This window comes from Pezoporus occidentalis, unplaced genomic scaffold (genome assembly GCF_034315485.1).
Source record: "Pezoporus occidentalis ecotype Australia unplaced genomic scaffold, CSIRO_AGI_Poc_V1 ctg20, whole genome shotgun sequence".
Taxonomy (NCBI): domain Eukaryota; kingdom Metazoa; phylum Chordata; class Aves; order Psittaciformes; family Psittacidae; genus Pezoporus; species Pezoporus occidentalis.
In genome coordinates this window covers 7,582,285-7,653,593 of record NW_026913856.1, presented here as the reverse complement: position 1 = coordinate 7,653,593, position 71,309 = coordinate 7,582,285, and the positions used below count along the sequence as shown (strand labels likewise).

The 71,309-nt window shown below is 45.3% G+C and overlaps 3 protein-coding genes across 4 annotated transcripts; 2 read left to right on the top strand and 1 right to left on the bottom strand.

Moving 5' to 3' along the window:
* Positions 1-2,501: 2,501 nt before the first annotated feature.
* On the bottom strand, positions 2,502-18,837 carry MTHFSD (methenyltetrahydrofolate synthetase domain containing). 2 transcript variants are annotated; one of them, XM_062618357.1, is made up of 9 exons: positions 18,781-18,837; positions 18,479-18,582; positions 16,743-16,856; positions 16,016-16,129; positions 13,861-13,951; positions 12,846-12,958; positions 12,511-12,636; positions 3,576-3,786; positions 2,502-3,172 (listed from the first exon to the last, which is right to left on the bottom strand). In XM_062618357.1, the coding sequence occupies exons 1-9, from the start codon at positions 18,806-18,808 to the stop codon at positions 3,168-3,170; spliced, it is 906 nt and encodes a 301-aa protein (XP_062474341.1). In that variant the 5' UTR covers positions 18,809-18,837; the 3' UTR covers positions 2,502-3,167. The 2 variants fall into 2 exon arrangements, with proteins under 2 accessions (XP_062474341.1, XP_062474339.1); XM_062618355.1 differs by having other exon boundaries at positions 2,502-3,786.
* A 6,009-nt stretch (positions 18,838-24,846) lies between these two features.
* On the top strand, positions 24,847-27,599 carry FOXC2 (forkhead box C2). The gene has a single exon (XM_062618353.1). It carries the CDS (start codon positions 25,168-25,170, stop codon positions 26,659-26,661), a length of 1,494 nt encoding a protein of 497 aa, XP_062474337.1. The 5' UTR covers positions 24,847-25,167; the 3' UTR covers positions 26,662-27,599.
* A 4,564-nt stretch (positions 27,600-32,163) lies between these two features.
* FOXL1 (forkhead box L1) lies at positions 32,164-35,589 on the top strand. The gene is made up of 2 exons (XM_062618358.1): positions 32,164-32,508; positions 33,374-35,589. The coding sequence occupies exon 2, from the start codon at positions 33,536-33,538 to the stop codon at positions 34,439-34,441; it is 906 nt and encodes a 301-aa protein (XP_062474342.1). The 5' UTR covers positions 32,164-32,508; positions 33,374-33,535; the 3' UTR covers positions 34,442-35,589.
* The last annotated feature ends 35,720 nt before the right edge of the window (positions 35,590-71,309 follow it).

Genomic DNA, 71,309 nt, shown 5'->3' with positions numbered 1-71,309 from the left:
CCTCTTGTGCTGTTGCCCCAGAGCTGGACACAGGACTGCAAGGGGGTCTCTCCAAAGTGCAGCAGAGGTGGAGAATCCTCTCCCTTGACCTGCTGCTCATGCTCTGAAGATGCAGCCCAGCACATGTGGGGGTTCGGGGCTGCAAGCACACACTGCTAGGTCTTGTTGAGCTTCTCATCAACCAAGACTCTTAAGTCATAGAATCATACAATCACAGAATGGTTTGGGTTGGAAGGGATCTTGAGATCATCCAGTTCCAACCCCCTGCCATGGGAAGGACATCTCACACTAGACCATGTCAGGGACTTGAACACTGCCAGGGATGTGGCATTTACCACTTCTTTGGGCACCCTGTGCCAGCGCCTCACCACCCTCACAGGGAAGAACTTTTTCCTTGTATCTAACCTGAACTTCCCCTGTTTGAGTTTAAAGCCACCACCTCTTGTCCTATTGCTACAGTCCCTAATGAAGAGTTCCTCCCTGGCACCCTTGCAGGCTGCCGTCAGATACTGGAAGCCACTTTGAGGTCTCAATGCAGCTTCTCTTCTCCAGGCAGAACAGCCCAAACTTTCTCAGCCTGTCTTCACACAGGAGGTGCTCCAGCCCCTGATCATTCTCGTGGCCTCCTCTGGACTTGTTCCAACAGTTCCACGTCCTTCTTATTTTAAGGACACCAGAACTGCACACAGTGCTCCAAGTGGAGTCTCACGAGAGCAGAGCTGAGGGGCAGGATCACCTCCTTCACCCTGCTGGTCACGCTCCTTTTGATGCAGCCCAGGATACGGTTGCTTTCTGGGCTGTGAGCGCACACTGAAGTGGCTCATGTTCAGTTTCTCATCACCCAACACCCCCAAGTCCTTCTCCACAGGGCTGCTCTCACTCCAGCCTCCAGGAGTTGGAAATCCAACTATCATAGCATCATTTTTATTCCATTCAAAATGCTAATGAATGGTGCATTAGCTTAAGCTTATAGTAATGAATCTTCTCTGAGCCTAACTAGAGTCTCATACCTCTGTCTAGTTAGTATCTTCTCAGCAGTGGTTTGGACCTTGCCTGTTGGGAAGGTAATAGTAATGGCCCTACATGGCCCTGCATATGTGAAAATGGACCTACAATACATGATAGAAACACGTGATAGACTGGAGGAACACTGCGGAGATCTGCCCAAATGCATACAGACCTCACACAGCTCACCCTGTGGGTTACACACAGAACCACAGCTCCAAACAGAAAACTAGACATGCCTGTCCAAACAAAACTGGCCCCTGACTATGCACAGCCTTGAGAGCAGAGCAAGTCAACATCACGCATTTACATATCATGTAAATATATCTGTACTAAAACTTCAACTGTTAAGAAATGAAATGAGGTAGAGAATAAAACTCCCACAAATTTGACCAGAAAAGGCTGGTTCCATCTATAATGCAACAGGGGAAGTATGCGATACTAGAAGTTTTCTTTGGCAGAATACGCACTTCTTAACTGTGAAGGTCACTTGTGTGTCTTCACCCAATCAAGCAGGATTGCAAGAGTCAAAAAGGACATCAAATGATCATGTTATTTAATTTGCCATCATTTGGAAGGGGAAGGCAGTGACACATAATTATTTTTTTCCTTTTTTTCCTCTGCTTTCTAAGCTCATGTTACAATGAGTATGTATAAGTATTAACATAACCTCTGACTCTTACCCTTGAAATGCACAACTACTGAAACAAAAAGCAGAGGACTCTGCAGCACTTAGGTTTTAATTCACACTAAGTGATACTGAAAATAATTTTGAGCTAAAGAAAAAGAGACCATTTTAGAGCATGGCACTATTTATTTTCAGAAACCTTTCTTTTATTTAAAAAAAGTTGAAGCAACACTTCCCTTGAGCCCCTGTGTAGAGAATACATAATAATGATGAGAACTTTTTATTTAATACTGTATGAAATGTCTGACCCTTGAGGCATAATAACACGCTCAAAATACACTTAACAGTACCCTCTGGCTAAAAAAAAAGTTTCCAGCTCATACTTAAAAAAATATCCCCTTTAGATGCTTACTTTGACTATGTGCCCAGAGTCAATGGCAAAAGTGCTTCTGTTTAGAAAGGATGGTTCGGCCAAAATTCGACTTGTTTTTCAGGAATAGGAAACCAAAGGGGAAAAAAAGTAGTAATAAAGGCCATACCAAATAAATCATCATTCTCCTTTACACCATAAGTGACTGTTCACATGCATGCAAATCTTACTGTTCAAGCTAGTACTGGACAGCCCTTTCACAAAGAGAAGTCGCCAGTGCTGCTGTCTGATGTTGTGGGCGCAGGAAGACCAGGCTGGTTGTGACACAGGCACAGCAGAACAGGATTTTCTAGCGTCTCCAGCAACTTTTCAAACAACTGCGTATCAAACTAGTCAGCCACAGGTTTTGACCATGGTCTGTCTGCTTTTCATTTCCACTACAATGATTAATATTCATGTCATTTCAGAGCCAATATAATCACACCAGATTGTATTATCTGCATCCATAAAAAAGGTACTTGAAATGTTCTGGGGGAAAACAGAGGAGAAAACTGTCTTCGCTTTCCCCTGCCAGACTGAAAATCGAAATACAAGATTTACAAAGGGCTGAATTAACAAAGCAAGCTGAGAATCTTCCACCTGGTGGTAACAGCTATTGTGGGAACTCAGTGTCTGAGCCAGTGTTTCCACAGACATTCTTCAAGAGCATGAAAAAGGGCATTCTCTCCCCCCAGCCATTTTTATTAAAAATACACTGAAAACTCCCAACAGACAAAAGCTATCTGTAAGCAAAAGAATTGTAAGCCTTATGACAGATTTTCTGCAGCTGGCTTTCAAGCTCACAAGTACGCGTTTGCAGGTACAACCTTTAGCTGACAGAACATAACCACCTCACTATACATGGCCGCACACAGCTACCAAGGGGCAGTTTTTTGATCCAGGCCTCAAAAACGTACTAACCAAACAGCAAACCAACTCCCACACCCCCCCAAAAAAACCCCAAAACAAATTCACAGAGTGCAGGTACTTTGTGGATAATTGTTCAGAGAAATGGCACTTCTGTCATCTGTCTTGACAAATACACTTTACATATACAACTGCAGAAATGAGGCAGCTGTGAGATGCATGCCTCATTTGTTTGAAAAGCTGTCTCCACTTTGTTGTTTAGCCTGCAGAAAGCAGAGGAAATACTAATATTCTTGAAAACTTAGACTGGCTTCTCACAAAACAATGAAAACGCCTATTTTTTTTCCCCCTCTATTCATATTCATTTCTGACTATTGATTTCTACTTGCCCTTTGCTTCTCTGATTTTTGGCCAGCTCAACTCGCAAAGGATAACCCCCGAGGCTCAAGCCTTTCAAAGAGGATACAGCACTCTCTGCGGTTGGTTTATCCTTGTAATCGAGAAAAGCCCTGTGCTGTGCTCCTTGCCAATTCAGTCGTAAAGGAGTTACACGGAATTCCCTCAAAGCACATTTCAGCTCGCTCACTCTTACACTGGGAGGTATGTTCCCCAGGTACACAGTAGTAATCCTGCCAGATCCGTCTAATCTGGGACTTAAAGAATCACCTTCAACACAGTGTTTTCCTATTTCAGCTGAGCCCATAGCAGCCTGCGGTCTTATATTTTCAGCCGTCGCCCTCTGATTTAATGCTGCTGGTTTTTTGGTATTTGCAAAGTCTGAATGTGCATCTTGGAGGGTCACATCCTTGCCAGCCAGCTTCTCCTTGTAGTGAAGACTCCTCAGGATGGGGATTTTTCCCAGCATCTCAGAGGTGACCTAAAAAGGAGGAAGACAGATACAATTATGAGATTTCTCACCTTCCAGAAAGAGACAACAACCATTAGCACCCATTTGCACCATAAAAAGAGGAACCTTATTATACTGCTACCATTCAGAGTGCCAGAGTATTCAAAATGTTACAAATTGCTGGCCTGATTCTGAAGTTCCTCCCTAAATACACACTGCAGGACAAAAATAAACATTAGTTACTCTTTAAGCAAGCAGCACAATGTAGATCCAGCAGGAAAATCAAAACCAAACTCAGAACTACTAGATTTTGACATTTATTTATCAGAGTGCTTTCAGATTTGCATTCTCATTGTTATCCCTTAATATTTGCTTTGACTGAGGGCCTGTGCTCCTGCTCTGGCAGAATCTTACATGCCCGTAATTCATGAAACCATCAGGCACTTTCATCCTACATATCTCCTTGTGCTCTTTTCCCTCAAAACAGGATATCCCGTAGGCTGGGTCACACAATAGGGAGGGACGATGGTGTGAAGTTTGCAGCTGGGGAGCGTGCCTTGTAGCGGGGCTCCTCTGAATGTGGGCCCAGCTGGAGGCACGTTCCCTGGTTGCAGCACATCAACAGATCACAGCCTCCCTCTCCCTTTTGTCATCCAACTTCACGCACCACCCGCAGCTACTCATCAGATCTCACAACAGTCTGCTGGGTTGGGTCACGGAACAGAACGGAAGAGCACCCGGACCCAGACATTCTTCAAAACTGTGAATCTTCTACCAACTTCCATCCACTCCCAGTTCACAAGCAGCTTTTCTGGAAGGGCTCTTCCTCTCAACAGCTGAACCCTATCCATCTCAGGCATGAGATGCCCCAGGCTGCATTCACTGACTGGCAGGAAACACAGTGGCTCCCTGGCTAATGTGGTCTAGCTCTTGGCTTGCAAGCTGCAGTTGGAAAGAGGAATAATTTGTACTTGGCTGCTGGACAAGCAGAACATCCATCAACACAAGATCCAATTCTTAATTTTAGGGAGCAAAACAGAACCCAGGGAAGTGACACCTGAGTAGCCCACACACTGAGCAAGCCACTCTAGCAGGGTACTGCACCCAAGCTTATGAGCCTCTATACTTTGCAGAAGGCTGCACTGGACTAGCACAAGCATATCCTGGCTAGAATACGCTTGCAGATCTCCCAGCTCAGATCTCCCTCATATCTCCGAGCCCCTCAATTCTTGGTTCTACAATTACAGTCAAAGTGAGTTTGTTTGTCTGGCAGCATGTCGTGGTTTAAACCCAGTCCGGTAACTCGTTCACTCACTGCCCCCTTCTTTCCCTCTCCCTACTCCCAGAAGGATGGAGAGGAGAATCAAAAAGAATGCAACTCCCATAGGTTGAGATAAGAATAGTTTAGTAACTAAGGTATAACACAAATCACTGCTGCTACCACCAATAATAATAATGATAAAGGAAATAACAAGGGAAGAGAATACATCATCTCACCACCAGCCGACCGATAACTCGCCCCCCCAGCCTGACCAAGCTCTGACCGATACGTCCTCCAACCGTGCAGTCTCCCAGCCCTTCCGGCTAACTCCCAGTTACATCCTGAGCATGACGTGCTGTGGTATGGAATACCTCTTTGGTCAGTTTGGGTCAGGTGTCCTGTCTCTGCTTCCTCCTGGCTTCCCCTCCTCCCTGGCAGAGCATGAGGCTCACAAAGTCCTTGGCCAAACCAAAACATCATTGTTATCAGCTCTGTTCCCAGGCCGAAAGTCAAAATACTGCACTGCACCAGCTACCAAGGAGAAACATGACTGCTACTGCTGAACCCAGGACACAGCACCACATCAAGTCTAAAATTCACAGGTCTCCAGGGAGAGTAGCCCAGCTCTGAAGTGACTGGAGTAAAATCAAAGACAGGGTGGGGGCAACAGTAGGTTAAGGTAACAGGAAAGCCAGTCAACAAAAGTCTGTTAAATATTCCCAGGGCTCCTCTTCTGAGGAGCAAATCAGCAACTTTTATTTCAGGCTGAAACCAAATAAAATTATAATTTACATAAAGTCTGTCCAACCTGTTAATATAAAATGAAATAGCCCAATAGGACTATCCAGGATGAAAGAGGCCACCTCCACTCTGCCACACTGCAGACCCAGAGTCAAGGTGTTTGCGATCATGCCCCTTAAACATGCAAGCTTTACGGCTGAGAACAAGTTCTGAACAAATCTGGCCTGATCTGGTAGCCAGGATAGAGAAGCAAGGACTTCCTTTGGGGCTCCAGGAGCTCCTGTACTCTGAAAGGTACATGCCATTTTCAGATTTTGAAGAGTTACTGCTCTATGGATTTTTGGACTGATTTGATTTTCTCAGCCAAGAATTCAGACTGCTGTGTTTGATAGCAAACTCCCCTTCCTTGGGCAATACAACGTCAATGGTTGAAACCATCTTAGTTTTTACTGGCCAAAAATTGGGAACATTTGTTGTCCTCTGTCAAATTTCTATGTGTAATGCTAATTAAACCAAACAGGAAAATCATTTTTCTATTCTCATGCAACTAATTACTCCTGGGTCCAAGGCACAACCTCAACCTCTTAACAGGTGTATGTACAGTTCCTTTCACCCTGAAATTAAAGTTGGTTCCCAAGGCATGGACTGGGTGTTCAGTTAGAAAGATGAATGCTACCAATGGCAAACCCTCACCACTTTGTAGATGAAGGGAACCAAAGAAAAAGGCACTGAGAGGATGATCCCTGGAACCCCCACTCTTTTAAGGACAAACCAAGGAAAGGATTCAGATAAGCCAGGGCTAGCATACTCTCTAAAAGATTTTGCCTGCCCAGGCTTCAACACGGCCTCTCCTCTCACTAGAACAACCAGTAATTTTTGGCATCTGACTGGAGATCTTGGAGCTACTGTTTCAGGCTCCCTGCAAACTTGGGAAGATGTAGTTACAACAGCAGAAACATCTTCACAAGGACTATGAACTGTTGTTTTCTATAAAAGCTGAAGCTCTGATCAAACACCACCAGGAAGTGAACCTATCAATACCTTAAATTCAGTCCCATGCAGATATAACAAAAAGTTGCCTTTACAGTACCAAACCAACAAAGGCAGATGATTTGGCACTTGGATTTGTTTTATAATAGAAAACTGTAAAAAACTGTAAAACAACCTACATCAGACAAGTTCTGACACTGGCAACTGACATCCTTCTGCCACAAAAGAGAGACAGAGGATTTACCTTAAGGGTTTGTTTCCTTGAGGTCCTACAGAATCTTTCAGCTGGGCCAAACCTCCTAAATACTTCCCTATTTTCCCCCACTTTTTTATTGAAGGAACAACAGAAACTCACTTTGGGATTCCAGAGTTTCAAATCAACAAACCAATTCACTACTTTTTTTGGGGTGCAGGGAGTGAGAGCCAAAAGGGCAAAGGGGGCAGTGGGTGGCAGAGGAGAAGAAAAAAGCTTCCTCTGCTCTGTTGCAAAATAGCAAACAAAAGAGCTCTGTGGTAGTACAATGTGTTGCTAATTATGATCATGCAAAAAGTTTCTTTTGTCTTTTGAGTTGTGGAGGATTGCAATGATTTATTTCCATGTGGAAACAGGCCAAAGATATTCCCCCTCTCTTTCAAACAAGCTGCACGTTTCTTGGTTCTGTGCTGTCTGGTCACTCCTTCCTAGCCTGACCTACTGCTTTAGGCTAAGCCAGACTTGGGTTCTATCCCGGGTCTGCTTGACCCCGTTATGCAGATCTGGGCAAACCCAGTGGTAGAAGTTTCTTCCCCTGTTCCCCTCATCCCTAAAAAGTCAAGGCCAAACCATTTATTGATGTTTGTAAACTTCGTACTGAGTGTTGGGATTTAGCTAAATGATTGGCTTTGGCAGTGAAGCCGGCTGAAGAAGTTTCTTATTACTCCTTGACCACCAATTCCCAGGCCAGTTCCATACTTCAGCCCTCTGGGGTTGGCCAACAGAAGTGTTTGTGGGTCTGCACTATAAACTCAGTAACTGATGTGATTCAGGTTAAAAATAACTTCACCAAAAGCAATTCATCATTTAACAATCCTGCCTACTCTCTGCCATGGCTTGGGAGAGCCTTGGGGAAAGAGGACAGCAGGGTAGATGAATTCTTCTGACACACAAGTAGTGGGCTATGGGAAAGGAGCTGAGAAGGGAAACGTGGCCCCTTTCTGACAGAAACCTGAAGAAAACAGTCTTGGGTACTGAGTGCCAACACAAATCTCCCAATACTTAACCCCGAGCATCCACTCTTATGACACCTGGTTTGGTCCCAAAACAACGTAGTGGCAGATGGACTTCTGCAACTGCTCTGCTCGAACATCAAGGCTCTCTTCAGCCTCTGTTATTCCAGAACAGTGAATGTGGCCACTTTCAATATTTTGCTGGGCAAAATGAAAGATGTATTTGTCCTCTGACAGAATGAGCAATGCTGACCCCTGATATAGCACAGGCCAAGCCAAATACCACTTTGATTTCCCTGGCAGCAGAAGTGGTGCAGTTCTAATATATGGCACATGAGGGAAGGGCAGCTAGAGACTGGAGAGCATTCTAGGTCTGCTATTTAATTCTGCTTCACACAGCTACTCATCTGCACACATCAACTGATGTAGGAACATGTAGCTCAAAATGGAGAGAGACGATGGTGCTGCATCCTTTGAGGAAGCCTGTGAACACAACAATCAATGTTTAGCAGATGCACCAGCCCCTCCAGGTATTTAGCTGGTAGGCAAAAGATGCCTGAAAAATTCATCTTTGCCCACCCAGAGGGGTCTCTGACCCAAGACCGTTCGTAACGGCTTTCAGGACAGAGTCTGCTTCTCGTGTTGTCTCTTTAATCAGTTGCTTGTTTAAATGAACACTGAGCTCACAGGGTTTTAAAGCACAGAGAAAGCCAAGACAGCTGGGATGGGCCAGCACAGTTTAACATTTTATCATTCATTTGCACAAAATGTCCAAATATGTGCACGCAATCCCAGGGCATATTTCTGGGAGCTGGCAGCCCATGAAGTCTGCTAGTGTCCCTCAGGAGAAACTTATGCAACCCACACTTGGAATCCACCAGCAAAAAACTGAATCTGTGGACTCTGTAGCAAGGGTCAGACTTGCAAAGGTGTTGAGATGTTTAACCATGCATGGAAGCATGCCCTGCTCACGCTATCCCTCCACAAAGCAAAGCCTTGGCTAAACTAACCACAATTTTCTTCTGATGACAACGCTATGTCCCTGCTAAAGGTTCTGTCAGCTTGAGTTTGAGTGTGAATTTGAGCTTTAAAACAACATTATTTTACTTACCAAATATTCTATCACAGACCCGAATCAAAAGCTATTTGTTGTCAGTTTCCATCTCTGTCACTGCACACTAAATTCTTTCAACTTCAGATGCAGGGATTCCCCCCAGTTCATTTTATTTTGGGAAAAAAAGTAATTTTCCTACTTCCATAAAATTCTCAGCAGAAGAATGATTGAAAAAACAGAAGGAAATGCTTGCTAGAATATACTGTTTTTTCTACCAACTACTCTCATTTCCCTCTTCATGACCCCAAATATTTTAATTGGTCTGTATAGTTTCAATTTAAAATAAGCACAGCACAAATAACTTTGTAATTGTGACAATATAATATACAGTGTCACAGATAAAGATCATAGCTACCCATACAAAATACTAAATGAGAAGTAAGTTGCCTCATGAGTTCAGAGTTCCCAGAAACAATGGGTTAGATCTGCAAGATAGATGAAGCCAAATAACTCTCCACTGGCATCCAAATACAGTTTTCCAAAGTGTTCAGCTCTTAGCAGCTCTTGCTGTCCTCCAAAAGCACATACTGATTTCTCAAAACCCTGAACTGAGATGGAGAAAGCTTCCCCATACACACACTGCAGTACTACCTCTGTATTTAGAAGTGTTTCCAGCGTGCCTAGCACTGATACTGACAATGCTTCTTTGGTATTAATAATATTGTAACTCCCGTACTTCCTTACAAATGCATTTCTGTCACAAAAATCACACCAAGTAATTCTCATCCTCCTGTCTGTAAAAACGTAGCAAGAAACAGCTCAGTTGGAAATTCTGCACTGAGAAGAACTGAAAGAAGGCAACTGAGAGCAAGTCATGCCAATTACCCCAAGAAGCAAATCACTTACACACAGAAGAAAACCTATTTACCCCTTCCCATATCTGACACTTTACTCCTTTCCTACATAGCACATAACAAACAAAACCATTCCAGGAAAATACAGTACCTCTTTGAGCACAGAAATCTAGCCTGGAGACATGCATTTTGTTAGCTGCATAAGTACTTTCTTACCTCTTTCCAGCTGAAAGCAGTGTGCGCATTAATGGCTATTTATCCTAACAGCTTCAGCAAAGCACATCCTTCAGCAGTACTTAGCTGTAATCCCATGTTTGCAAACACCTTTAATTTAAGCTCCTAAATCATTGTCTTGGAATAACTTTTTTGCAATGTATTTTAGGCATCACAAATCTTAACAATAAAGTTTAGCTACCTTCTATTGACAAAACACCACAGTTAGAAGTGGGTTATTTATTTACTGACTACCTCTTGGTTCATTTAGTTTTGGTCTGAGGCACAGGAATGCACCAGTAAAGCCAGGATTTGAAGGAGAAAAAGATGTGGAGACAAGGATGAGAAAAGGATGCAAAAGCAACCAGGAAACGTCAAAGGACAAACACTTAAATAGTCTGTACCAAATCCTGCATTTTTAACACCCGGTCGATTAACTAGACCTCCCACCTCCAAGACCCTCTGTGAAGAGTTGAACACAGGAGTTACCACCACAAGCACAAACAAACCATACACAAATACACAAGTTGTTCAGATCTCTGAGAGAGAATAATGCTATTTTCCACCTTCTTCATATAGACACAACACTTTGATCTTGTCCCAAAACTACAGAAATGCAAAGATTATTCCTGCTGAGGCTAGTATTCTCCAATATTATTAGCTAATCAACATATGCTCTGAAGAACAGCCAAAAGCTGCTTGATGTGTTAAATCAACATGTAAATACTCAAACAAAGGGTCCATAGTGTAACGTGCTCCCTTCCCAGTGAAAGCTGTAGGATATTCAGTGAGAGCTCTGTTTCAGACAACATCACTAACATGGAGATTACTAGAGAAAAAGTTTCACCATCTCATGCAAACTGGCTGAAGTCAGTGTGGCACAAGCTTTAGCTATGACTCTATAAAACATCTCTTCTCAAGCCTTACAAAGAAGGATAAGGAGCTGTGGCAGACACTTCATTAGTTTATGAGACGTATATTATTATATTTCTTTTTCTCTGAAAAGCCAAGAAACGCAAAGGTAACATCAAATTTAATACATCGCTTGCGTCTGACTGACCTTTCATGAGCAGCTAAAGTTTCACAGGAATTCAACAGCCCCTGCAAGGTTCCCCAGACCTTTAAAAAATGTCACTGCTAAAGGGAATGAGACAGAACAGAAAGAAAGGAAAAAAAAAAAAAGTGTTAGCAAGGCCACTTACTGAGACTGAAGTCTGACACTAAGGCAGTCAGCCTGTGATCAAAAGTATGTTGGCAAGATGGATGGAGCACAAGGGGCAGGCCTTCAGAACAATTACATTCAATAATATTCTAAAAAAATTAGTATTCAAAAATAATTCAATGGAAAAAATGCACTGGTACAGACAGACCTTTTATTTATTTATTTATAACCTCAAATCCTCAACCACAAGCAGGGTAAAACACTCTCCCACTATAGGAACAAAAATAGTACTGGCTAGAATTGTTTGTTGTAGATACGTTACCTTAACAAATTAACTCTTTTTGCTGTTTGGCACATGCTTAACAAATAACTCTTCATTTCCCTAGAAGTATTCACTAATAATTCCTCAGTGGTTTCTGCAAGACATTGGTACACTGTTCCTCATTTCGGTGTTCCTACTGTTACTCAGTCACGCAGGATTGCATCTGCTCCCTAACTGGTTGATTTTAGGAATGAAAATCTAATGACAAAGAAAGAATTTTCCCAGCATGAACTTCCAGTAAAACAGTTCACTAAATGCTCTTCTGAAACCATTTGTGAAGCTGTTAAAATTTTCTGACAATCTGAAGCATGGGTGGAGGGAAAGTCCAAACCCATAAAAAATAGTTATCAATAAATAATGACTTAAAGTAGTATAAAGTCTATAGATATAGTCCACCACCTGAAAACAAACTCCAGCCACAAACTTAATCTATTGTTTGAAAGTTAATCTGCTACGTAAACAGCAGTGTACCAGCCACCAAGGTCCTTTCCTTTCACAACCAGAGCACCACATACTCTACCACTCCTACGCGGCCTAAAGCAACGAAGTTCTCTCTGTGGTACAGGCTCCAGAAAATGAATAGAGCCAACCTAAACGAGCACTGAGTAAAACATAAGGTGGAGAAGCCCCTCATCTTACACTGACTATTATACTACAAACAACTACAAGAAACAAAGTCAGCCTTAAAAATTCACAATGTTTCCACTTACTCTCACCCCATATTCCATCTGGAACAGCAACCTGGGCTTCAGTAATGTATTTCTCCTCCTCACAATTACCACTTAAAACTCACTGAACACAGATGCTGCTGTTTTGTTTCATCTAACCATCTAACACATTTACTCCTTTTCCAAGTATTTCTAACACAAGAAATGCATTTATATGTAAAAATGAGGGAGTGATCAACAGAATGTTGATACCACTACGCCACCATTAGCAGAAGTAACTTGCCTTATGCCATATTATTCCCTGAGGCTTTGGTCGTTTGCAATTGGTTTTGATAGTTCTTGTTGGAGTGAGTATATAATCCACAGTTAAATCATGATCACCAAGAAGTTCTTCTGCTATGTCGACCACCTACATGGAAGAAGAAATCTGTTAAGCAGGTAAAACGAATTAAAATTGCACACCATCCCTGATGTCTTGCAGCATAGGAAAATCTGCCAGTGATGGTGGAAACAAAGTAAAAATGTCACACCAACACCATGCCAAGTCTCTTCTCCAGACAAACCATTCACTCTCACATAGTTCTGAATCACCACTAAAGAGGGGATATTTTAACTTACCTGACAGTCATGCACAATAGTAACTACAGGTGTATCCTCCTGCACCGCACCCATTGACACCATCATCGCATACTCCATGTCTGCATAACCTTCCCCTTTTCCAATTCTCCAGCCTAAAATACACAAAAGTAAACAGCGATAGTAAGTGCAGGAACAGCAGAGTGGAAAGGTGGGTTGCTGTCAAAAGCATGCAATTAAACTAAGCAGCCTGCAACAGATAAACCAAGCACAGAGTTGTAATTCAAGAAAAAAAAAAAACCCACATCAGTGTCTCTCATAGAATGCAGCTTTCCTTGTAATCAGCACTGAAATGAAAATAAAACATTAGTTTCAATGAACTCCTAAAGGAGCCCAGGAGCCTCCAACTCAGAATAAACCGCATTTAGACCAATTCAGTTAATGCAGAATCCTGTTTACCCATTGTAATTAGAACCCTCTACTCACGTCAAACATAGGTTAACTTTACGTGGGTAAAGAGGAACCCCAGCTCACATACAAAAACCATGTTAGCTTTAGGCAATGGATAAAGAATGGATAAATCAGTGGAAAATTATTCACCACCAGCAGGTCTTCAAAATACTGGAAAATGCAAAATCTGATCCCCAAATTGGTACTGAATCAGCAGTAACACATGTGCTTTCACACACCCTTGCAAGCAGAGCAGATCCTCTGAACAGGGAGCCCTTTCTGATTCTTAGAAAAAAATAAAATGAAACAAAAATTGACTGCTGAATAGTTCTACTGAAGGCCAATACACTGTCCCTCACACTCTAAACCACATTGCTGTCTGCCCACCAAGCTGTACCAGCACTATCGTGAAGCAGGCATCAATTCTTCCTGGTTGAACTGGGATCAGTGACTTGTCACACAGAACAGACAGAACTCAAAGACTGTAATTCAGTTCCAAAGACATGTTTGGGTCTGCCAAAAGGAACATGTAGTGCAGCCTACTGAGACTGTGAATCGTGACTTAGGACCCGCCTCCTGAAAAGCTCCTGACAAGGCTTTAGCTTACCTTTTTCAGAGACAGCCACTGATCCTACAACAACCAAGTCCACTTGTGCTTTCCCCTCAAGACCTACAGGCACACTGTATTCTTTTATACCCTGCAAGAATAACATAATATTAGGTTTGCAGAGTGCAGTCTTTCAACCAGTGAGGCAGAAATCCAGAGTATTTTGATAAATCCAAGTAACTCCCCACATTTCAAAGTGTTTCTTCCATGTATAGCCAAGCTGCATCTGTCTGGAAAGTTATCCTCTAGGGAATCCTAGAATAGATTCCCTACCACAGTGACAAGAATTTTGGCACACTTCAAGAAGGCCTGAGGGAGGTGGGCACTTTTTAAAGCAAGGTTATTTAGGATCAAAGTCTTGTATTTTGAAACCCTTTACTGGACATTAATTTCTAAAAATTAGGGCAAATGACACTTCCTACCCTATTACTACTACCAGCTCAAAGTCCTAATATTCATGCCCATGAGGAATAACAGAGCACTACACATTCATTAATTCTCGCATACAAATCACAAAGTTAGTTTACGCACAGGCAGCTACAGCATAAAGATGTTAAGTTGTTCGCCAGAAGTCACAACCAGGTACCCAAGCTGGATTACACTCCACACTGCAGCTGCTGTACTGCCAGTTTCCCTATACCTGCATCTTTAAAAGCACCTTCCATATCTGCCTACGTGTTCCCTGAGAATACATTCTTCAACACTTTGCTGCGTGATCATCATCTGGGATGTGCCACTGCCAAGCTAAGCCATCTTTTACCCAAACTTTTTACCAGAGATGCTAATGAACAGAAAAACACAGAAGAGAAGCAGAAAGAAAAAACCTACATTCCTGCCTTTGTTTTTTCCTTCCCCTCTCTCCCTGCTCCCACCCGTCTTCAGGCTCCTTTCTAAAGAATACGTCCTAACGAAATTCTGTTGAGAGCTGCAGAAATTAAAATCTGGCTTTTACTTGGGATTTCCACGATCAGAGGTTTAGAACTTTTAAAAAGGTACCTTCTGATCCATTCACTCTTAATATATGTGTACAGTGTAATGTAAATCCTCCTCGAACCAATGTGACTTTGTGCTAAATTAATCCTCACAGTAAAAAAGCCAAATTTTCTCTGTAGAGAACACCCCCCCCCCCCCCCCAAAAATCAGTAATTTGTGACTATCAGTAACAATACTCATTATCCACTTTGCAGGAGTGTGGTAAGAATTGTTTGCACAGTGCTTTGTAAATACAAACTGCTAATAGCATTTATTTGTTAGTACTTTTGGTTGGGGGGAAAAACAGACACATGGTGGTAAGATCACAGATCAGATACAAGGCTCGAAGCAGGTCAAGAGAAAGGTCTCTTTCAAAAGTACTCTTCAATACCGAGAAGCTTAATTAGTTAACGACTTTAGTGGAACTTCCAACAAAGAAAGTCACCACTAATTGCCATTCATTTACAACCCTCGGTTACAAACAGGATTACTGTAGAACTCTATTGCCTTTAGCAGGAGATAAAGAACAAAATAAACCCACGTAGCTCGCCTAGTCATTATGCAGAATTTACATTTTCATATAAAATAAAAATGCAAAAAATACCACACGGGTTTCTCTACCGAATAGCTTTAGCTGTACAGCACGATACTTGAACACAAGAGGGCAGCAACATACTACAATTCAAAAGAAAACCGGTAACGCATTTTTGTACCTGGGTTGATGCAAACGACAGAATAAACGTTTCCTTAAACTTAGGATTCTAAACGAATTGATCTTTCCTGTTTAGTAACACCTAATATTCTATTGACCAGATTATGCAAAAAAAAAGCAAACACTGAAATATTCCTCATAGGGTTCACTAACTAAAAACTGCAGAATACAGGAGAGCTATTTATTAAAAACCTAAAGAACTCACCTATTAAAGTTGCTCAATGTTCCAAAAAGCACTCAGAAAATATCAATACCATTCTTTTAATAAAATATAATGAAAATACTCAATTTTCTAATGATTTAACTACCAACGAAAAAATTATTAATGCTGGGTATGTACCTAAAAACCAGGAATAACACTCTAGCAGAACAATGTCAGGTAGCACCTGGTTTTCCAACTTTTAGTTGGACTATCATGACACAATGCTCCTCCACCACTTAATTCAGACCTCCCCCATTCTTCATTCTTACTTGAGATGTAGCACATATTCGCAGGATCTCCTTAGTTGCACCTAGAGGTGGAACAATCTTATTGAACAGTCCACTTCTCAGACGTGGCATGGGAACCAACAAAGTCTTCCTTGCCTGTGTAACAAAAGTTCTCACATTAAAAGGAACTGGGCTCATTTTACACTAAAGAAATATTTTTATTGTCCTTTAGGTCTCCATGTTGTTTATCTCATTTGCCATCGATTAGTTAGCACCCCTGATGGTGTAGTGCTTGTAGATGAATGCCCTCAAGTATGGCAAAATCCCAGGCAAGGTTTTATTTGAGAAACAGATGCCAAGACATGACGGTTGATGTAAAGAGCGTGCCACACATGAATTACACGCATAAGCTGGTGAACACACACAGGTCTGAAGTAAGTCTGTCACACACTCATGTGATAAATATAACGCAATTTGAGGTAAGGCTACCTTACATGTTTCGGGGAATAAGATGGATGCAAACATGTAAACCGTCATGCTTACAATGATAGGGAAACTGCTATTGCTCTGCAGAAAGATATTAATTTCCCCAAACTCTACCTGCAGCTTTGCCATTTGCCAAAAAAAAAGGCAAAAACATCCTTCCATGAACACCTTCATGGGGCTAAGGACTAGTAAAACTCCCACCCGAGAAATTGCAGCGCTTGGCCATGAGATGTCACCAAGCACAGCGGTCCCACTCTCCTCAGGGATGCAACAGTGCTGTTACCTGCAGTGCAGCTAGCCGAACACCTTCGAGAGGTTTGTCAGGATCTACTTTAATCTCACGTGCTCTGATGAACATATCCAGCTCTCTAATAGAGCAGCAAGCCTGGTGAGACCCCTGCGTGAAGAGAGGAATCGAGAGAGAACATATTCACTTACTTCTAGTGTTAGAAAGCGAGCGTTCTTCTAGGGAGCATCAGGATTTATTTTTACAGTCTTGGCAGCTTTGAACTCCTGTAAACCCAGAAGCCTTGTTGCAGCATGCGAGGCACCCTATTTTCATAAGATATCAGCACATCACCAAGGAGTTAACAGCAGAGATGGGCATTTTACACTCTTTCATCCTACAGAGAAATGGATTTCCCCAGATTTCTAACTATGAGGGACATACTGTTAATTTTGTGGTGTTTTCTATGAGAAACTCTTCACATACCAACAGACGCTGAGCACTTGGCTGGTACTTGCAGACCTCAGAAAGACAGGATCCAAGTGAGTCACTTTGCCCAATTCCACCTATACTCATGCCTGACAGCTGGAGACTTTTTTAATCAATGAATGCAAACAGATTCCTTTAAACACACGCCAAAATTCTTTCAGATGACGACTTTCTGGACAAGGCTGCCTGTGTTTTACAGACACTATATTCACCTTCCACTAGACCAGACTGCTCCAAGCCCTGTCCAACCTGGCCTTGAACACTGCCAGGGATGGGGCAGCCACAGCTTCTCTGGGCACCCTGTGGCAGTGCCTCACCACCGTCACAGGGAAGAACTTCTTCCTTATATCTAATCTAAACCTGCCTTCTTTCAGTTACGGAACTCAGAAGACTCATTTCTTAGCTGAGTAAGGTGCTGAAGCTTAACGGAGCACACATTCCTCTTGCAACTTAAGCTGACATGCCCTTGCTTTAGGGTGTGATAAAGCCTCAGACCTCCTCCAACTGCTTCAGCACCTACCTCACCTTAATGCCAAACTAAGGCAGAATGCTTCTGCCAGTCCCTTGGGCAAAAGCAGAGCCCATGTCATCACGTTCTCCTAAAACACCCAACATCCACCCCCAAAATGCTGATTTGGTCATCGTTTCTTCAATACATGGCAGATAGGCAGCTGCACACTCTAAGCCTGATTTAAAACAGGCAGACAGTGAAGCAGTGGCCTGAGTAAATGAATACTTTTTTAAAGTCTTCTTCTTTCTCTCCTTCCAAATCTCCCCCTCCCAGCCATCAAACTGGGGACACAATGAAGCCAGAGGAAGGATTCTCCCACCACTGTCCAGCAACACTTTGTCAGTAATACCTTGAACACCATTCACATTTTAGCAGCACAGTGTTCCCAGGCTAAGCTCTACAAGGTGGGGGACTTCAGCTTTCCATCCCAACGCACCCACTGAAGGCCCTGGGGAGTGAAATCAGTTCAGAATGCCTCAGTTCCCCCGTCCATAAATATATTTATTGCATTTACAAGGCGTTTTTGTACCCACTGATTAAACACAGCACACCACCTGCCATGTATTGTCAGGTACAGACCCCTGTATTTTACTCGCTGTTAAGTGAGTTTGCACACTGGTTTTCGGAGCTCTGCCACCACAGCCACAGACCAACGGCACACCCCGCAAGAACACGCAGTTCACAGCTGCCTGCTCACGCAGGGGGGAGCTTCCAAAGCTCGGCGGGGCCCGGAGCTTTGGAGGGAGAAAGCAGAACGGAGCGGCCCAGACCCGCCACAGGCGGGCCGCCGTACCTTGAAGTTAGGGATGCGGCGGTGCACCGGCCGCGGGAAATCGGCCAGGCCGCTGCCCTCCAGGTAGTCCCACACCTTCTGCCGGATGTCGCCTTTGGAGGCACCTGCGGGAAGGCAGAGCTGAGCCCGCTGCCGGGCGCCTAAAGGGGGAGCCCCGCCACCGCCGCCGGGCCGCTCCCACCCTTCCCCTTGGTCCTTCCCTCAGGCCAACGGTCGCCCCCAGGAGCCGCGCGGTGACGTAACCCGCCGCGCGGTGACGTAACGCGCCGCACGGTGACGTAACCCGCCGCGCCGCCGCTCACCCGCGCGCAGCTGCACCCCCCCCTCCATGGCGGCGGCGGCGGCGCTACCGGAGGCAGCGGAGGGAGGAGGAGGAGGAGGGAGGAGGAGGAGGAAGAGCCTCCGCCGTGTGCGCCCGCCCCTCGCACGCGGATACGGTGGCGGCGGTGGGTCAAACGAGCTCGAAGGCGAAATGGTGGCGTTAACGGCGTTGCCGGGGTTGGGAATGATCTTTGCGATCATTGAGTCCGGCCGTTCCCTCCGCGCTGCCACCGCTAAACCTTGTCACTGAGAGCCTCATCGACGCGTTTGTGAGCGCTTCCACCGCTGTTCTGCCTGTGCCAATGCCTGAGCACCCTCTCAGTGAAGAAATTGTTCCTAATATCCAGTCTAAACCTCCCCTGGCGCAGCTTGAGGCCGTTCCCCGTTGTCCCATCGCTTGTTACTTAGGAGAAGAGACCCTTTTCCTTGTTAAACCTCAGCCTGTGACACGGTGGGATGGGGATGGCCGTGCTGTCCATCTGGATGGGGTGAGCCCCCACGAGAGCCCCCTTTTACAGTATAAAGGCTATGGGGTACCCTTGGCCTAACGGCGAGCCCTTTCCTCAGGTGTCAGGCCTGCTGTGAATGGGGTGTGCTGAGAAGTGTTGCCTCACACAACATGTGTGCTTGGAACAGTCTCAGCTCCCTTCTCGGGGTGTCTCTGGCTGCAGGTGGCTTCCCTGCTGTCAAGTGGTGCCCTGTAGCTGAGTGCCCCCAGTGTTACAGAACCAGAACCATATGGTTTAGGTTGAAGGGACCCTAGAGCTCATGCAGTTCCAGCCCCCTGCCATGGGCAGGGACATCTTCCACTAGAGCAGGATGCTCCAAGCCCCGTATTCTTTTCAATTGTGTGTTATAGCTGTGGGGGGAAAAAAAACGACCCATTTTTCATAACACAAACTCCCAAACAAATAATTTTTCCATTTAAAATTGGCTGGTCGCGAATAAAGCAATATCCAGCCTTTACGTGGGCTTCTGAGCCTGCCAGCTTCCAGAAAGTACATTTCTCACTTTCATTTAATAGGATGATAAATGATTTGTTTGAATGATTTATTATGTATAGAATTAACGTATTTAACAATTGCCTCAAGAAGAGGGAGAACATTGAGAATCCTGACATTCCTGAGCGGAGTGGGATGGAAGGGTCATGGGAACAATGAGACAGAGGTTTATTTTAAAGTGTGTCGGGAAGGAGATGGAGGGGGGGAGAAATGGCTTTTGAATTTGGTTTCTAATCTGCTTGGCTTGGATGCTACTGATACATATCCACCATCAGAGCTGACTGTTGCTCTGCCAACCAAAAAGCGGAACAAATTCGGATGCTCTCCCCTGAATAGTTGCAGATGTAGCTGGGCAGATGCAAACGCCTTTTCTCTCTGTGGCTGCTGCTGATTGCTGAACTACTTTCTTTCTGTTTCACAGTGCAAATCAAAGGCCAGGACTCTGCTGGGCTCAGGAGTCTTTCCCCTTCCAACTATGTGTGTTTGTCAAACTCAGATTAATATCAGTATATTGGGCTGAATGCTACAGAGCAGCTGCGCTGAGCCTGAGGCTTCACCTTTCCACCCAAGTCCCTCGTAAGCATTCAAAGAAAGTACTTAGAGCCCCTGTTCTGCAACGGGGTGCATTTAGGAAGAGCCTTTTCACTACCTCAGAGTGCTGCTGGAGCCAGTGGGAATCCATCCAGGCATAATAGACCACCCATGTGGAGCTGGGCCTAAATGTTTGAAGCTCATTCCTCCACTTCCTACTCACGGAAAACTCCCAGCGACTTTGATATCTCTGTGGGGAGTTTGGGATCGGGCCTTTGGTGAGCAATTTACAACCTCTCTCTAATTCAGCATTACAATTTGCACTCCTATGCTGCGAGTGCCAGCGCTGTGCGCCTGTTCGCCGTCACCCAAAATCGCCACGCTGCAGCTCGTGGGACCTGTTTCCACCCCATCGCACTCTCTTTCTCCCCTTTGAGGAAGCGAGTGAAGTAGCAACAGTGCTGTTAATTAATACACTAACAATTGAGGGGCGTTCAGATCCTACCAGACCACCTACATCTCCTTCCAACTTCCATGCAAGATGCTCGGTAAAGCTGTTTCTCACATGGATTTGCCTTCCAAAAAAAAAAAAAGAGGGCCTGAGCCGGTTTTCTACAAGCCAGGATAATTTGCCCTGAGCAAATGAGGAGTTTGGTAATAGATGACGGCTTTTCTGCTGGTTCAGTTCTCGGCTTTGATTCTACAGGTCTTAAATTTGCTACAAATTACTTTTCCAGGGTCTCTTATATCACTCAGGCTTTAGCATTACTTCTAATATCCTGATGTAGCTTGTACAGATGCCATGGGAAAGCCTCTCTTTTCAGTGGGAAGCAGGCAGGGCTACAGCATCCATATAATGGAATTACTTTATTGGAAGTACCTGCATCACTTCTAACATCCATTTTACCAAACTGAATAAAATACTCAACTGAAAGAGGCTGAAAAAGATCCTGAGCTTTCATACAAAAGACAAAATGCGGCACTTGTGCGAAACACCCATAATTTGTGAAAACACCTAGAAAAAGGGAGTGCCACGTCAATACAAACCCTGTGAACAATGCAGAAAGGAACTCCTTGTGCTGCAGGAATAATTTCTCTGACATGCAGGCTGAACACACCAGGGCAGCCATGAAAAACAAGCGAAACACAACCAAAGAGGAGCGCTAAGCTGGTGATAGCGCTTTGCTTTGGTTTCAGTACTGAAAATCAAAAATAGGCTACAAGTTTTGAAGGCAACGGTTATTAATGATGCATTCATTCATAAAGCATATTAGCTGGGTACTAGAAACTAGGCTTTCAACCACTGTGAAGTGGGTTTCCGTGTGTGAATAAACAATGTACAAGCGAATTCATGTGCAAAGAAAATAACCCGACAAAGGAGGCACCTTTGGGCAGGTGGGCCAGGCCCGGGCTGACCTGTCAGGACATTGCCTTCTGCTGGAAAATAGGAGTGGGCTTTGGGTCAGCCGCTGAAGCTAGTGTGAGTGCACTCCCTGTGGATGGTCACCAGTGCAAATGCAAAGAAAGCGGCCTGAATTTGAGAGTCTTAGCTGCACTGATGGCTACAGTATCAGCTACAGACATAGCTGTTCCTTTCCTTCCTTCCTTTCTTCCTTTGTCTTTCTTTCTTCCTTTCTCTTTCCTTCTTTCTTTCTTTCATTTTCTCTCTGCTTTAATCTTTCTCTCCCTATCCTTGCTCCTTTCCTCCCGACCTCTGCCGCTTTCACTCTTTCCTTCTCTTGCTCCCATTCTCCATTCCTTTCTCACACACTTTTTGCGCTGTTTCTCGCCTGCACTCTCTATCACTCTCCCTTTCTTTGCGCCTCTCCCATCCCACTGTCTCTTTCTCCTCTCGCTTCCGTTCTCCCCATCTCTCCTCTCTGTCTCCCGTGTCTCCTCTCCTCCTTCCGCACACCGTGGCCCGGAGCGGGCAACCGGTGCCAGTACCGCGCCGGTGGGGCAGTGCAACCCTCCCAGTGTCCCCTGGAGGGCAGCACCCACCGCGACGAGCCCCGGGGCGGGCAGGTGAGCGCAGCGCTCTCCGCCGCACCGGCCGCCGGCACGGCCGCGGGGCCCGGGGAACCGCCGCGTGGAGAGCCCGGGGAGAGGAAGGGTCCACGCTCCTGCCCTCGATGCTCACCAGAGGCTGATAAAGGCTGCGGTGGGACATCGGTGCCTGCCCGGCCGCCACCGTTCCGGTAAAGCGGACGAGCGCGGCTCCCCGCGGAGGGCGGGCGGAGGAACCCACGGTGCTGGAGGGACCCCGGTTTCCGCGGTCCCTTTTCGGGTGCTGGCTATTTTCACAAACAGGGTGTTCTTTTCGTTCCTGCTACCCACAGTGCTGGCTCTCCCCGCCGCGGAGCTCGGCCCGGTGAGGATCCTGGCCTCGGCGAGCAGAGACCGGCCGCTGCCGCTGGATTTTCTGTAGAAACTCATCTCGGTTAAAGCTTCCAGCTAAGCATAAATGAGATTCCGTCCAGGGTACTTCTCCCGAGCGCACCGGACTGCGGGAAGGGGCAGCAGTGGGACGGCGAGAGGCTGTCTCGGGTCAAGCTTTTGCACTGAAAAAGAAATACTGCATTTCAAAAGTTATATTGTTTAAAAAATCCGTATATGCACGCTCAGATAACCAACTAGCTTTTACCAGAAATACGTTTTCTTTGAAAACAGAAGGTAAAAATGGGAAGTCGTTTTCAAATTATTCGAGAAATAATAATAATATATACATGCTTTCTCGTTGCTCCTACATGAAAAGCATCAGCAGATCTCGCAGAATTCACTATTTGTTTTCATTAAAAAAAAAGAAAATAAATCACCCGGACGTTTGCTCTGTTGGTGAAACCGTCCCAGAACGTTTCCATTTATTTCCATCAAAATTAAATCGCGGTTTCGAAGCGTCCGGCGAAACTTTCCTATTCGTTTTTCCATCACAGATCGGTTTTAACAGTACCTCCTTGCAGAGGAGCTCCCTTTAATTTTGTAATTTTTTTTTTTGTTGTTCCCCGCTATCGCGTAAAATCGTTTCCTTTCTTATTAAGAAAATCTCCGGTAATTAGCAGCACCGCCGGGTTCCCACGGCCGGACCCTTCCTACCGGCAGCCAGCGACAATCCCGATCTGACTTTGGGGGTAAAGAAAAGAATATAAAATAATAAAAACCCCCTTTGTTTAAAGCCTTCCGAAGCCACACAAATTGCAAGGAGGGAAAGGCAGAATTACAGTGTAGGAAACCCAAAGATCACCGCTTGGAAACCCGAGCGGAGGCGGCCGGGCTCGGAGAGGCTGCGGGAAGGAGCCCTGCCGGCATGACAGCTGATTAATTTTAACCTTATCTTGGTTGCCTCTGGCTCGAATCGATTTTGCGGTGACTATTTGTATTGTATTATTATTATTTTAATTTTATTCATTTTTCCCGAGTGGGGAATTCACTGTTTCCCACAGTTATTTCTTCGTCGGGAAGATCCGCGCTTCTCCCGGCTGGGACAGTGCAGCTCGTAGCAGTTTTCCCACTATCTGAGTTTACACTTGGTCACCGAGCGTCCCTAATTGTCCCTCTCTAATTGCCCCTAATGAAATCGTTAAGGAATAGGCGTAGGGGCGGGTTTCACAGCCACGGGAAAATTCGCTTAAGTGGCCAGAACGAAAGAAAATACCCGCCGCTTAAATGCACTCACTGTTTTATTTTTAATTATTATTAATAATAATAAAATGCCCCCAAAGAGGCAGAGGAACCCCTTATCCCCAGTTCCGACGGTGCCACGGGGGCGAAGCGTCACTCGCCATCGGGCGAAGAACGTGGGGACAGGACCAGGTGTCCCTCCGGCCTTTTTCACTTCCATCGATTAAAACCTGGACTTGCCCACCCCGGAGAGCACCGTTCTGTCGGCGAGATGAGCGCAGTGTCGCGACTCCCGCGACATCAACCTGACACCAAAAATCTCGGCTTTTGTGGGGATCTCATAGGAATGCGCCGCGGGCCAGCGGGACCCCAGGGCAGAGCCGTTTGTCTCATTTTGGGGCCAAAACGCTGAAATTGCGGAACGGAGGGAGGGTGATCCCGCTTCTGATGTGTGAGTACGGGAGTTTAGAACGGGGTGAGGCGGCGTGTGTGCGTGCGTGTGTGTGTGTGTGTGTGTGTGTGTCTGTGTGGCTTGTAGCCTGCGCCGTGATGCTCGCCAACGCCACCGCATCCCCGGCCGCCGCCACCGCTTCCCATTGGTTGAGGCGGCGGGGGCGCTCTCTCCCATTGGCTGGCGGTGGCGGCGGGGGGCGGGGCCAGCGGGGAGTAAAAGCGCGTCGGCAGCGCGGGGAGAGTTTTGAAGCTCCGCAGCGCGGCCGAGGAGCTCCGCGCCCCCCGCGCATCCTGCGCACCCGCGCACCCGCGCACGGAGCCGGCGGGGCACGCGGGCTGCGCAAGACCCCGGGCGGTTGTTGTGACAAGGGCTGCTTTTCCGCAAGACTGATTTTTCTTGCTTTTTTTCTCCCCCCCCCCCTTTTTTTTTTTTAAAATTATATATTTAACAATCCCGTTTTCCTGCGAGAACAGCCCTCCCGCTCCGCAGCAGCGCCCGCAGCGGGTCACAGGTGTGTAGGCAGGAATCACAGCCATAACGAAAGTGGGAAGAGGCCGGCAGAACCCACCCGGCCCCGGCGACCCGAAGGATGCTGCCGAGGTGCCGCTGCTAGAGGACACACTGGGACTCAGCTCGCCTCTGAGACTCGCTCTGCCCCGCTTTCGCCCTCTCCCTTCTCCGCAGAGCGGTCCCGGACGGGGGTGAGGCCCTTCCACCCTCCTCCTCTTCCTCTTCTCCTCCCTGGCCGCGGGAAGCCCCTCTCCATGATGCAGGCTCGCTACTCCGTTTCGGACCCCAACGCTTTGGGAGTGGTGCCGTATTTAAGCGAACAGAACTACTACCGGACGGCGGGGACGTACGGCGGGATGGGGAACCCCATGAGCGTGTACCCGGGCCCCGCCGAGCAGTACGCGGCGGGCATGGGGCGCTCCTACGGCCCCTATCACCCCCACCAGCCCACCGCCCCCAAAGACTTGGTGAAGCCGCCCTACAGCTACATCGCTCTCATCACCATGGCCATCCAGAACGCTCCCGACAAGAAGATCACGCTCAATGGGATTTACCAGTTCATCATGGACCGCTTCCCTTTCTACCGAGAGAACAAGCAGGGCTGGCAGAATAGCATCCGCCACAACCTGTCCCTCAACGAGTGCTTCGTCAAGGTACCCCGCGACGACAAGAAGCCGGGTAAGGGCAGCTACTGGACCCTGGACCCCGATTCCTACAACATGTTCGAAAACGGCAGCTTCCTGCGCCGCAGGAGACGCTTCAAGAAGAAGGATGTCTCCAAGGAGAAAGAGGAGGCCCGGGAACGGCTGCTGAAGGAGCAGTCTAAGCCCCCCGGGCTGGCCGGCGCCGACCTCCCGAAGGAAGCTTCCTCTTCCTCCTCTTCCTCCTCCTCCTCCTCCGCCTCGGCGCCGGCTTCCGAGAAGAAGGTGGTGATCAAGAGCGAGACGGCGTCTCCCGAGCTGCCGGTGATCACCAAAGTGGAGACGCTGAGCCCGGCCAGCGGCGGGGGGCTGCGGGACAGTCCCCGCAGCGCCGGCTCTCCCCCCGCCGCTGCTTCCCCGGGTGCCGCGCTGCCCGAGCATCACCCTGGCAGCACCGGGCTGCCGGGCTTCACTGTGGAGAACATCATGACCCTGAGGACTTCCCCGGCGGGGGACCTCGGCCCGGTGAGTGCCGCCCCAGGCCGGGCGGGCACCGCTCTGCCGCTGGGCTACCCACCGGGGCAGCCGTCGGGGTACGGCGCGGCGTGCAGCCAGGCCGCGGACACTAGTGGGAGCTACCACTGCAGCGTGCGCGCTATGAGCCTCTACAGCGGGGAGAGGCCGGGCCACATGTGCGTGCCCCCCGCAGCGCTGGAGGATGGCCTGGCAGAGCACCCTCCGGGTGCCCCATCTCCCCTCGGCACCCTCGGCCTGCCGGCGGGGCAAGAAGGGGCTCTGGGGACCGGGCATCCCCACGGTGGCGGCGGCGGCGGTGGGGGGACAGCGGGAGGGGGTCAGCCCCCTGCCTCCTGGTACCTCAACCATGGGGCTGAGCTGAGCCACCTGCCTGGGCACACGTTCGGCTCCCAGCAGCAGACGTTTCCCAACGTACGGGAAATGTTCACTTCGCACCGGCTGGGGATGGAGAGCGCCTCACTCAGCGACCACCAGGTGAGCAGCAACTCCGCCTGTCAGATCCCATACAGATCCGCGCCCTCCCTCTACCGCCACGCCGCCCCCTACTCCTACGACTGCACTAAGTACTGAGTAGCCGACACCCCCTCGCCTAGGGCCACCCGCCAGAAAGAAAAGTGAAAAAAAATGATTACTATTAATAATAATAATTAAAAAAAAAGGAGAAATAAAAATACACCGAAAACTTCAGAGGCAGGAAAAAAAAATCAAAGAATAAAAATAAAATATGACATGGGGATCACAGTCTGTAGGTCACAAGCCCAATTTCGGGCCTTCTTATACTGCAGACAAGTAAATCCTGCTTGAAAAGGGGATATCTCCTAAAAAAAAATAAAAAAGAGTAAAAAAGGAATAAAAAAAAGAATAATTCTATATATATATGTCTATCTAGAAGTGGCAAGATTTATATGCTAAACTATAGGGGATCTCAGAAAAAAATAAGTTATGGACCAATATCACAACGACCATTTATACTTTTTAAAAGGAGAAAAAAAAAAAAAAAGGAAGTATATAAATATATATATATAAATATATGTCCTGGGTATTTTTTAAGTTCTCTGTTGTGCTGTAAAAAGTGTGTGGATTTCTAATCAGGCTGATTTTCAGAGCCATTAATATAATATTTAAAGTTGAGTTCACTGGATTGCTTTTGTCTCGCCCAACAATTCCTAACTTCCAAATTAATGACAAGTGATTTCTTTTTTCGTCTGTGTACAATTATGCCATAGTTTCTTTGGGTTTAGAGCTGTTCTTTTCACAAGATGAGGAAATAATTTATTTTTTTTTTGCTGGTGGATTCTCTTTTTTTTTTTTTTGAAAGAAAAGAAAAAAGACAAAGTATCTGATACTTTTCTACTATTATTTACGACGTGTGATGTTTTGTATAATAGATTTCACCTTGACCATTCCTAAGGACTATTTGCTTTAACCTGCTTCAAAGTTCGTTTGTCTTATGTGGTCCTAATTGTTGTACTTACCTTAAAATAAATCCATGCTGTTTTTTTTTTTCTTCTCCAAGTCTGGCGCTTCTCTGTCTATATAAGTGTTCCCCCCCCCCCCAGTTTTTTCTAATCTTCCCTCCACCTTCATGCAGAAAACGTGGCACTGGTTGTTTTTAACACTACGTCGTTTTCCCGGAGCCTTGAGGTTGATGATGGTTATTTCTTGGAGGAAAAAGCTTAGAGGTGGAATTTAGACCACTGCCGGGGGGGGTGGGACGACGGGGGGGACGGGGACGGGAAGGGCAGGGGGGAAAACGAATAAGGCACCGCGGGGTGGGGGGGGGGGCTGGTCTGGTCCCCGTCTCCTCTCCATCCCAAACCGTTGGTCAGCTTGAAACTTAGGGAAGAAGTTTGGGGAGAAGAGAGGGGAGGAGGGGAGGGAAAGGAATCGCAGGGAAGAGGATTTCTGCTTCCTTTGCCTGTCCCTGCAGGCGCGGGCCTTGCGCGGTGCTTGGCGAGCCTCCGGCTCTTTCCTATGGCAAAAAAAAAAAAAAGGGAACAAATCCCATCCTTTCCAAGCATAATATAATAATCAAAAGCGAATCCTGAAAGGCTACAAATGGGTGAGGGTGACGAGAGCAATTGTTCAACGCGGACACATTGCAGAGTCGAAAACCAAGGCGGAACGTTCACTTCAGAATCGTTTTAAGGTTTTTAAATACTTTCCCGTCTAAAGGTTTGGCTGATTTTAACCTTCTCTTTATCTGCTTAAGCTCCTGTTCGCTATGCCGGGTCCTGACACATGTTCTGCCTTTCCCCCAGACCATCCTTTATCTGTTGAAGCAGCTTTAACCCGGCTCTGGGATGAGGGTAAAGCCTAGGGCAGGCTTGAGGAGGGTTCTTTGGGACTTCCCAAGTCCGGCTTGCTGGATCCCGGCTCTTTTCCCAGCGGCAGAGGCTCACCTATCCAACATTTACCGGGGACACTTCCCTGCCGTGTGTGTCCCCCCTCCCGCCGCCCCTCGCAGCCCTGGCAGCGTTTAGGAGCAGTCACACCAGTGGCAGGCTGCTCTAATCGATGATATAAATTGGTTTTGATCGGGTAAACTTTTCATGAGCTAGAAAGCTGGCAAAAAGCACTGGAACTCTCGATTTAAATGAGAAAAAATGTCCAAGCCTCACTTGATCTGTATTTTAAGGAACATTCTTGTAAAACTCGCGCCATTTTTCCTGGCTCTCAGAGAGTGCGTTTTATTTTATTTTTTTCTTTTCCTTTTTTTTTTTTTTAATGCAACAGAATAAAAGTTATATTTTAAAGAGAGAAAATACATGGAGTAAAGGGTAAAAGCAAAACACAGCAAAAGGGTAAAGAAATAAATAGAGTAAAGGGGTAAAAAGACAATAAATAGTGTAAAAGTGTAAAAATAAATATAGAAACAAAACTCAAACTAACAAAAAAAAAAACCCAAACCAAAAACAAACCAGGAAGAATTCTTCCCCCAGTCCAGCCCCTTTTCCCCCTGGGAATGGCTCAGATCAGGTGCTTTCTGTATGTTTATCCCACACGCGTTGAGAAATCCCGGGGTCACCACTGTTCCCATATCTTCCCACGCTGGGTAAGGATGCTGGGCCCACGGGATCCTTTAGATACTGGGGAGAGGGTGGTGCAGTCCTGGGGGCCGGGGCTCTTCTGAGGCGCTGCAACCTGCTCCCCTTGCTGTTGGACAGTTCCTGGGGGTCCGCAGCTGGAGCCGGGCTTGGGGGTCCCCTTTGCTCCCATAACGCCTTGCCAGTGGGGTTTTTCCCATCGCTGTCCCCATGGACGCTGCTACGTGGGGTCTGCACTGCCCCAGGGCGCTGTCCCGTCCTCCCTGCTATATTGCACTCCGGCTTCGGAGATATCAGTGTATCAGGATATAAGGATATCGGGATTTCAGGATTCGAGGTTTTCAGGAGCTTGGCAGAAAAAGGAAAGCCAGCTATTAGATCCTAAGGTCCCGGGGCCGGGAGCTGGTATGATCAGGCCTCCCCCCAGTCAGAGCAGGGTGGGTATGAAGCCCCCTTCCAAAGACAGGAACTGAGAGGGCTGTCCCATCGCTGCGACCTGTCCCGGGGGTTCAGACCCCTCAGTCTCCTTCCGCCGAGGCCCGGTGGCCCTCATCTCTCCGGGGGGGGGGGGGGGGCTTTGGGTGGGCTGGACTCGCAGGCCAAGCAAAATCGTTTTCGAAACTGCATTTAACAGCTGAGATACGGAGGTGGATAACGCGATAGGAGTCTGTCGGGACAGGTGATTTCAGCCCGGCCGGAGCAAAGGGGGAGAAAGAAAAGAGGAAGGCCCATGGTCCTGCATATCAGGATCAGGCCTCGCAGACCCTCGCAGTGGAAGGACCAGCATTATTCCCCCCCAGGAATAAAGGAGGGCTAAGCTCTGTCCCCAGCGTGGCGGCTGGCCGAAGCTGGTGCATGGCTGGTTGCACCGAGTCGGGGCCCAGCATGGCTCGGGGCAGCAGATGAGGATGGTGGATGAGGTTTTATTTAATCTCTTTTATTATTGTTAATATTATTTCTTGCGGCGCTGCCATTAACCTACAGATTTGCAAACCTGTCCGAAAAGCCCAGGCAGCTCTGGGTTTCGGGAAGAAGGGCTGGCGCTTTTCCAGCTCATTCCCACCGGGAAGGTGTCCCCGCAGACTGGCCTAGGGACCGCTTTCCCCTGGGCTGCAGGACCCGAATAGGGAAAAATCAACCCCTTTAGGCCTCCTCCCACCCCCCAGGCCTCTAAACATCTCAGAACGGAGCTCTCTGGTTCCCCCCGGGGCCATCCCATCTCCCCGAGATCTCAACGCGCTTGTGGGAAGGCGCCGGCCAATAGGGTTTTGCTGAAGGCGGCTAGCCCTTGTGTCACTTTGGAGGGGGCTTTGCAGAAAATCCACACCAATTCCTCCCACTGAAGGGCCGGGAGAGGAAGAAATACACGTCCGAGCCCGGGCCGCTATCGGAGGGCTGTACAGTGCCCTCCACAGAGAGGGGTGGGCAGCTCCTGCCCGTCGTGTCTGAGGGAGCCTGGGCCGGTATGTAGCAAGATTAGGGAGCGCTGATTTACAGCCCCGCTACCCCAAGGCCAGGATAAAGCAAGGAGTGGGGAGCGCTGATTTACACTCCCGCTATCCCCTGGCCGGGACTCAGCAAGGTGTGAGGAGCACTGATTTGCGCCTTGCTCCTCCCGAGGGGCCGGGATGCGGTAGGAGTAGGGAGCACTGATTTACACCTCAGCTCCCCCCCCGCCCAGGTGCTGGGATACAGCAGGAGTGGGGAGCTCTGGTTTTCGCTCTGCTTCCCCTGACTGTCGGGATACAGCAAGAAGTGGGGATCATTGATTTGCGCTCTGCTCTCCCTGAGGGGCCGGGATGCCGAAGGAGTGGGGAGCACTGCTTCACACCCAAGCTGCCCCCTGGGTGCTGGAATACAGCAACGAGTGGGGAGCACTGATTTGCGCTCTGATTCCCCGAGTGCAGGGACACAGTAAGGAGTGAGGAGCACTGATTTGCACCCGCTTCCCTCAGAGGCCCCGAGCCGGAGTTCTCCTTGCTGGTGCTTTAAAAGAGTCTTGTCAGCTGGAGAGGAGGGGAAACACGTCCAGGAGCAACTCCATCGCTGGCTCCGCGGCTTTTCCTTCGTCCGTTTAGAGGAAGAGCAGCGGTAAACACCATTACCCCCCTACCTCCCCGCCGCTCCGGTTGCTTCCCCGGCCCCCCCCGCCGCCATCGAAGCCGCTCGGAGGGCTGTTCCCGGGTGGGTAACGCAGCGATGCCACCGACTGGAGAGGCACAGCAGGCAGCAGATAGGCTGGGAAGAAGGAGCTGAGAGAAAAGCCGCATCCCCGCCTCCAAGGAGTTCCTACCGCAAAGAGGGGAAAAGAAGGAGGAAGCAGGAATTCTGCTGGGGGAGGGAGCTCAGGGAGTGAGCCGGAGCCCTTGTGCCTGTCTCCCGCCGTACACGCGAGTATTGATTATTTTAATAATCCGTGCTTGGAGTGTCCCGGGGAGGGGGGGACTCCCCGAAGGGGGGGGGGGGGTGTGGTGTATGTGGAGGGGGAGAGACCCTCGACCTCAGCAGGCTGCCCTGAGGATGCGTTAGAGCAACTGGGCTTTGCCCTATCCCCCCCCCAGCGAGGATGCTTCCAGGGAATGCTGGTCCTCAGCTTCGAAATAAGGGGATCCCGCCCCTCAACCCTTCTTCTGTCTCCTTTTCTTATTTATTTAGGGGTTTATTGCGGTTATGACATGGATGAGTCCTGCCGTTTCCGGGGGGTGGCGGGTGTGTGCACCGAGGGGGAGGGATGCTGTATTACCGGCAAGGGCGTGCCAAAGGGGCGGGTTTCCCTCCTGTGTGGGGCCAGACACTGAGCGGGGAGACTCCCTGTCCCCGAGAAGCCCCCTCCCTTTGCACCCCTGCTGTATTTCCCAGGCTTGCACGACTCTGGCAACCTCTGGGGCTCCTCTGCGGGTCCACAGCCACCGCGATGGCTTTTACCCCGGGTTTTAAAACCCTTCTCCCGGTGGTTTGCTGGGAGAACGGCGGGACGGGTGCAGAAGTGGGCGAAAAACCCCACGGGTGAAGGGGGGCTTGCAGGAGGGAACCTCGGAGCTTTTACCTCTTTCCCTGCCAGGTTAAAGTCCCACCACTGTGGTGGGCCTGCACTTATGGGCTGTTTCTCTCTGAAGGAAGAAGGCATCCTCCTCTTCCCTCCCTCGAAGGAATGATGCTACACGGCGCAGGGTCTCTCCTGGGTTCTAACGGAGGTCCGAGCAGCGGGGGCTGGAGAAGCAGCCGACACCTCCAATTGCATCGGGATCCCTCGGGGCCTCTGATTAGAGCTGTTACATCAGCAAATTGAAAAAAATAAAAACCCGACAACAGAAATCACAGCCCCAAACCTGGACGTTTACACAGAAAAAGAGCATCACAAATTCCTAATGTAAGCACCGGCCAGCTGTGTGCACTTGTAAAGTTGTTATAATCCCCCTCCTTGTTATAAACAGGAAAGTACATAATATAAAGCAACAGGCCCGCGTTCACAAATACTGGCCCTCCTCCCCGGTCCTGCCAAATTCCCTCGTTATGAAGCTCGCTGCAGCCCCCCGGGCGTCACCCCCAGTGCAGGTCCGGGGCTCCCCTTCACTCGGGCCCAGGCCGGGTCCGAAGGGGAGCCCCGCACACCTGACCCCTCCTTCTTCGGGCCTCCAGAGAGCCCCTTTTCCTTCCTCCCCATTGCAGCGCTGCCTTCTCCCTTCCCCCATCCCGTTTTCTTAATTTCTTTCTTTTTTTTTTTTTTTTTTTGCAATTTGGTTTTGTTTTATTTAATTTTTTTTTTCTGTTGTTGTTGTTTGTTGCCCCAGTTTTCCTGCGGGGCTCCTCGCCTGCTCCTCCCCGAGCTCCAGCAGTGTACATCCTGCTCTGCTGTGTGTGCTTACAGCGTCAAAGGGTGGACGTGATATTTCAAACATCAGATCAGTGCGTTTATATATTGGGTGCCCGGAAATTTTTCCAAATAAACACAGCTTGATTCGACTTGGGTGGGCAGACTTATCAACAGACTAATTCTATAAACAAATGAAGGAATAACCCGGAGACCATTGGCTGGTACCAGCGAGACACGTGGAGAGAGCTTGGAGTTTTGTAGCAATGAAATTTTAATTAATGTGGGTGGGCTGAGAACACAAACGACTGTTTATCGGAGACAATTTATTTTCCAGTGCTAAGTCAACATATAATAGCAAACTTACAACAATTATTTAACTTTTTTTTTTTCCTCCTTTTTTTTTTTTTTTTTTTTTCTTAAGAGCTATGAAGCGGGGACAGAGGCAGAACGAGCTCCTTCAGGCAGGGCTGGGATCTGAGCTCACACAAATAGCTCCCTGGTGGACTCGTCCCAGGTTCCTACCCTACCCCATCCCTTCGCCCTGCTCCGCTGAGGAAGACCCGGGGCTGGGACAGCGCCTGCGATGAGCCATCTCTACGGAAGCCCCCTCCCTGCCATGGGCAGCCCCCCCGTGCTGTACCTCCCGGCTGCCCTGGGGTTCGCCCCGAGCGGTACCATATCCCGGCAGGACCCCCCGCAGAAGCCCCCCTACAGCTACATCGCCCTCATCGCTATGGCCATCAAAGAAGCTCCGGAGCAGAAGGTGACCCTCAGCGGTATCTACCAGTTCATCATGGACCGCTTCCCCTTCTACCACGACAACAAGCAGGGCTGGCAGAACAGCATCCGACACAACCTCTCCCTCAACGACTGCTTCATCAAGGTGCCGCGAGAGAAGGGCCGGCCCGGCAAGGGCAGCTACTGGACGCTGGACCCGCGGTGCCTCGACATGTTCGAGAACGGCAACTACCGCCGGAGGAAGAGGAAGCCCAAAGCCCCGGGGCCGCTGGAACCGAAGGGCACCCGGCCCCCGGGGCAGCACGCCCGCCCCGACGAGCCCAAAAGGGCCAAGGGCAGCGCGGCGGCAGCCTCGGGCGACGAAGGGGTGCCGGGGCCGGGCGGGGGGGAAGCAGCTCCCCCTTCGGGTCCCCCCAGCTGCGGAGGTGCCCCGGCCCCCGCCGCACCCCGGCCGCCCGCTGCCGCCGCCCCTCCGCCCAAGAGCGGTCCTCGGGGTCGCAGCTTCAGCATCGAGAGCATCCTGGCCAGGGGGCTGAGGCAGCCTCCCCCTGGGGCAGGCCCCAGGGCGGCCAGGGAGAGCCCCGCCGGTGGCCCCGTCGGTTCTCTGGTCGCCAGCGGCGGCTGCGGCCCGGCCTGTAGCGCCTCGATCACGCTCGACTCCCAGGTGCACGGGAGGCTTTATCACATCGGCATCCCCTTACTCTCCTGCTTCCCTCTCCACTTCTCCGAGGCGGTGTTTAATTTGCAGTAGTTGCCCCCATAATTAACTAACACCCCTCCTCCCATCGCTGCTGTGCTGGGGGGGAGGTGATGGGAGGGAGAGACCGGACTAAACCCTTGCCAGGCGGGTAAAGACCAAAATCACTCCCCAAAAAAGCGATGTTAAAGGTGACTCAGGATTTCAGGGCATTGTCAAGACACTCATTGCTGCGGAGCTCTCTTTAGCGATTGCCTCCCACCCCCTACTGCCAGATCGACTTTTAAAGGTAAACCAGTTTTCTTTTCCCTCGGTGGTGGAGGAGCAGAGGGGGGGCTCATGCTGGCCCCCAGCCCCACCGGGTTGGTTCTGCACCTTTAGGCTTTGCATCCCTCAGGTTCCTCAGACCTTGTTTCTGCCGAGATTTTTGGGTCTCCAGTTTTCTTCTTTTTTTTTTATTGTATTTTTATTATCTTTTAATTTCAAAACCCAAACCCACCCCTCCCATCCCTGGGGGAAGAGGCTGAGTTGTGTTTTGCTATTAATACCCACGGGTGCCTGCACATAGTAATTCTTCGTACTGCTCTATTGGTCCAGTCCTCTGAGCAGGTAAAAGGCAGGTAACCAGGCCTGAAACAAGGACAGACCAAACAATCTAGGCTCATTCTGCACAGTCCTGCTCGCTTTGACTCAGCACTGTATATATGGCATTAACACAAGTCGTTTTCCTGCCTAGCGCTTATGCTTACTGAATATCGCGACAGCGTTTCTTCCTCACTCATGTGGCCAGAGAGAGGAAGACAAACGAGCAAAAACATTGTGGATGTGGGGATGTGGCCAGCTTCCGTATCTTGCTGGGATCAGTTGCTTCTGACCAAAAAAGACTGAAGCAGGGTTATGGAGGCTGGTCTTGACATTTTGAAGTAGCTCTGTTAACAACCCGGACAAAAGACATCAGCTATGTTTCCAAAGCTTTCTTTTCTCTTCGAGAAGGAAGAATCCAGACACAGTAGAAGCCATCAGGAATATTACTTTTATTTTCGTTTTTTTTTCTTTTTTTTTAATTTTTTTTTTTTTTTGCAATAAATAGAGGCTTTTTGTATATTAGTGGACAAATGCCCTTTTGGAAAAGAAAAAGATCTATATTCTCAATTTTCATTATGAAACCAAACCTATATCCAATAAAAGTATTTTGTTCAGGACTGTGGCTGGTGTGTTGTAAAACACCCTTTGGCTTGTGCAGCCGGAGGGCAAAGGAGTGGTGCCTGTTGCTGGATGCAGCAGTGAGCTCTGGTGCAAATATCCTGGTGATGACATGATGGACCACACTGCCAGGAGAGGTAAAAGGTGGGAGAGGCTAAAATCAGGGCCCTGGGAAATCTCCCATTCCTTGTGACCAAGATAATGTTCCCCAAATGGTTCTGTTTATCTTCCCTCCCCTTCCCTTCTCCCACCGTGTCTCATTAGCAAAACCTGCCCTTAAATTAGCACCTGGACTATTGTAAATCTGGGTTTCTAGGTTACACTGTGATTCAACTTTGGCATCAAACTGCCTTGACGTTTGGAGCTCAGGGGGGCTCATTTCAACTCGAGGCAAAGAGTCCTCCTCTGAGGAAGTACAGAAAATCTCCCAAAGGTGGGAACTGATGCTGAGCTTCCCAAAAGAAGGATGCTCGCAGATGGATCTCTGGATAGGCAGAGCTACAGCTCCTTACTGTGAAAAAAAAGAGAATAAAAAAGATGGGGGCTTTTTATATAGATTTTCAAGCTAGATTTTATTTAAACAACCCCCCTTATATGCTTCCTATTTCTGGCAGTTCCTATTCAAATATCTATTGAGACCATTCTTTAAAGCTGTGGCATGGAACGAAAAAAGCACAACACACTTGTAAAGGGGAAAAAGCCACTTGTGTTCCCACCAGTGCTGAGAGGGTTATCCCCTGTGAAATCCCCTGTCCCAACAGTGCTGCAGTAACCAGACAGGTATTATAGCCAGTTAAAGAAGTAAGCACCTCGTAAGAAGGTTTCTGGTCAAGCCTGGAGGCTGACACCACCAGTCTCAGAGTCCATGTGTCAGCATCACTCTCATGGAGATGCAGGGGTAGGGAAAAGGTCCAACTTAGGTCATGAGTGTGGGCCCTTGCTTCTGTGTGCAGAGTGTGTAAGGACAGCCCCACAAGAAGGAAAATCCCCCTCCAAGCATTTATAACGAACATCTTCAGTCTCCTCTCCTTCCCTTTGCCTGCTCCTGTGTTCCTTTCCTTCTCCTTTCCCTTCTCTTAGGTTTTCTGTGCTTAACTTGACAACCCAGATGTGACCCCCTGTCCCCCAGTTTTGGTACTGCTCAGCTGCTATTCCTGCTCCCAAAGTACCTTTTTGGATCTGCAAAAAGGATTTTTATTTCTTTCCTACTTATACAGGTATACCCCCTCCACCTTAGGGCCCTTTCTGTACAAGGGCAGTTTTTAGTGGTGAGTCTTTTAACTTCCCCCCTCCAAATCTGAAGGATTAATTCTCACATTAGGATTGCAGTCTGATATGTACACCATGTATGCTCTTATCACAGTCATTTTTGGAGATTCTACTTCTTCTATGAAACAGGATTTTATTTTTTTGTGAAGGTCTGCTCGTGGTGACATTTGATTTTATTTCTGTTTTGTTGTAGTGGCTTGGGACCAAGTACAGCTGCAACGTTTAAAAGCCACACTGGGCTTGATTTTGGTTTCACTTGAAAGAGTAAAATTAGTAAACTTAACATGCTCTGCACGAAAGTGACACTAACTTGAATAAACTCAGAATTGAGTGAATAGTTATGAACGGCAATTTGTAATTAATTGGGATCAGGCCATCAATGTAACTTGCAGGGGATGAATACCAAGAAAAAGGGTCTTATTGCCAACAGGCAGGATGACTAACCGCACACAGCTTCTCCACGTCATCTGTTTATATAGAGAGGAGAAGAAGTAATGGTACAATAAAAACAACAGTGCTCTGGGGAGGAGAAATGAGTGTGTAAGTCAGTACAGCAGTACCTGCCACTTGGATGTAATGGAGCATCCTTTAATCCTCTATACATCCAGTGAATTTTGGTGCTGGGCAGTACAGGACAGACATAAAATGTGTCATACAAACACAAAGGGCTTGACAAATAATCGTGGTTTCACACCTGTTTCACAACCCAAAAAGGCAGCTGCCTGACACAAAACTGCCACCCAGTATTTAACTCATCCCTGGAATCTTCCCCCTCCTGGCTTTCCCAATCTCTCCGGACTGGCTATAAACACAAGTCTGAAATACTGTGAAGAAGTGCAGAAAATAGCCAATGATGCAGGATAAACAGCATACTTCTTGTGTGGGCAATATATGTGCCTTTCCGTTCCACTGGAGAGGAATGACCTCTCCCAACCGAGCAAGGTTTCATGTCTCTGAGGTCTGCAGCTAATTTTAACTCATAGGAGCAGAGAAGAGCACACAGTGGAAGAGGATCATAGCGGATTCGTTTGGTTCATGGAGCGGCTTCACTCCAAACAAAGGTTTCCTATGAAGGGAACTGAAAATTTGGCATATTAAAACAATACAGGAATATAATTTCTCATAAATGGGGCTTCCAGTCTTTAAATACGCTCAGTGTGTGTTCTCTTAAAGTTGGTTCCATAGCATATATAAAAAGTAATAAAGTACTTACACATGAGCAGAAGCCACATTCAAGACTTGTCACTCAAAGTACATGGCTGCCCACGTCTGATTTCAGGGTCACATAACTCTAAGGGACTTTGTAACCACTTCTACTTTCCCCCTCTCCTCTCCCACTTTTAAAAGCTAATTCTCTTTCCATCCTTTAGCAAGGAAGCCATGTAATGCAGACAGCACTGCTTTCCACACCAAAACCCACTGGCTTCCTGCTAATTGCTTCTGAGGCCATCATGAAGAGCAGCCAATTCATGAAATGAGAAGAGGAGGGAGACCTGCATTGTTACTTGATTCATAGCCCCACACACCCAGAAAATATCTCCTGGGAGACAGCATTTTGGATATTAAACAGATCACATACTTGATTTTAAGTGAAAGACCAAGAAGACAAGATCACAGAATTAGAGAAGTTACAGATGGAAAAGGTCTATGAGGTTATGCAATCCATCAGTCTGGACATTGCATAATTGCTCCCCACAGTATATTTTTAGTGCATTATCCAGACAAATCATTAAGTGCTTTAAAATGGGCCAGATTCCTCAAACGCATTGCGTGCTAAGTCACAGCTGATTTCACCGAGGCTCGTAGCTTGCAGTGTCTAACAAGACACCAGAAGAAACTTTTGTGTGGTCAAGGAGAACAGAATGGATGCTTCCAGAAATAAACATGGATCTGATTCGTTATTCCTCCTAGGAATCTTTCCTAAATTGGTTGAATTAGGTCTCCTAAATCTCATTTTCAGATTATAATGAATAATACGTTATTACTTATTCAGATTCACTTAGCCCAAAGTAAAACATTGTTAATGTTCATGCAAACGCAATTTGTTTTAAGCCCGCTTCAAAGACGGTTCAGTAAAGCGTAAAGAATGTTTATTTAAAATATAGTTGCTAAATTTAGCATGAGCTTGGTTAGCCTAAATCTCAGTGACATTTTTAGAGAGCACATTGCGAATCAGGAATGCATGGAGAAATAAATAAACTTTCCCACATTTTTGGAAATCTAGTAAGAATTTGCAAGTTACTTCTTGCACGGGCAATTTCTGTGTATCGGAAAGTGTTACAAATAATGCAAGTTTCTCACTAAACAGACAGTTGAGAAAACAGTGCTAATAACTTTTATTGCAATTTCATTTCAAATAATGCTCCCTCAAGGAGGAAACAATAGCTGTCAGCTATTGTACTAGAAATTGCACAGAGTATCAACACGCTTCAATATTTACTCGAGCTCTTTGCAAAGCACCAGAAAGTGCAAGGGAGCTGTGCTTGGCTACAAGCCATATTCAAACTCCTGCAAAGGAAATCTTACATTTGAATTAGGGCCTGTTTCTCTTCCTAGGAATTATGATATTGGATTTTTACCTCTCACATATAGGTTGCTGAAGTCCTCTGGCCAGATCCTTGGCTGGGTTAAATACCAGCTTGCCTGCGGTTTGGGCATTTTGACAGAAGGCAGAAGATTTGAAGTTCTTCCTTTTCACCTTCTTTAGCTTACCCAGGTAAAAGTAGCACATCTGGGACACCTTCCTATTAGGAGATGTTGCCTCAGAGAAACAAGCAAACCCGAGATGGGAAGATAATCATACTTGTAACGGTAAGCAGTTAAATGCTCTTTAACTGAGTCGATATCAGAGGGCTGGAAATCATGCTCGGTTTTCACCATCTCCTTCCATCCTCTGGTTGAGGTGAGTGTAATACCTGCTTCTGCTCCTATGCCGAGAGGATTAGAGCTGTACCGCTCCTGGGATTACAAAAGGGATGTGGCTGGGTGTCCCCTGGTGTCACCAAAGATACCCATGAACTTTGGTGGGATTAGATCAGCTCCTTCTCAAAGCAGACAAGTGAAATAAGAAGACATGAAAGAAAATGCTGAGGGTGGTTGGTTTTTTTTAACTCCAAAGACAGGGCTCCATTGCTTCCACTGGTTTTAGGCAGCTTCAAACATCTACACCCTGATCTGAAGTGCTGTGACTCAGCTTTACTTGCAAGCACTAAGTTCCACCTGTAGACTATTCCTTCCCAGACACCTCAGCTCTCCAGTTGAAGGTTTGCAAGTGCACTGCTCAACACACTAATTCCTGAACCTACAGTGAGGTGGACTCCTTAGTTCTTCAGTACCTATCTTCAATTGCTTACTAAGTTGCTGTTTTCATTAGAAAGGCAATATGTAGTAATAGTTGTTAAAATAATTGTATTTCTGTTTTTACATCTGTAAAGATTAAGTTAAACAGTATGAAGCCCATTAAACTATTTCATGTCATGCTGCCATAAATTTCCTCCATTCCCATTGCTACTATTATTCCAGAGTAAACTCTGAGATCAAGCTGCTGCCACAGAGAGTTATTTATAGGAGCTCATTCATCAATAAAAACTTCAAAAGAAATCTGTTACTCTTCTATTGGGAAGCCAAAGAAAACTAACATAAAGACAACCCTGTTAAGAAACAAAGCTAAGGAGACCACAAGACATTTAGTTAAGGAAAATCCTGATTTCTAACAAATGCCATGCAAGGAGGGGAAAAAAAGAAAGAAGAAAGATTGTTGGCAACGTGAATCCTTTTAAGTTATTTCATTCTTATTGGATGGCTGAAATAAACTGTTGAACAGTTGTATTTGTACTGGCTCAGCCCCCTCATTAGAATTCGTGTGATGGATTTGTGATCTTGCAGTGTGTAAGGAGCTCTTCATCTCTTGCAAAAGCTGGCGTTGTCTTTCCACTTGTCTCAGCTGCTCATACTGCCCATCCATCAGCACAGCAGAAACCTAATGAGCGAGACGCTGAGTAGGCAACTGATAGCATCAACAGAATACCAGGAGGCTGTATTTCGTCACCCTTATTCTCTCTTATTTCTCACAGTACCTTCCTCCGTATACTTGAGATGAGCAGCATTGGCTTTAATAGTTGTGATAGTCCTGAGGAAATTTAAGTATATGAGGGGTCTAGTGCTGGCCTATTCTGAACCAGAACCCACTGCCTGTACCAGCACCAGTCCTTACAGAAAAGATCAGGTCTCTTTTCTAGCAGGACTGTTTGGAACCACATCAGGTCTAAAGACATTTCATTTATACCATAACAATTAACTATAATCTGAAAAACTATCTCTCCCCTTTTTGTCCGTGTCTCACTAAAAGCTCCACATGAGTGAGATCTTTCCAGAGGTCTTTGTGGGAGCAGGGGCTAATGCAGACGAGAGAAGATGTCACTGGTTTTGTTCTCCTGAGGATTTAGAGCAGGGACTCCCAATCGACCACTACTGATGTGATTTCAAAGTAGCCCAATAGCTGCTTCCCCAAACAGAGGTACTAGGTAAAGACATTTGCAAAGACTCATCAAAATATGGGCCAAATAAGCCTCTTTCCTCATGTGATCTGAAAGCATTAAAGTCAGTTCTGTTCATCTTTGCCTTGCTACAAATTAAGGCTCATGTACCCAGCTCTGCCCTGACAGAATTACAGTTGTTCAAAAAGAGTGGGAGAGCCAAGTCAGTCACGTTGATTCAATTATGCCAGTGAGAAAAGTTTTTATACATCACTATAGCTTATATTTGGAATTGGTCTCAACACTGAGTATTAATAAACATGAAATGTCGCTGTATACAAACCAGTCAAATTTAACTGTACCTACTGTTAAATATAACTGCTTTGTTACAAAAAAAAAGATAAAGAGAACCTCTTAACTGTTGTGTCTGGTTTCAGATTAGACGAGATGTAAATTCTAAGTAACAATAACAGCAATTGTGACCCATTTCTTATGCAGTATTATTCATTGATTTCTCCTAAACTGCTTTGCAGGGAAGGTCAGTAGAAAGCCCCATTGTAAACATGGGGAAATCTCCTGATTATTTGTTTTGGATGGCTATAGAGGAAATTGCATATGCTTTCATGGGAAAAAAAACCTCTATTATTATCCCCCGTCTAAAAGGCGGGGCAAAAAAGCCTGGTTACTCTGATCCTACTCTAAATTATCCTAAAGCAAATTCCTGGCAGACCAAATTAAGCCAGATGACTCTGGATTTAATGAGAGTGAATGATAACAGACTAAGTTATAGCCTTAAAACAGGGCACCTAGCTGCTCTGAACTCCTTTGCAGCATGATGGATCTCTTGAAACTACTATGGTTTGAGAATCAGTAGCAATCAGCAAGTCAGCAGTTAACGAAACAAAGTGGAAAAAACCTGTAGCTGTAGTTTGCATAAAATTAAGGGAATATTTATGTTTAGAGTGTGAAATGCAGTCATGTAGTAAAGTGTGAAAAAATACCATTGTCTAATAAGGCTTATGTATGAACAGAGGCAGTTCAAGACCAGACTGAGAGGTGATTCAGCCCTTTGAAGTCTCATGAACAAGTTGTTTGTGTATCCATATATGATTTCTGTCATTGGGAAAGAAAATCACCCAAACTAAAGCCCCTGACAGAGGGAAAAAACATGTTTTAATCAGAAAGTCTCTTTGAGAACCCAGAGATCAGGTATTTTCGGGGTGCGTGCAAACAGCTTTGGCGCAGAGCAAGCAACTATCCAGTTAAATGCATTGAGAGGGAAGGACTGGGAGGTAGTCTTGGAGGTGCCTTCCTGCCACTCCATTTGTAGGGCTGGAATCCTGTCTGTAGAAGCTCTGGCTGGCCTGAATTCCCCAAGGGCCCAGAGGTGCAAGAGGTAGTGTTTGGAGGGGGACCTTGCTCCTTCAAATGCTTTTGTCAAGACTGGTGTAGCCATTCTCCACCTTGGTGGTCCAGAGCACTTTGACACACATGACAAATATTGAAAGGGAGCTAAAGCTAAAAGGCAACTCCTTGAAGACTTTGGATGTTGGAGACCTGTTTGCCTTACCCCAAGTTCATAGAATCACAGAATAGTTAGGGTTGGAAAGGACTTTAAGGTCATGTATTTCCAACTACAGGGCAGGGGTGCCTCACCCTACACTATGTTGCCCAACACTCTGTCCAACCTGGCCTTGAACGTTGCCAGGGATGGAGCATATACCACTTCTTTGGGCAACCTGTTCCAGTGCCTCACCACCCTCACAGTAAAGAACTTCTTTTATATCCTTCCTCCTTATATCTGACCTGGACTTTCCTGCTTTGGAGACAGGAGTTTTGGAAACAGGTGTAGGCATGCTGTCAGAAAAGTTCCTGGAGAATCTTAAGGATGGGAGGCTTTCATTCCCATTCCTGCTCCTTAGCAGGACCTCGTGTAGGGTTTCCAAGAACTCAGCAACCTGGACAAGTGGTCTATGCCCAGAGATACTTTCAAGCCAGTTGTGTTGCAGACCCACCTCTTGGTGTATCTGACTGATGTGAACAGCGCACATGTTGTTTGAGATCCAACTTCTGATTTTCTTTGACTCTGCTTTGCTTCCAGCCCAGAGTTGTCCGTTTAGCCTCCACCTCTTGTACACCATGTAAACAGACCGGTACATGTGGACGTGTGTGTGAGCTACCCCAACCCTTTAAGAAAACATAAATGATTATCTCTCTACTCAGGTAGCTTTAAGGAATCAGCTCTGCACCAAAACTTCTTTGTCTATGCAACCACAATGAGGAATAAATGACTACATGGTCTTTTCCAGTCACTCATTAAGATTTCTTCAGGCTAGGACTTTCACATCAAGTCTCCAAATGAGAAATGCTGCCCCTGCTCTCACCCTTGTATATTCTTGCTGTTTATTTTAAAAGTGATCCTCTTTTATTCCAGAAAAAAAATCAAATCAATAGAGGGAAAATATCTTTGAAATGTCTAAGAAATTAAATTTCTCCTTGAGAGTGTTAAGCTACAGAGGAAACATGGAGAATCAACTTTGACACACATGACAAATATCGAAAGGGAGCTAAAACTATAAGGCAACTCCTTGAAGACTTTGGATCATTAAGAAAGTACATGAATGGGTTGAAATCCTTGAAAGAAAACCTATCCCAGGCTTACTTGGTTGGATCAGTGCCAGGGCTGTGCATTTTCCTCCCAAACTCTATCACAGTAATGATGTCTAAGGGAAAATCCATCTCCTCTTATTTCCTAAGGTTGTGAAGGATCTGTGAGCTGATGAACTCGGTGTTCCTGTGTTTGTGTGTGCGAATAGTGCTTAGAGCAGCATCTATGAGCCCATAAATCCTGGCTCACTTTGCCCCATGGGGGGTAAGACCAGAAGCTCTGTTTTGGCCCAAAGGGCGACCGCTGGAAATCTGGGCTGTGCTATGCAGACCTTTCCCATGCTCAGCTTCTCAGTGGATTTCATTGCATTGATTGAAAAGTGCTCAGATGCAAAAGCGAGGTCACGGCTACACAGAGTCCCATGCAAACCTCTGCAGTCCTGAGTCTGTTAACACAGAGATGTGGATGTGGTGTTTTATACAACGAGGATTGCATCTTCAGGTGAAGCCCCGTGCTCTTGAAAGAGTGGCTTATCTTGGCACTGAAGGTGAAGCCACCTCACCTTCTGTGGGGCAGCTGCATTCTAGCCCCATCCTCAGCTAACGAGAGTACCATCTGGGTCCTGTAAGTGGTGCATCTCTCTTGGGTGGCTTGAGAAGAGCCTGGCTACTCTTCATCAGCTCTCCCTGACTTAGGCATGGCAGCAGGCGCAGGATTTGACCCCCAAGTGGATGTCTGATCCAGAGGGTGACCTTATGGATGGTGGAAACTTCACATGTGAAATATCCAAGACCGCAAGTCTTCCTGTGTCTCTGCACAGCTCTCACACAAAGGGTCCTGTGTCCTGGGCTGCATACAACACCCCAACAGCAATTAGGTGACTCAGCTCCCCCAGCATGGAGGTACACATCCCTCAGCGGAGGGCAGGGGGAGGTTAGTCGGGGAAGTGGGTCTGAGGGTGGTTTGGTGTGGGCATTCCATGGAGAGGTCCATATGTCTCACAGCGGAGGATGTGGAGGGCTGCAGAATCGAGCTTTCCCATGGTGGTTGCAGTGATTGCAAGTCATCTCCCAAGATTGGGCTGGGTCTGTCCTGGCATTCACGCTTTAAAGCTCATTTCCAGCTAGTTTACTAGAAATAGCTTGTACAGCCTTGGATGTGAAATATCCCAGGCTGGCGAGCTAACGTCTTGTGCTAGCTGCAATCTGCAAGCTCTGAGTTTCACAGCTGCGGTGAGACGGTATTTAAAATCTCAGAGACAGAAATGGCCCTCTGTAAAGCAGAAATTATAAGTTTTGGCCCTGTCTCTAACCTTTGGAGGGTTGCCCAGCTTCTGACAGTCTGTGACGATGTCTCTGTGGAGGAAATCCTACGCTGAGGAAAAGCATGTTGCTTTCTCCCAAAGTTATATTCTTCCTTTCATTAGGCCACCTTAAAGGATACTTTGTCATTTTGACAGATTCTAACTATTTGTTGTTAATTTAATGTGGGGACAAAAATTAAGGATTATTCAGGAGTCTTACTTATGGCCAAGGATATATGGGATTTGAATGGAAATAATAATTAAACTCAAGAAAAAAATTCACATTACAGGTCACTGCAATCCCAACTTTTCCCCTTATGAACTCACACTCAGGGGTTTTCTTCCCCTTTGTGATTTAGGCTTTGCTAAACTTTTCTGAAAATAGTTCATATACCATAAAGAATAATTTCCATGGGGAACATAAATACATCCGTGGAAAGAAAGGAAAATTTTTCCTTGTCTCTGGGAATGGATGAGAAAGAAAGACAGTTAATGCCAAATATTAATGATGAGTGGAGGAATCCATCCAAAGAAGCAATCTATTGAGAATACTAAAACTATCCTAATCTCACAGACATATAAAAATCTAGTGTGGAACAATGACTTTTCCACTAATACAGGCTTAGATTCAAGAAAATATTTAAGCACATGCTTAAGTCAGTCCCTGTTCAGAACAGCCCTTAAGTGAATTGTTGAAGCTAACTGTAGCTTTACTGATGTGTTTTTCAGCTCTTCAGATACCAGCTGGTGTTGAATATGCCAATGGTTAAGTACATGCTTAAGAACTGTCTGGATGGGAGATGTTTTCTTCTAGTTGGACCACGTTTTCAATGCCTTTGCTTCAGGAAGAGTTGGTATTAAACTGGTGGTTGAGGGCGCATGGTTGAGGACACTCAGAGCTTGCAGATCTTGATCAGTAGAGAAGGAAGGCAGACAAATTTAAAGAAAATACAAGTAACATAGTTCAAATATTGGGTGGCTGATACACTGATATATATATATAGCCATGTTGCATATATAGATATATATGGACACGTATGTAGAATCATAGAATAGTTAGTGTTGGAAAGGACCTTAAGATCACCTAGGTCCAGCCCCCACTCCATGGACAGGGACACCTCACACTAAACCATGTCACCCTGGCTACATACATACCTGGACATGTGTGGTGTTTCACAGGCTTATCACGATCAGAGTGGAACAGTCAAAGGCAATGAGAGAGGGACGTTAATAGCTGGCATTTTCTGGTAAACACCTCTGAAAAACAATGCCTTCGATGTGTGATCCCTTTGCAGACAGGAGTGACTGGAGCCTCCCTAGCAACTGAGTGGGGCAGGGAAACACATTCCTGCCTTCCTTTGCTGGATGGGAAAGCAGAGACACAGTCATGTCAGCCATGCATAGGCACGTTCAGGCATACCTGAACCCTCATCCTGTTTACTACATGGTGTGATGAGTGCCACGTACACCCTGCATCATGACCTACCACCGGGCAGCTGCTGGGTTGGCCTGCCACCAATGTCCTTGCCATAGGCATTTAATCCCTCCTCTTTGCAGCCTATTTGCCAAGGTCTTACACTGACATCTCCCACCTCAGAATGCCAAGACCTGCTCCTGCACACCTTCTGCCAAGTTTCACACATGACCTCTTGCGCTTGTGTGCTTTTGTCTCCATCCTCATGATGGGGAGGAAGCAGTCAGGCAGCGCAGGTGGTGTTCTTACAAGACAGCCTTAGATGTTAGCACTTCACTGCCTAATATTGCATGAGACCCCTCTGATGAGATGGGGTTAGGTGTCACCTACAAGGACATCATTTTCACATGCTGTAATGCGGTACGAGAATTACAAAGCAAAACACGTAAGCCTTCCTCAAGCGATTAGATTTGACATAGCTGGATGAACAGTTTAATTGGGTTATTAACACATCTCCACACTGACATTAAGAACATTTAATGCTGCGCAAATAGATCAGGGCGAATGACTCTGCCAACGTGCTGGAGGCGGGTGGGAGAGCCTCTCCCAGGTCCCTCTGCTTGCCCTGTGGCTTGCTGTTCTCTTTGCAGCTGTAGCATCCCTTGGGCCCAAGGGGAAGGTGCTGAGAGGACAGGAGGCAAAACCACAGCTCCTTTCAAAGCTGTGCCAGGGTTAAGAAGTAGACAGGAAGGGTAGGGTCCACAGCAGCCTCATCTGGCCTTTGCTTCTTCTGCAGAGCATCCTGGAACTGTATTGAGGTACCCTGAAATAATATAGAGACCACCTTCCTACCATTGTCTTCTTTGGTTTCACCCCCAGGAGGTTAGATTGGCTTCTTAGTTATCACCAATACTGGCTGTATTTGCACCCATTGGGGTTATTGTCTTTGCTGGGATTTCTCCTCTTTCTCTGTATGTGGTATGTCTGCATGGACAGGGTCATTCGGCTGCTTTCTGTGCATGTACACATTGTTCTCCTGGGGCAGCAGTTCCTCCACCACCTTTGCTGCGAGCCAGCGTCAACATTTGGGTGACGCGATGTGGCTGTCACTCTGCAAACCTGCTCTTCATGTCCTGAGGGAGCAAGAGGATTAGCAAGGCACTTCAAAGCGTTGTGTAATTGCACTTTCGCTCGACTCGCACAGCTTTGTTTTCTTAATTTCAGAAGAAATGTCAGGCGAGCCTCCAGGGACCGGCGAAAGGATCCCTCTCTTGGTCACAGGGGGTAAAACAGAGCCTGCATGCAGTCGTTGTCAGACCAGGCTGACTGGATCCCGGCTCATCTAGTGCTCACAGGAACAAAGGGAAAGAAATAAACTTTGGATTGAGGCAGTTTGGTCTTTCAAACTTGCAGCACCAGCTCTCACTGTTGCTCTGCATTTGTGTGTTGGAGCTCCTCTATCTGGCTGGCTCAGCGGGTAAGAGCCAGACCTCCTGCATCCCCCTTCCCCTTCAACCACCCCACAGAGGGATGCTGTGGTGGACTCAAGACAGTTTCCTGCCTCCTTGACCTCATGTTTGAAGGTGATGCTTCTCTTCTTGCTCACACTAAATTAGTTAAGAAAGTAAATTCCTTTAGTCTGTTTATTATGCTACCTTTAGCAAACCTGGGACAAAGAACTCTCTCTGGAGGTCCTACCAACAGGTAAAGAATTGGTTTTGACCTCCCCTTCTTAATGAAAGAGGATGTTAAAGGTTATAAATGCTTTGTTTCCATGTGAAAGGCACACTAGAAAGAAATCTGAGGTAGGCAATGAATTCCCCTGAATACTATCTCATGGCATACCAGTAGCGTTTGCCTTAGTAGATTTACTTCCTGGTGTAGCTGGAACCTCACTCACTTCTGCAGAGAGAGACTGGCTTAGTGGAAGAGCATGCTGGTACTTTCCTAAACTCTTAATTTGTATACACCTTGGTTTTCATGCATAACACAGCTCACATCAGGGGATCCCTGACTCTGCACCCAGGTTCACGTTTTTGCAAGCTCTAACGTAGAAAACGAATCATCTGCCTTTGAAGAGAGTTTTAAGCTTTCTTCAAAAGGTGCAGATTGTGCTGAAAATGGCAGTGGAGGATTTCACACAGCTCATAAAGAGGACAAATTTCGACCGTCGAGCCAAATTCTCTCTTAAGCACAGTCAACCACTTCATGTGATCTTTTTTCTAAGCAAGTCAAACCTCAAACCTATCTTAAGCTTTCACTGTGATTTTTTCCCTGTTTATCACTGTAGAAAAGCTCTGACTGCTAGACATCCACCTTTACCTTCCTTCCATTAATGACAGTTCATCTGCTAGCCAGATACACGCTCTGGGGATGTTCTGTTTTTCTTTATTTAATCAATCTTCCTTTTGGCAAGTGGATTTTGGAGAGCGAATGAGGTATTCACAGAAAAGAAACTGGTGCATCACAGAAGATAAATATTGGGAACTGGTTTACCTGGTTTGAAAGTATGTTCTGATTTTGTTCCCCCTAGTTCCTGCTGAAGAATGAAGTGTCTTTTCTGATGGTGCTCTGGGCCATTCTTGGCTTGGCTGGGACTTAAGAGTTCAGCAATTGAAAGGAAAAAACCCCAACCAAACAAAGACAAACAAGGGAATGTTTTGAATGTCGAATCCTTTTGGTGCGATGCCAGGTGGAGGTGCTAGGTGAAGGCATGTGATTAAGCACGCTGCCTTGCTCACCTCTAGACGTATTGTTCCTAGTAAATCAACTTTGCTTCTGGTGACTGTTGGGTGAACTCAAAGCTCGTCTGTCTTTAGAAATGCTACAAAGCTTTCTCATCTAATGAAAGTTCCTCTTGCTAACTGGAATAAAATTCACAGGATCGAGTCACTGACATCAGCTCTTGACACTTTTACTCATTAAGATGTGGAAAATTTGGGTCTGTCGGTACATTAAAGACTATCTGCCTGCCTGGAGCATCCCTCCCAGCTATGGATCCCAAACTAGAGGTCAGGACCCCAAGCAGGCTTGTGGCATTTAAAAGTGGGCTTGCAAACCTAGGGGAAGCTTAGCCATCGAGTTGGAGCCTACCAGAAGTGTGCTGAACAGTGTGCTCATTGGTGCAAGATTTGAGGAATTTAATAACAAGAATGTATTTTTTGTGGTTTCTATCTTCTATTTTCTTCTGAATTTCCCTTTCTCTCTTCCTGTATACTTAACCCTGTTTTCTCAGCCCTAGTGCTAGTAAATTAGATTATCACTCGCTATAGACTCTTTTGCCCTTTACAGAGCTGCACTGGAAGCTGAAATGTAGCCCAAATCAGAGGGTTGTGATCTTTTTTAACACAGAGAGGGGGAAATAATTTGGTTCTCATTCTTTAGAAGATTTTTCTCTCAAGAAGTCACAGGGTTATATCTTATTTTCCTAATTTCTCCTATTTACATGGGAACAGCAGCAGATCAAGCATTACCCTGAGGGTCAGCAAAAGATTTCTTAACATTTCAAATTATGACTAAATAGGGGAAAAAAAAAAATTAAATTGCCCTTTCTATCTCCCTTTCCCATTGTTTCCCTGGCTTTGTTTCACAGCATTTGGGAATGACAAAGCAGATGACAGAAAAACATCACCCCACAGTTGCTACTACACAACACTTGCTCTCAGGGTTGACTGCCTCACTTCCTAGGCTCCCAACACAGTGTGTCAGAGCTGCTTCCCAGGGTGTATGGGGCAAGTGAGCCCATTGCTGCCCAGCCCAGACCTAGGGAGATGGGGCTTAGTTTTCTCACCAAGCAGATGCACAGGTCAATAGAAAAATGCCCAGTTCATGGTAAATGAGCTCCTACAAAATGCAGAACTCACCAGCTTTGTCAAATAGATGGGATACTCTGATCCCATCTGATAAGGTAAGACTCTATCCAAAAACAACACTGCCAGGTCCATGATCTCATCTACCCAACATGGAACAGTGCAAAGAAGTGAAAAATTAATATGAAAAGAGAGAGAGAGAGATATCCAAGAGACAGCATGAATAAACCCTCAGTAACACAGGAGTCACCGACAGTAATAATAAACCACGAAGAAACAAAGCTCACCATTATGCAAGCACTGATTCTGCTTTCACTTATATCAATAGGGAGCTGGCAATTGGGTTTGATGGCAGGAAGGTTAGGCTCGGGATGAAAATACTTTTTGATCTGAACTTTTCACCTTGCAAGAACCTGTTCACACTCCAAGAGAGAATTGCATTGCACAGACATGAATTCATCTGACAGCATCACCTGGGTGCAGGGAGCGCTGTGCTACACGGTCTGAGCATCACAAGGCCCCTGTGCAGGGGGAGGAAAGAGTGAATGCACTGGATGATGAGGATAGCAAACAAATCTCCTTTTCCCTGAATGGAATTTATTTCTTTTTCATTTTTTTTTTTTAACCAAAATTGAATAGAACAACCCAAAATTTGGCATTTCCTCATTTTGCAGTTTTGTATCTGTTCCTAGCTGTGGACTCAAGCTGTGTCTTGTTGTATCAATGACGTAGTTCTAAGTTTATTGTTATAAGGGAAAATAGAGGATAAGGAGACAGAAAGACCCAACCAAGGTCATATGGGAAGTGAATAGCAGAGTTCAGAAGCCAAGGCTGAAAACTTGATTTCATTAATTTGAGGGGAAAAAAAATCCCCCTTGCTCTTGTGCTTTTAAAGCAAGCAAGTACTTTTCCTCTTGGAAGGAGTTATGAGAAAGAGCAGCAAATACTACAGAAGCAAAATTCCTGAGACCCTTAAATATCTTATTCATCCTGCCCATGTTTGCCACCTGTAAAGTTTCCATTTAGTTTAGGTTTAGTGAATACAGCAAATAACCAAGTACATATAAAATACAGAATAAATGAGAGTTTCTAATGACACCCATTGTATTTTTATAGTATCTATATTTAATTCAGAGATCCAATCAGGCTTTTTGGTTTGTAATTAATCTCTTTGTAATTAATCTTTTGCGTATTCCTGGTGTCTACCCGGCATGAGGGAAATACACAGCCAACAGCAGTGGATTATTTTTGCATCTTCAACGGAGATGCTTATCATATTTGCTAAAAAGATTGTTGTACCATAGAAGGAAACAGAAAATTGACATGTTTTAAGGCCTTTTGAACACAAGACAGAAAACAGCAGGAGAAGAAGGGTGGAAAGTTTATACAGAATTTACTTCTGAGAAACTGACACCAGGAAAACGAGAAACACATTTCCTCGGCGGAGCAAGGATTTTAACTTTTAGAGGACACATTGCGAACACACCAATTTTAACAAGCGTCAAGGAAGAAAATTATGCATTTCCTGAAAAGAGAATAAAAACAAACAAGAAGGCTCAATGTGACTGGAGTGAGAGTAATCCAAAAGCAACCATGAAAATAAGACATAATGGTGAATTCCTTTCAGAGCTTGGGATGGGGAGGAAAGGACAGCTGAGTCCAATCAGCCTGGTCAGGGATCTCATGCTCCTCCTGTCATGGGCTGCTACTTGATGTCTCTTATCATCTGCATCAGGCCCATTGAGACGAGCTGTGTTCTTAATGAGCTGATATACGAGACAGTGATAGCTGCAGCTTAAAGCTAATATTGTACCTTCAGAGATGTGATTTTTCAAACTGAACAAATGGCCTCTGAAGCTGCTGGTGACTTGGGATAATGGATGGCGTGCCTGAAGGCATTTTTTTTTAGGTGTATGCATTGAGATGGCATGTTTTTAAATGAGCTGTAATGGGAGCAGCAGGTAGGTCGCTGAGACACCACATATCTCCTGCAGACATATTGACCCACTCTCCTGGCTGAATTCCATGCCTGGCCTTGGAATAATCATCATTCTATGTCTGGGGACATGTCCCACTGCAGATGCTTGTTTCAAACGCTGTATGGGGATAGGGATCTTGGTTGGGTTTGGGAAATGGGTAACACCATGAGTCCTTCAGCTTAGTGACCTGCTATTTGTAATTGCCAACTGGCCTCCGAAGGGCCCAGGTCTTCTGCCTTGAAACTGTGAAGAGGTATTGCAGTGTCTGTTTCTGGGTGGGCTCGCTCCAGATGTTCGTTTTCTTCCTAAAGTACCCAGTACTGGCATGAGTACCTCTACTGACCAGAGCAGCATTCCCATATTGGGTGTCCCTGGAGCAAATGTGGATTTCACTCTTCTGGAGCCCTTGTTTCTGAGCTCATAGACACTTCTCCTATATTGTTCTAAAATATTTGATATGCGTGGGTGAAGAGCTACAAACTGGTGAATATTTCCTCCAAAACATTGGGAAGCTTCACCCAGGTGGAGCAAACATGACCAAAAAACCCTTTGTAAGACAGTTATAACGTAGTGCCTATTTAAGTGGCACAGCATTATAGACACAGTTAATTTCCTTTCAATCCACAAAATTATTATAGTACTGTGTTTGAACAACATTAGGAAAATGATGCAATGGATACAACAAAAACTGCAGTTATCCTGAAGGGATTTTGATGTAATAATATTCATGGCGACATAATCAACAGAATCTCTGAACTGCTCAAGTTTCAGCCAGCATTGGCAATTAAGAAATCTTACCAAGAAATGTAACTTAACTCCTTATTAGCACTTGGATCTCTATCAGGAACACCGAAAAAAAATAATAGAAAAAAATATATCCCAGAGTATTTTTCAAATTAGCAGCCTTGAGGGCAATATAACATAGGATCAGCCAGAGCGAATAGAGTAGGAATAGTTAATTTAGTCCTAGGAAACTTAAGAATCCCTCATCTCCTCATCAGCAGTAACTTGCTTGTTAAGGGAAGACAAATGAAAATGTTAATCAGCAAAGATTCACACTGGGGGATTGCTTGGAATGAATCACTCCTACCCAGCAACCCTGGCAGGGTCATGTGTGTGTAACTGGCTCCACCAACACAAAAATGCTTTGAGCTGGAGAAATCTGACTTTAAAAGACTTGTGCCACAGTGTGTTATATGTGGACAGCATGTCTCCAGAATCGTGACCAGGGCTCACGTTGTTGGCAATGGTATAAGAACTACTTTTTTTTTGCCATAATTTTTACCCAGCTCTTGGTTAGGACTGATGAATACGCCCAATGTTGGGTTTGACATTGGGTTTTTGGACAGATTTTGGCCTTGTCATGAGCATGTTGTGCATCTTGGGGAAGGGGAGGCTATGCTCACAGGGGGCACAGGCATATGGCCAGGGAGTCAAGCCTATGGAATTGTAGGACATTTAAAATCTTGTTAGTTTTTATTTTGCTTTTACCACCCCCTCCCCACCACCTTTTAACAGAAGAAACAGCTCTGGCTAGTTATATGGACCATAGATTTAAAAATAGCTGGGTTCCTTCCTGTCTGAGGTAGAGAGAAAGATATAAGCCTGATTTATTGGCTGTCCAGCAGACTTTATATTCAATTTCCTGTTGTCACATTCCTATCAAGTAACTGCATGAGTGCAGCAGAGAGAGAAAGAGCCTTTACAGAATAAATAATAGATTCATTTACATGAAGAATACCTATATTCACATGAATAAAAGTTTCTCTTCAAACAAACAAACAAATACCGGCCAAACATTGTTAGCAGGAAGTGGTGAAGAAAAGCCATTGCACATAGTTGAATTCAGCTGCAGTTAGAGTTAGCAAGCATATTTGTGAATATACTTTGCTAGGATGTGCACATGGGATGCACTGAAATGAGTGTCTAGCCGCATTCCATGCAATGAGGGACAAATCCTGCTTTCTGGAGCACAACCACATCTTTTCTTTTCTTCTTTTAATCTTGTGATGCCTGTGGTGGCTGATGCTTCATCCCACCATGGTGGGGTTTTGCCTGGGTGCCAGTACAGTACTGGCTATGCCAGTCTTTATTTCAGAAATGCAAAGAAATGAAATAGATGAGGTTCAAAATTTCTCTGAAAGTCGGCATCACAATTTGAGCCAATGTTTGCTAAACTTCTGCGAGGCTGAAGAATGCAAAGTGGTTTTCCCCTGTGGGATGCTTCCACTGAGGGTAAAGGTTTGTTTCATGTTCAGAGGGTCCAAATGTTTCTACTTGGGTCATCAAGCAAAAACAACACCGAGAGCTCCATTTTACATTTCCATGAGTTCCAGTAGCTGGCTAAAGCTTCCATAAACCTTGCATGACATATACAAATTGTTTTTATTTATCACTTTCATCATATGTAAAAAGAAATCTTTTTTTTTCGGAGAAAACTTGGCCTTTTGAAAATAAGTTTATGAACTCACACGTATTTATGGAACTGGGACAGAGAACTGACAAGAAATATTCGTAGGAAGATGGATGCAATCCCGTCTCCAGGGGAAAAATTAGGAACCCAACCAAGGAAAAACACTCTGGAAATCTTCACATCAAACAAGAAAAGGAAGGAGTGAGAAGAAATAAAACACATTTAGGATTATGAAAAGGGTTTTAGTTAACGTCTGAGTTTTGTCTCAAGCCTTGGTGATGCCAATCAGTGAAATCAGTATGGTGGCACCAAAGCCAAGCTCAGGATACAGCCCAGCACAAGGCCCACTGCAATGGTCAGTCTAGGGCACTGAAATGTATCCATCTTGATTTGCTCTGGTGAATTCAGAATTTCTTTCCCTGTGTTGTACTAAATATAAACAAAGCGTTCACTTAGATTGCATATTCTCCTGCACAAGTATGTTATTTTAATTTCCCCCAAGAGCTAAAATAAGAAACTTCTTTTTTTTTTTTTAATATTTTATTTGATATACATAATGTAGGCTGGCAGTATTAGTGTGTTTTCTATTCATAGTTTTCTGAAACTTTCTCTTAGAAGTCTTTGAAATCAAACACCCGTCTTTTTATCATATATTACTTCCTCCCCTGGAAATATTCAGTCTCTGTGCAGCGATCCCGTTAGGCTTTTAACTTTCATATGAAAAAGAAAAACCCAAAAACTTGCGATAAAAATGTATTGATGTTTGAACACAATCCAAACCAGTCAACTTCAAAAACAACACACGGACACACAAATTTTGTGAATGGAAAATGAGAGCTTGATTTACTGGGAGGGGAAAAAGCTTTTGCATAGGCAGTTGTTATATTTAATGGACCATCTGTTGACTTTGGGTATATCCAGTGCCACTGGTGTTTGCAACAACATTTAAGACAAAGTTTCCAAGAGAGTGGACCATGGGTTTATACAAACCACAAGTGACACAAGTGAATTGTGGGCTTGATGATGTCTGAAGAATCATTTATTCTTGCAGCGAACAGGGAGTCCAGGATGTCTGTGGTTCTAGCTGCAAACTTAAAGATAATATCAAAATGGAAAAAGTAGATTTGAAAGACTTAAAGCTAACCTACACAGTTAAGGAAATTACAAGATGACCTTAAATAGATTTTTTGGTGTTGAAAATGCTATTTTGCGGTAAATTTAATCAAAACTTTCTTTTCAACCCCATTCAGGTCCATTCTTTTACCATCAATAAGTATTTCAATAGACTTAGAATATCCTGTTCGGCCAGTGTTTTCCACAATTACTAGATGAGCTCATTTAATAATGTCCGCAAAACCATTGATCTGATCTGTCTGAAAACAAACTGCTCCTCACCTAGACTCTTGTGCATCTTTCTTAAAGGACTTGCTCAAGCATTTGGGATGTAAAAGAAATCTCCCAGCAACAGAGAAGAAGAAGAGGAAATACAGAGGACTCAAGATGCCCAGACTGAATTACCTTAGTATATGTTTATTATTTGAGCTCTTTGTTTTACTGCTTGAAGTGTCATCTACACATCTGAAATGGGCGTACATTATGCTGGGTCGAGACTTCATTTCCAGGCCCAGCTGTATAAATGACAAATTTCTGCTAGGAAATGTAGATGACCTGAGTAAGAACCAAGGCATGTTTGAGACCCATCTTACCCGTCTCATTGTAAGTTTCGTTTTGTTTGCTGGTCCAGTAGTTCCTATAGGACCCCATGCCAGGATGGCAGATTACAGTCACCTAACCCTGCCCTAATATGGCCATTTTATTTTTCTTTGATGTTGTATGAGTACTTGATATTCATCAATCAGGACATACTGGCCAGGTAGATCCTTCTATCCCTTGACTGGAAACACGTCCAAACTCTGTCTGGAGAAGTGCATGAAATCCTGTTAATTTAACACATCCCTTTCATGCATGTGAGATCCACACCTGCAACAAAATTCATGCAAACACTTTCAGTGACAATTTAGAGAAAAACCAAGTTCAGGAACCTCAGAAGTGATTTCATTAAAATCAAACACGCTGCTAGTGCTTGACATAATTAAGGGTGTTTGATTTGGCTCTCGAGCAATGAAACAGCTACACACAGAAAAGTGATTGCAGCTTTTGTCATAACAAATATGAAGCATCATTATTTTCTACCAGTTTGGTACCAATCCTCTTCTGTTAAAATCTTTCAAACATTTCTTCTTTTTCACTTTTCCTGGCACTGCAAAGCAAGAGAAATGTTTGACAGGTATTAATTTTGAAAACAAATGGTCGATTTTCAGATCAGCCGCTGACAAGAAAGCAGCGAAAGAGCAAATTACAGGTTGTTTTAATTGCAAACTGGGAATTTTATAAACAAAACACACACAAGTATCATTTATAATCATGATCCAGGCCAGAGCAATAATTATGATAAATCCTTTGTCAACCCTACTAAGAAGTCTTTTATGAAGTAGTAGGAAATTAATTCACATTTTAGACAATAGTTCAATAAAATGCTTTCCAGCTCCTCTGACATATGGAATTCCACACGGGTTGCAATCAGATGTTCTCCAAATCACACTTTTACATTGCTTAACTCCTTGACAGTTTAACATAAACAAGCACTGAATTCATTAAGCTGCATTTTTTAAGCTTTCTAATTAACAGAAACAGCTGAAGTTTGAATCTTCAAACACATGGTAAAAGCTGAATTTTCAAGACATAAACCACTGTAAGACCTGCAGTTTATTAACATTTGAGGTGTTCAGCAGAGCACCTTTCCTTGTGCTGTTCTTCATGGCCTGCAAAATACTTTCAATACTTTAAAGCAAACTAATTTTCAAAACAACAAAATGTCTCACTTTTATCATGAAACACATTATTACTTTGATTTGCAAATGGAACCGTTTTGACTATGAGCTCTCCAATTATTTTGTCCTGTCTTACCACATGGTTTTCACTGCTCCATTAAATGTCCTGTGGCTCCTTAAATGGCACATACTTAAGCACTGTTCCTCAAAATAGGCACATCTCTGCTCTGTGTAATTCATGTCACATCCAAGGAAAGGTCCAGTCAATATTCTGGTTGCAGTCTTAACCCCAGAGAAGGGTGCTTTAAACCATTAGATGTTTTTAATCCTTGGGAAATCTGCTTCTGGAAGCAACTATGCTTTAATCCTTCTGCAGACTTAAATATACTTTAACACATAGCAGGAATTGGCTAGGTCAGGAGACTGATAACAGGACAACACCCCTTGGACCTGTATGATCCTTGCATGCAGCCAGATGAGACCACAGAATTGACCTGATCACTGTAGATAGTTGTTTGCTCCAGTTGTTGTTTTTAAATTCAATCACTTTGAACTTGACATAGTCACCTTTTAATTCTTAAATGAAAGTAACTACGGCAATGGCATCACTTTAAATAGGAGCAGACACAACATCTATATAACTCAAGGACCGCATGGCCATTGTATCCTGATAAAGATGCATATCAGAGCTAATGGAGGGGAGAAAGCCCTTTTAGCTCTTCTTGAATGCACTAGTGGTGGATGGAGCATATCTAAAGTAGATCTTTGATGACATTGTGCCATTTTAGGAGGCGTTGAACTGAACCATAGTGGGACTTGGTTTGCTCAGCATGGGTGATAAGTTGCACCCCTTTTCTTTCAGATGAGATAATAAATCTGATCTGACAACCAGGTGCTCTATCCTGCCAGTGGGTTTATGTGTGAAACGTGAAGAGAGGAGGAAATGATGGGAATTAAATCACCATCAGCAAAACTTTCATGTGGGTTTTGTTCCCAGGAAAACCACTTCCTCTGTTTGTACGGGCCAGAACGGGAATGGGACTGCATGGGGACTCTCGCTCTCAGCTAATTTAGCCAAGCCAGAAAAGACATGGCACCCAACTAAAATTACAGGAGGCATTTTTAATTATTTGTTTATCTGGATTCTGCTGTCATGGATTTTTTTTTGTGTGAGAATTTTTCCCTCTTGTGTGAGAATTTTTTCTTTCCCTCCTCCCTTTACCCCACAAAAAAAAAAAACAAAACCCCTGATTACAGTGAAGTTTCAAAAATTAGTTTGGACTAAAGAAAAAAGCTAGACTTCTGTGAATGGGGAATTAACACATGGATTTGCACCAGGGAGGAGCACAGTAATGCAGAATGTTACTAACATTTAGACAAATGACATGGTTCCTTAGTGACTGCTGATCTCACTGATAGCTTACCAACACAGGTGGGGGGAACCTACCAGTTAAAAAGCATAGTAGCTTTCTGGCAAAGCAGCATTCTCCTGTGCTCAGGTAAAACCACATCTATATCAACGTACATTAATATCAAGCAATGTTTGGAAGGATGCTTTTTCTTCCATTCTTAAAACTAAAAATATCTCTAATGGGAGATAATGAAATGAGATCTGTGCAGTCACAGTGCTATTTGATTTCCCACATCACTGTGAAGGGTATTTCTCATGCTGAACACTTTCATGAACTTGTTTTTCCTTTGGCCAACAACCTCTCCATGCCTCCAAGGGGATGGATAACAAAGGGGCTCCATTTGGTGTAATCTGATGAAGCTCCATTTCAGCTTCTGCAGTAAGGTATAACCCTCCTGATACAAAACTCTCTTTAGCAAATACATATCACCACGATGCTACTAAGGAAAATATTGGCTACCACCATGTTGCAATGACACAAAGAGCACAGAAGGCAAAGGAATAAAACCTATTATTGGCTTTATTTTTAATATGTAGGCAATGATGCAGTAAAGACTCTAAGCATATGCTTAACTGTAAGCCTGGGAGTGGTTTCATTAAAATTAAAAAGATTTCAGCTTACTGTTAAACTTTTGCATCTGCTTACAGGCTTTGCTAAGTCAGCACTTCTGTGCCACTTGAGAGGCACTGAGTACTTCTGTACAGTGGAGTGGGAAAATGAAGGGTAGGTTGAGCTGGATCCAAACACTGGATTACAATTTGGTGTGCAGTTAATTAGTATTAATAAATTTTCCATTGTAGAGAAGCCCTTGATGAAAGAGCTCTGTCATCCCAGAACATCTGCAATGGAAAAATGTATGGGCAACAAGTTTTTATGTGGATGCTCTGAATATAGAGAAGTTCTTATGAATCCCACATGATTAAAAAGAACAAAGCAAAAATTGTTTAACTGTATTGGAGAATCAACCATTATAAAAATCCTCCAATGCAGAGGAAGGTTCCAGTTGTTCCAAAATGAAAACACCTTTATGGGTGATGCTTCCAGCAGCCTTGCTTTGGTTCCCACCACCACGACTTGCAAATAATAAACTTTTAAACCAGCAAAATTCTTTGTTTCTTCCCTCGTACAAATGTTTGCAGAAGCTTCAGGTTGCCTCAGTCCTTAACACCTCTGTGACAAGGGCAGTTGCTAAGGGTCAGCTTGGGAACTACTGGACCTCCTTGTCTTCAGGGGTGAAAACTCTTGTGGGTTCATGGGGAGAGAACAACGGCTGGGCTGGTGTTCCCATGGCATCCTTCAACCAGAAACTGGAGGATGCTGTGGGAAAAAGACTAGGGCGAAGAAATAAGCCTGTATCCAGTGAACTGGTTAAAGAAAAACAAGAACCCTTGTGTCTGGAGGTGCATTTGGAAGCACATAATGTGGAGCTGGCACTCTGGCAGGACGTGGAGCAGCCACAGTGCTGCCGAGGGCTGGGAACCACTGCCTTTCCCAGCTGACCAAGCATCCAGACCCTGGGGGTGTGGTGTGTCTCAGCACAAAAAGCTGCTGGAGTGGGAAAGGGGTTTGCACTGGCGCAGCATCACCTGCCAGCTTGCAGGAAAGCAAAACCAAGCCAAGCCGCATCCCGGGGCCAAAGGCTTAGCGAGGTTAGTCACCAACGACCAGAGCATCCCAAAATAAACATGTATGTGTTTTTTTGTTCTTTGTTGTATCCTATGTGTAGGAATAGGCTGTAACAACCTCCCTGGAGCCCCCCAGGATTTGGGTTGGAGTTAGAAGTAAGACCCTGAGTCATTAGAAACTGTTGGAAAAATCCATACTGGGAAAGACACGAGCAAGTTGTGAGAGCAATCACAGCTTGCTTCGATCGGGACAACTGGGGAAGGTTCTATGGGAGAAAAGACCTGGACCTGAGGTTGCATCCGAGAAGAGTACTTTCAAGCATAGAGCAAACAAGCTTTTCCATTGCTGCTGCCCTGTCCTGTACCACCCATCCTCCTTCTGCTCCTCTCCTTGGGAATGCATCTTAGCAAAAGACCAGAGAACAACTGCCAACAGCCCTTCAGAGCACAATTTTAACCTCTTTTTCTGTTCAGGAATATTGCCAGGCCAATTACTATGCTCCCAAAGTGCATTTGAGCAAACTAATTTGCAAAATGCTGAGCACCCTGATTGCAGAAGGATAAGTGGAGTGAACTTCTTTATGTTTCTCAACTGGATGAATGTGGGGCATTTCTGGTGTGAACAGTTGTGCTTAAGAGCGCAGGATTTTATTTCCCTGAAAATGTGCTGATGCAGTGTAGAAATCATTGTTCCATGGGCATTTGCTCTGCTGAAATCCAAAGCAAAGCAGTTGCTTGGACAGTAGAACAGCTCTCGGAAAGCAAAAGTGATGGTGGCACTGCTGTCAAGGGAGGGTTTGGGATGCACGAAGCTCACCTCCTGCTCCAGACCTGCCCCAGGTCTCTGGCATTTTCATCCACCCTGTTCCTAGCACTGTTTGCCTTGTTTCTTCACTGTGAAGAGGAGCTGCTCAGCCTTGAAGCACCTTTTTCCTGCACCTCTTTCCTTATTTTCCATAGTGCTCTTGCTAATTGTTTAGACTGGTACTGATGTGCAGAGGCATTGGTACAGTGATTAGACATGAAATCGTGCCAAGGAGCAACTGCTTCCATGGACTTTGTCTGCACCATTGCTGGAGGTGGCTCTGATCTTCCCCACCACTTGCAACCCCTCCCCATTGACAGGCTGAACTTCTACCTGCAGAATGGTTTTGGTTTCGTCACTCGCTATTTGCAGATCACTTTGGGCAGAAAACAACCCATGATGCTGAGCCTGAAATTCAGAAAAGACTTAGAAGACTCTGCTTGCTTTAAAGAAAACACATTTTCATGCAACTCTTGACTCTGCTGTGTTACCCCTCTAGGCTGGAAGCACCCTGGGTGAGGCTGTGTTAATGAGGTCTTGTGGTTTTGCTAAGAACAACAGACAGGATAATTACACAAATAGGCCCTGACCTCCAGCTCTGTCCTATCTTCCCTTACATCCACAAAGTCTGGATCTGGAACAGAGCCGTGGCACAAATTGAGGTCCTCTCGTGCAAGATGAGGTTGGGGTTTGTCACTTGATTATGTGCCACTTGTAGTTCTGCAGGTATCTGGGTAAGAAGATGCTTGGCAGGAGTTTTGTTGTCTGAAATCACACATTGACAAGAATAAGGGAGAGCAAAGAGCAAAGCAAATAATAAGGGAAAGCAAAAGCAGAAAGCAAAGAGCAGAGATCTAATGGAATGTTTCTGAGCTCTAATTAATCCATTGTTAATAATGACTCTTGTCAGGAAGAAAATGTTTTAGAAAAAGAGATAATAGGTAGAAAAGTGTTATCAAAAGCTCTTGGTTTGCCTGCTTAGGTTCTCTTTCACTAGGGCTTTCTCCACTTAGCCGTGAAAATGCAGGCGGTAGACATTATTTAGGTGTTCAGGAAGAAAATGAATGTATACCCATGTATAACTATAGGCCCGATCCAAATCCCCTTAAGTCACCAAAGTCACAGATGTCACCAAATCCATCGGTAATTATTTTCTGAAGAAAGGTCTGTAACACAACCTCCAGGTACAATCCAAGCTTTGCGCAGTGAAACTGCGTCTGATTCAAATTATGGATGGGCATTTTTCTTTTCCTTCCACGTTAGCTCAAACAAACACCCTAAGGGATTTTGCACTGAAGAAAAATAATGAAGGACTAAAATAGTGAAAGGAACAAGAAAACAACCATTCAGGCTGAAAAGCAAAATCAATCATTCCATTCCTAAATGACATTTTAGTGGCTGGAACCCTCACAGTGACTTCTGAAGAGAAAGTGGAACCACCACTACTGTCCAGAAATCAAGGACAGTTAATAAGCGAATGCACCTTCAATTTGTAAAGTGTTCTGGGGAGATGGTGACTTCTTTGGCTCACACATAGACCCAGCAAAGCATTTAGAATGTCCCAGAAATTTTAACCTTCATCAAGAAACCATATGCCTTACTGGAGCAGTTTTGTAAAACCGCGAATAAAATGTAATGAGTTCAGCATTTTCATATCATTCTCATTTTCTTAGCTGATATTTGAGATAAAAGACAAAGCCTGCCTTGGTTTCAGTTCAGAGGACGTTCTGTACTATGGCTTCACTTTTCTGAAATACTGATCAAAGCGGAGCTGTGAAATCTTACTATCCCATTGCTAACTGCACTGTTGATTTTGTGCATACTTCCAAAATCCCTGCTTCCCCTTAGACCTTTTGACCACCTTATTAAAAAGAAAAAAAAAAAGAGAAGGCAACGTATTTGCATTTGGTACTGTTCAGTACTTTCTTGCTAGAAACAGTCTTACTAGGGAGCTGAAACATGATTTTCCTGTTCTATAATTAAAAGAATAAACCTTTTCCATGGTACCTCCAAGCTTGCTCTGCTCTGAAACATGTGTGATATCATTTTGCCTACTGTGAGGGATGCAGTTCATTAACCTTGCAGACACCCCCTCATCAAAGAAAGGAGGAAAACGACTCACGAGTTTTCCTCTCAGATTCTCTGATTATATTAATCCCAGAAGATCTGAACTTCATTTTCTTCCCATCTGGGACAAGAATCCAGCAGGCAGAAGTTCAGGGTACCCAAATGTTTCCATAACTGTCTCAAATAACTTCATGCGTTTCAGCTCAGCAGCTGTGTAACCAAGTGTGGCAGCATGGGGCACCTCATCAGGTTCAACCCATCCTTGTATGTTGGTTCTCCTGGGAAAGGGACCATCTGTGGGGGTACTGGGACACCTCACCCACCACCTGATGCCGGCTGGGTGAAGATACTGCATGTCATGTTTTTCCCAATAGCTTTCTCCCACTTTTTGATTTAGCCTCAAAATAAATAAAGGAGACGTGATGTGATGATGCAGAGCCAGGCATGGCAAAGAAGTGGCTGTCTGTGAAAGTGGTTTTCAGGCAAGTTTCCCAGCAGGGAAGGGACCAGCTGGACCAGTTAGGCAATGGGTGGTTTGAAGTGATGCTAAAAGGATCCTGCTGCTCCTGGGATGGTTTTTATATAGTGGCCATGGGGACTGCAGACCTACAGGAAACTGCAATTTTGATTTGAGCAAATTTAACATGTTTGGGGATAACCTCATAGGTGGGGATGATGATACAGGAGGCAGTTTCTGTGCCCTCTCAGGAACTGGTTGTCAATGCCAGGCAGCACCCATGAATGGTGTGTGGGGTCCAACCCTGCAGATGGGGATTGCAAGACCTTTGGGCACATGGACATTTGCACCCATAGCCAGGCACTCAGCTATGCATGTGTGCAGGGGAGAGCTGGCACTGTGTTCAACTTGTTTCTGTGGTCTCTGAACATCAGCCTTGAAGTCAGTCTTCTTTTCTGGAGGAAAAAATAGTAGCTTTGACATTCCAAGAAATCCCAAAAGGAAAAATACTGAAAATTAAATGGGTTGGTCTCTGGCCAACTCACTTACTCATGGGAGATAAATGATTTCGTATGCTAATGACCATTCCCTCAAATCTCTGACATTTTCTTACAATGTACTTAAGTACAGTTTGTTTTGCTTTCTGTCTCCACAACAATTACAAAGATTTATATTTTATTGCTCCAGTTACGTTTGCCAGGACGACACTTCCTTTCCTTTTTAAAGGCACAGGGATATTGTCTGGTACGGCACACAACGGAGCTTTCTGAATAGCTAAAGTGAAAATAAACAAGGCTGAACTTATCTTCTGGAAGAGGGCAGACACTTTCGCTTCTCGCAGCGAAGCCAATAAAGGCTTCTGGCTCTTTTCTTCTCGACAGATCAGTACACACAGAATCAGCCGCAGTTCATAAGCAAGACAACTCTGTCACCTTTTGTGATAACTCAAAATTAATTCCCCTTTCTAATGTGATTATGAACAGCTAAAACCTGCCACCTTTCAAGGCGCTTCTGGTGGTAAAGGCTAATTTCTTCAGTCTACTGTTTGGCAAAGGGGATGCATGTACTTCATGGAGGAGGGACTCCCGTGTTGATGCAAGCTGGTGGAAGAACAAAGTCCCACTGTATCCAAGGCAGGTAGTACAAAGGGTGATTGTTTCCAATGACACCTTTCCCTGTCTCCTCCACCCGTCTCCCAGCCCTCAGTGTGACTCAGATCTCGATTGAGGAGGACTGACAGGGTGGAGGAGAGCTTTAGTTCATGGCCTCCCTGCTGACTTTGCCAACCAGGATGCTGGTGCTAAATTAGTATCGCTGGGCTAAGTCTGCAGGGAATGGAGCTGAGGTCACAACGTTTCAGACTGGAAACCAGATAATCCTGGGCTGCAGTGGCACTTTGCCCATGGTTGTCTGAGGAGCCTTTTCCGTCACCCTGTCTCTGCCACATCTGAGCATCTCAGCACCATGAGAGGTGCTGAGCCCTCATGATGCTGCTGTGGCACCCCACTGCCTGCCACTAATTAGTCTTCTGCTGTGGTCTTCTTCTTTTATACCCTGTGTTCTTTTATAAGCATAACCCCCTTCTAGCCCCACCAGTATGGCAGATAGCAGGGTGGCTGGAGAAGTCCTCCCTCACTGACCACTGTGCTGTGGGCAGTGACCGTGGGAGCATTGCTGGTCCTCTGCAACACAAACCTCACCAGGGGTGGCCGTGCGCGTGTGAATCGGCTTCACGGCTTGGTTCCAGCCAAAACCGGCTGCTAGCAATGACCTCATGGCAGGTCGGATCCAGTCTTATTTTTACAGACAGAGGGAGAATCCACTGATTGTGGCTTTCTTGGGAATCGTTTGCAGTCCATGAGTAATGTGGACCACAAGATAAAAAAAAAAGGGAATCTTAAAAAAGAAAGGAGGAAAGACAGTAGAGTCAGTGTTTTCCTATGGGCTATGAACACCTTGAACAACTCTGTTACCAAAAGGCTCCGTTCAAATAAGCCGTACCAATTTGGAAATGGAAAGCCTGGTGAAAACTTATATGCAGAGACACCTCCCTTTCAGGATCATGATCGTTTGCATGGGTTTTATCAGAGAAATGTGAAGTGGCAGTGATTGCAGCCTGTGACAAACCTTTCCCCTCTTTAAATGGTTTAAAGTACTCAAAAAGCATTGGCTGTATTTGGGAAACTTTCGTAGCTAGCTGCAGCTCCTCCTAACGTCATAATTATCCCTTGCCTGAAATATACATTATTTAGGCTAAGGAATGTATATTATATATCCTATAGCAAATAAAAGGGTTTATCATAATTATCTCTATTGATGGTAATGATGGACTCAGACCCAGATAATCAGGTTTTGATATCCTGGCCCCTTCTTTAGGCTTCCCTGCTATGACCTTGCAAAAGTCTCCTTGTGCTTCTGTTTATCATATAGTAATTCCGGAAAAAGAAATAAGAACATAGGATATTCTTTTGTGAGATGCAAAAGACATCTTGTTGCCAAAATTTGAATGAGATAAAACGCTGATCACTTCCACAGCTGATGAAAAAAGAGAGTGATGCCATGAAGAATGCTGTCAAAAATCTAATAATTTCCAGAGCTTCTAAAGATATTTTGGTTTTCTCACCACTAGTCAGTGTTCTCCTGCCATTTGTTCATGGTGTCTTCCAGCAATTCCTTGTGCAGTGCTCATTGCAACAGTCTTCATCTGGTGCCAGCTGAAATATGCAGCCATAATAATGATATTTTATTTCAAAGTCTCTTTCTCTGCTCATGGCCAGAATGTCTGAGTATCTTCCACTGCATTTCTGCTAATAATAATAAAAAAAGGAAAACTATAGCAGCTTGTGTTCAGTCTAAGCACTGCTCATATAGCTGTTTTTGGGAGAGGGAGAGAGGATCTGCCCAGATCAGATTTACTCTGCAGGTTAAGGTACATTGCTGGTAGACCCCACCAGCCCTATGGACTTGACACAGGGGTGGAGGCTTGGAGGCCTCCAGCCCCACTGGCATGGCACACAATGGTACACAGTCCCCTGTGATGTGGTTGTGGCTTCCGTTCCCCATCCTCCCCCTCTGTGGAGTGTGTCCAGTGTGGGCAGCATTGCCTTTTAAAGAACAATAAAGGCTGAGCTCCTATTCCCAAAAGGAGAATGCAAATTGTAAGGTCTTTCCTAAAAATATGGATTATGGAAGTGCATCCATTTCTATTGTTTTGGTGAAACACTGTGTTAGCTGAACTTAATCAAACACACGTTGTCTCTGTGGATGAAATTTTCTGGCCCATGTTATCCAGGTCAAACCAGATGATCTAATGGTCCCTTTGGCCTTAAAATTCTCTGAAACAATGAGACATGGATTTCATTAATGTAACTAGACATTTGGAAGGGTGTAATATGAGCTACACATATCCTAATAATATATTTTTCAGATTCCTATGACATTTGTCCACCTTTGTGCCAGACTGCTGCTTGTGGAGCTAAGAAAGGGCCCTGGTCTATCTCCCTTGAGAATGAACTCATCCTGCCCCCACTTTGACTATTGAAAGGCAGATGCGTGCATGGCTCTTGCAGATCATTTGACCATCCAAAAGCAAGTCTCTGGGGAACCTCAATCTCATTTTCTCTCCTTTCAGTCACAGAAAGAAAAATTTCTGCTGCCAATGATAGCATCAAAAAGCAGACCAAAGTGATCTTCTGCTGATGGGGCTTTAGTTTTTCCATTCTCTGCAGTGACGTGCTTTGACATCAAGATGAGTTCTGGAAACACAATCCTTCTGTACCTACTTCCATCTAATAAAACACTGCTTCATTATGGGCTTGTCCCATATGCATACCTTCTGCAGAACAAGACCCTTCGTTCTCCTGGTTTATCAATGAAGAAGGGAAGCAGCAGAAGGTAGTTCCAGTTTGGTAGACATGGGGTTAAGCATGAAGATATTCAGCAGTGAAGGCCACCAGCAACAGATGGCACCAGGGGACATTGCAGCCATTGCATCAGGGCTGCAAGCAGCCACATCCGCATGAATCAGGCTTCTTCGTCCAACTCCATCCCTTTCTGACCTCCTTGCCTAATGCCTGTGGATGCACACAGCCACTGAGGAGAGCGTTCCAGCCCCAGGGAGCCACCTAATTTGTGTGAAAGACCAAGAGAAGAACAAAAAAACGCTGCAGAAGGATCTCATTGCAAAAACCAGCCCCCCTGCCTGGCCTGGGGCAGGCTGAGATTACAGACAATATCTTCCATATTTCTCAAAGGGAAGTGATATATCCTTCCCAAGGCAGGCCCATGATGGCTGTCATGCTTTGTGGCTGCACTGGGTATGTGATGATGTCATTTCAGAGAAGGAATCAAAGACTGGCTTCAGTTTGAGGAGGTTTAATTGTTTTGGTGTTTTTTAAATTTTTCCTTAATTTCCTTTCCTTTTTCCTATTTTTTTTTTTTTTCATTCAAAATTTACTCCGGGATGTTTCCAAACCCAATCTCTCTCCAAGAGCTTTCCCTCCCCATTCCCTCTTTCCCTGTTGTCCCGTGCTGGCGCCGGGCACTGGAACCTTACTGGGAAATGGGTAGGTCACACGGTTTACTGTCAGCCACAGAGACCTCTTTGGCTACCGCGTGAATCACTCTGGAGAGAGTCTCATTTTCTGCACCACCTCCCGAAATGTCAGAGAAAAATAAAACCCACTGTGTGACTGTAATGAGGCATATTCTGGTCCTGTTTATTTTGTAGGCAAACAGCCACTACCAGCAAGCAGTGTTAGCTATAGGTTCCAAAAAATCTCCTTTACCAAGGATATTGTATGCGGACAACTGCCAAATACTGCAGGCTGGAATGTCTGTTTTCCAGGGAAAGGGCTTTTTTGGCGCATCTTGAGCAATCCAGAGTCAGATGGCAACCAAGCGAGCGATACAATGACCCTGCGTCAGGGAGACAAATGTCACCACTGCATGGGGGGAAATCAGATGTAAGATGAGTCCTGAATCTCTGCCCCCTCCTGAAACTCATTAATCTTATCCTGAAGGAGGAACCTTCCTCGCCTTGGCCTGATGCCCAAACCCATTTTGGCTTATCACTCAGCCAAGCCGGTCATTCAACACAGGGAGTTTCCATCTCTGAGGATGGCCAGCAGGAAGCCAAAATCTGTCACTTCTTTCCTCTGCCTCATTAGATCCTGCCCTTCACAGGATACTGAAATCAAGGTCCTGTGTGTTCACAGGCAGATAAATCCCTCCAGACCACCAAATAACAGAAATTCAAACACAAGCACCTATCTCTGGATCTTACGTTTTTGTGTTCTCTGTTAAATCTTTATGAGGTGGTAAGTGCAATAATTAAGAAAAAGTTGTCAAAAAAGCACCAACTAACTTTTAAAAAGGGCTCTTTGGTGCAAGTCCATCCTCTTGAATGCGCTTTGTTGAGTCTCAGTGATACAGTCTTAATACCAGGAAGAGTTTTGGATGGGGACAGCAAGACTGCTGAAAAAGGATGGCATCTCCCATCTAACCCATCTAAAACGCTTTGACTGACAAGTTTTTGTAATTCAGGGCCCAAATTTTAAAGGTAGCACATGATGTTTAGCCATTAAAACCCATCTGCAGCTTTTGAACTGGAATTTGCCTTACCTCCAAAAAATTAACACCCTTGGGTAGGTTTAAATGTCTTTCGTAGGCTCAGGAGTCTTGTTTAGGCAGACTCACCTTCACCAATTGATGAAGCATTTGATCCCAAATTAAATGCTCATGCCAGGTTTGAACAAAGCATCTGGACCAGAGTCCTGCTTCTGGCAGTGGTCTGGAGAGGATATGTAAGAAAATGTATGAGAACAGCGCAAATGTGTAATGCTACCTCTAAATCCTTTCACAGCCTCCAAAAATATTACTTGTATTAGGTGATTATGTGTGTTTGTGAACTTTAATCTCCTCTGTCAGTCTGATCTTGGCAGTAGTCACTTTGCTCCCTGTGATTTTGGCGATCTTGCTCTGTCCCATAACTATCAGGAGTGGAGATCTCCCTCTGCGGTCTCTCCTTGCTCTGTGAGATCATCGACACATTTGCACTTAGGTTACCAGATTACTTAAACATGGCCCTACCTTAATCAGCAGAGTGTCAATGCTCACACTTGGGAATGACAATTGTAGTGGTAATTTTAAAGGTATTTTTCATCTGCAAGAAGCCAAGATCTTTTTAAAGTAGCAACATCATGGGAATATTTGTTTAAAAATAATTTAGCAGAAGGGGCTGGCTATTTGTACACTTTATGTTTCCTTTTAATTTCAGGTCCATTTTTTGCTCTTCCAGGCAAAAAACTGTGTAAGCAGCTTTTCCTCACTCATAAATGCTGGGTACCTTATAGACCAGTAAGCCACAATTGGGAATGCATTCAGAGACCATTAGTACAGGAAGTCGGGTCAAATCCAAAGAAACCATGAACCAGTAAGTCTGAAAACACCGTATGAATGGCCTTTTCATACCACCGCTTTCAGGTGGAGTTTGTTTTTGGATTAAAGGAGTTTATTCAGGTATTCACAAATATCCCAGCTCTCTGAACTGTCTGGAATGTGGAAACCTCCAAGTCATAATCAATTGCCGTAAAAGGGATTGGCATGTTCTAACTGGGGAATAGAGGGATGAAAGAGTCATAATTAGGTGACACGCCTTCAAAATGGGATGAAAGACCGAAAACATCCTCAAAGGTGCAAGTAAATATGAAAATCTCAAATCACCTCTTTCTTTATTTGTGATCAAGACGTTCCAAAAATGTTGGTTTCAGATGTTTTGTATGTACCGAAATCCCACATCATTTTTTCCCCCCTCTGCCTGCTTGGCTGGGAATTAAAACCAAAAAACAACACAAACGAAATGTGACAGAACCTTATTCTCTTCCATGACAGGGTACGCAGTAGCTGGTATTGCTGCACCCTGAATAATATAAAAGTACTCAGGATGGAAGTTGGCTGCCTTGGCAAGGTGGTGCTCTGAGATACATCCACAATTTTTCCTTTAGGACACATGAGAGGAGGAAGACGGTGACCTAAGTTCAGCAAAAGCAGGATTAGAAATCAAATGAGAAGGAAACAAGAGCAGCTATCACTGCAGCAATCCGATGTGGATGGAAAACATCCTTGTGGGCGGAGAAAGGAAGCACAGCATTTTTTTCCCCGCTAGGATATGAGTAGGCATTATCTCCTTTCTATGCACCTTCTCACTTGAGCTTCCAGGAACAGCAAAAGGGACCTTTTTGTGACCTGCAGG

Excerpts from the sequence above, each read along its gene's own strand:
- MTHFSD (XM_062618355.1), bottom strand. The coding sequence starts at position 18,808 with ATGGAGGGGGGGGTGCAGCTGCGCGCGG. Across the intron at positions 16,857-18,478 it reads GCCGCATCCCTAACTTCAAG|GGGTCTCACCAGGCTTGCTG; the intron begins GTACGGCGGCCC and ends CTCTTCACGCAG. Across the intron at positions 12,637-12,845 it reads CTATTGTGCATGACTGTCAG|GTGGTCGACATAGCAGAAGA; the intron begins GTAAGTTAAAAT and ends TCTTCCATGTAG.
- FOXC2 (XM_062618353.1), top strand. The coding sequence starts at position 25,168 with ATGATGCAGGCTCGCTACTCCGTTTCGGACCCCAACGCTTTGGGAGTG.
- FOXL1 (XM_062618358.1), top strand. The coding sequence starts at position 33,536 with ATGAGCCATCTCTACGGAAGCCCCCTCCCTGCCATGGGCAGCCCCCCC.